The sequence below is a fragment of the Panicum virgatum genome, chromosome 9K (genome assembly GCF_016808335.1).
Source record: "Panicum virgatum strain AP13 chromosome 9K, P.virgatum_v5, whole genome shotgun sequence".
Classification (NCBI taxonomy): Eukaryota; Viridiplantae; Streptophyta; class Magnoliopsida; order Poales; family Poaceae; genus Panicum; species Panicum virgatum.
In genome coordinates, this window is record NC_053144.1 from 45,763,949 (window position 1) to 45,826,039 (window position 62,091).

General features: G+C 45.8%; 4 protein-coding genes and 2 long non-coding RNA genes across 16 annotated transcripts; 3 read left to right on the forward strand and 3 right to left on the reverse strand.

Moving 5' to 3' along the window:
- Positions 1-2,451: 2,451 nt before the first annotated feature.
- On the forward strand, positions 2,452-9,613 carry LOC120651677. 2 transcript variants are annotated; one of them, XR_005666277.1, is made up of 2 exons: positions 2,452-2,961; positions 8,643-9,613. It is a non-coding gene; the product is annotated as an uncharacterized LOC120651677 (long non-coding RNA). The 2 variants fall into 2 exon arrangements; XR_005666276.1 differs by having other exon boundaries at positions 2,453-3,014.
- Positions 9,614-14,055: 4,442 nt separating this feature from the next.
- On the reverse strand, positions 14,056-16,634 carry LOC120648733 (hexose carrier protein HEX6-like). 2 transcript variants are annotated; one of them, XR_005665065.1, is made up of 4 exons: positions 16,431-16,634; positions 15,311-15,630; positions 14,784-15,041; positions 14,056-14,418 (listed from the first exon to the last, which is right to left on the reverse strand). XR_005665065.1 is itself a non-coding variant. In XM_039925411.1 (3 exons), exons 1-3 carry the CDS (start codon positions 16,564-16,566, stop codon positions 14,901-14,903), a joined length of 597 nt encoding a protein of 198 aa, XP_039781345.1. In that variant the 5' UTR covers positions 16,567-16,634; the 3' UTR covers positions 14,584-14,900. The 2 variants fall into 2 exon arrangements, 1 of the variants encoding a protein (XP_039781345.1); XM_039925411.1 differs by lacking the exon at positions 14,056-14,418 and having other exon boundaries at positions 14,584-15,041.
- A 3,504-nt stretch (positions 16,635-20,138) lies between these two features.
- LOC120651678 (O-fucosyltransferase 30-like) lies at positions 20,139-22,414 on the forward strand. The gene is made up of 2 exons (XM_039929249.1): positions 20,139-20,642; positions 21,114-22,414. The coding sequence occupies exons 1-2, from the start codon at positions 20,206-20,208 to the stop codon at positions 22,180-22,182; spliced, it is 1,506 nt and encodes a 501-aa protein (XP_039785183.1). The 5' UTR covers positions 20,139-20,205; the 3' UTR covers positions 22,183-22,414.
- On the forward strand, positions 22,265-25,070 carry LOC120651679 (beta-galactosidase 6-like). Its single transcript, XM_039929250.1, has 8 exons — positions 22,265-22,690; positions 22,784-22,890; positions 22,999-23,108; positions 23,230-23,337; positions 23,418-23,522; positions 23,681-23,892; positions 24,259-24,595; positions 24,681-25,070. Exons 1-8 carry the CDS (start codon positions 22,500-22,502, stop codon positions 24,786-24,788), a joined length of 1,278 nt encoding a protein of 425 aa, XP_039785184.1. The 5' UTR covers positions 22,265-22,499; the 3' UTR covers positions 24,789-25,070.
- Positions 22,636-24,398, reverse strand: LOC120651680. Its single transcript, XR_005666278.1, has 4 exons — positions 24,247-24,398; positions 23,442-24,020; positions 22,996-23,061; positions 22,636-22,893 (listed from the first exon to the last, which is right to left on the reverse strand). It is a non-coding gene; the product is annotated as an uncharacterized LOC120651680 (long non-coding RNA).
- Positions 25,071-27,540: 2,470 nt separating the features above from the next.
- On the reverse strand, positions 27,541-32,053 carry LOC120651681 (quinone oxidoreductase-like). Of its 9 annotated transcripts, none has more exons than XM_039929256.1 (7): positions 31,867-32,053; positions 31,539-31,704; positions 29,934-29,980; positions 29,678-29,816; positions 28,793-29,019; positions 28,378-28,635; positions 27,605-28,122 (listed from the first exon to the last, which is right to left on the reverse strand). In XM_039929256.1, exons 3-7 carry the CDS (start codon positions 29,976-29,978, stop codon positions 27,799-27,801), a joined length of 993 nt encoding a protein of 330 aa, XP_039785190.1. In that variant the 5' UTR covers positions 29,979-29,980; positions 31,539-31,704; positions 31,867-32,053; the 3' UTR covers positions 27,605-27,798. The 9 variants fall into 9 exon arrangements, with proteins under 9 accessions (XP_039785193.1, XP_039785190.1, XP_039785188.1 ...); XM_039929254.1 differs by having other exon boundaries at positions 29,934-29,998; XM_039929252.1 differs by having other exon boundaries at positions 29,934-30,035.
- Positions 32,054-62,091: the final 30,038 nt, after the last annotated feature.

Consider the following 62,091-nt stretch of genomic DNA (forward strand, 5'->3'; position numbering starts at 1 on the left):
TGGGTATCATTATTTATATTTTCTAGTAGGATGGCATAGCTAAAGATGTAACCGACTACGTGCTCAAGACAAATATGCCTAAGGCCTTAGTCTAATAAGGGGTAAGATAGATAAATATGTGATAAAGATGTATATAGATGATATATGGGTAGGATGACACACACAAGCCAGTCTCATGATTAAAAAAAACTCGACCTGCAGGGGGTAAGACAAACCCCCGAGCATTTGCTAAGAGAAGACATTCTCACACAGATCGAGAAAACTCCGAACCTCTGTCCCACCCTTACACAGGGTCCGTAACCCTCGTGAGACAACCACTGGCCGGCAACCACTGCAACTACCCTAGGTAGGAGGGCCCAAACCAACCTCAGTTACGACCTGGGCCGGACCTTCGCATGTGCTTTGGTGTGGTGACAAACGAGGGGATTTTTCTAACCCGGCTTGAAATTCGATCACACAGGGAGTCGAACTCAGGACCCGAGGAGTGCTACTCAAACCACCTAACCAGTCTCATGATAGACAATAACAAATAAGCCTAAGGTTAGTGGGAGCATGGTCAAACATAAAGGTCCAAAGGTTATATTCATGTCAGCAAAGGTCATACCATAGTCACAAAGTTCCTGGGTCGACCGGGTCGAGGAACGGGGTCGAGGGTAGTCACTTTATAAAATTACGGTGCAAAGAGGGTATACCTCTGTGGAACGATAAATTATTATGTGGAACGTGACCCTAATTCATCCGGGTCGATATTTTCGGGTCGAGCGTTTTTAAAAAGACAAAAACTATATATGTGCTACTAATGAAGAAACTGATCTGCACAAGCATATAAGAAATGTATAAAAAGAGTACATTTAGACCATAGTACACGTACTCGGCTCATTATCTAACAAAAACCACACCCTTAACCTTCTTATCCCAATTAAATCTGCTAGTAATGGGGCTGCGACCCCTCTCAAACCGGGACGCGATCCAATCTTGAATGGGACACTGACCCTCTTTGACCCCGACCCTCGAATCGGAACGTGGGACGAGGCATCGACCCCGAATCCTGTGACTATGGGTCATACAATACATACGGTTAGGACTCAGAGCTAGGCTACCAGACATCGGGGAGAATACCGATCCCAGGTGCTGTTAGGGAACGATATCTTTCCGAACTCCTACTCGATTAGGCTTCACTAACGAGTGCTTTGCTGCAAGGGTCAAGGACACAAGTTCATTGTACTTGATAATGCTTCACTGGCGATCGTCACATCCTGGCACTATGGTCTGAACAACAGTGCTTATTAGTGTCAAATACTCAAATGCATTGTAGAATTGCATGCTAACACTACCTGATTTTTTTCACTAGCAAGATAGTCACATCCTGTCACTCAGAATCACTCAAGGCCACTCTGATTTCTCAATTGAAGGAAACAATGAATGAGCTGGTGGTTAAGCAAATGGCTGTGAAAGATCTGTTTTATTTGTTAAATGGATCTTTCTTTGCTTACAATGACTTATTTATTTTCAGGAGTTCAAATTGGAACATGCCGGAAGGCCAGCTTCAGGTATACTTCCTGAATTCAGCATTGCTTTATCACTTTATGCATCTGAGTGAATATAAAAGTTCACATTTATTGACGTGGGACTGCAACCTGTAACCTCTGATGCAGGGAGCTGCTGCCGGGGACAAAGAATTGACGTGGAAAGGCATCAGGCATCCAAACAAGGGCTTAAGACGTCCAGTACGTCTTTCTAAAATACCTCCTACCATCGTCCCAGATTCAGCTAATACAAAATCTCTTCAAAAGGGGCAATCAGGTGCACTGTGTTATACTCCCCAAAAAAGTTCAGTATTATGTTCACAGGAGGGAAATGGTAAGGAAACATACTCATGATATCTTGCAATGTTTCATTCTTGTGATGCAATCCAATCCAGTTTGTCATCTACTCTGCACATATGTGTTGAAATTGCTGCTCTATGATCATCTGAACTGCGGCAGTACTTTTGTGCCTCGGTATGTAGTTGTTCTTGCTGTGAATTATGTCCCCATTTTTGCTTGCAAATTGTGTGGTCACATAAACGTGAACCGTGAATTGTTTGCTCACAAAAATATAGCCGGATTTAACATATGAAAATAAAATCCACAGTGTATTTTAAATATCGGAATCAGCCCTATCCCAAATATTTCATTATCTAAGACTGCAAAATGTTGCCTGAAACCTTGGGTTGTCGTTGTTAGGTTCAAATGCACATTTATTGCCTAAAACGTTCATACTGTAAAGAGCCCTTTTATAATGATTGGAAATACTTTCCAATACCTCCCAACCTTCCCAACGCAAATTACTATTTTGGTTGATTTAATTCATCGAAGGGCAGTATAGTCATTTTACATTAACCCCCCCCCCCCCCCCCCCCCCTCCGGCACGCCCTGTCCTCTGCATCGCACGCCGCCGCCGTCCGCTTGCGCCCTCGCCCTCTCGCACGCCGCCGTCCCCTCGCTCTGCCCTCGCACGCCGCCGTCCCCTCGCTCTGCCCTCGCACGCCGCCGCCACCCTGCCATCTGCTACACCACCGTGGCCGCCGCCGCCGCCGATGGAGGCGCGGATCCGCTGCGCGCGCTCACGGAAATCCTTTGCCGCCAAGGGTTCGCGCCATCCTACGATAAAATCCCCTCATCCCTCCCCTCCGCGCGCCCATCCAGCATGGTTTCTCTGGCCACCATGTCGCGGCGCGTGGATCAGGCGACGGCGGCGGCGCGAGATTTGCTGAAGGTGGATGCGGCTCGGGAGCGAAAGGCTGCGGCGACGTACTCGCGGAAGGCCCAGGGGGCATCTGCGGTGGTGGACTCGCGGCGCCAGGGGTGATCTGCTGCGGAAGGCCCAGGAGGCCAAGGCGCCGCGACGGCGGCTCCGGCCGCGAGCGGATGATTCCTCCGAGCCTCACGGATCAGGGAGGACGGATCCACGGAAGTGCAGGTGAGGTCGTCGCCACCTCGGCTACCCCCATCGCTCACCGGGTGCTATGTTAGGTTCGTTCATCGATCCCCCCTCCCCCGTCGCACGTCCCACCTCGAACCCCTCCGCCAATTTGTGTTCAGTGTTGTGAGGTTGATCATTCCTGGTAATTCAGATTAGGTCCATCCGTGTGTGTTTTTTTACCCTAATTTGTAGACATAGGATTGCAATTCTCTAATTTGGGGATTGTCCGCTTGAATTCCTGTTATTAGGATTGCATTTATCATTGGAATGCGATTTTAATTGGAGGGATTTGAGTAGAGTCTGCAGTTCGTAAATTGTAAGGATACTCTGTCCATCGCTAGGTCATCTTGTGATGTATCATTCTGGCAATCGGTTGAGGCCTAATGGCAATAACTGCAGCCTGCAGAAAACCCTTTGTACTTGAGGTGTAATATTAACCCATCTTTGATCATTTGGTGGCCCTGTCATGTTTCTGCAATCATGATGGTGGGGAGAAAAGGCACATGCATATAATTGTTCATCTGATCATTTTTGGACGATAATGCTGCCGATCACCAGCATCCCGTTCCCCCACTCGCCATCGCCGATCCCGGATGGGTTCAACATGCCCTCGTTCGGTGCGCCAGGGGCACAAGGGCACGGCGGTGCTAGCGAGCGCCTGGGGATCCCGCGCTTCAACAAGATCGACTTCCCCTCCTACGACGGCGCTGAAGACCCGCTGAACTGGCTCCACCGCTGCGAGCAGTTCTTCCGCGGTCAGCGCACCCTGGCTTCGGATCGGGTCTGGCTCGCCTCCTACCACATGACGGGCGTGGCTCAGACCTAGTACTACGCCCTCGAGCAGGACGAGGGCATACCATCCTGGGAGCGCCTCAAGGAGCTCGTCAACCAGCGCTTTGGGCCGGCCATCCGTTCCAATCGCCTCTCAGAGTTGGCACGGCTCCCCTGGCACGGTGCCGTCCAGGATTACCAGGATCGCTTCAACGCCATGGTGTGCCACACACCTGACCTGTCGCCGCAGCAGAAGGCGGATCTCTTCGTGGGTGGCTTGCCTGACCACATCCGCGTCGACGTCGAGCTGCGCGCCCCCCAGACGCTTCAAGATGCCATGCACCTGGCGCGGGCCTTTGAGCGTCGCGCGGCGGCCACTGCGACTAGGGCTAGAAAAATAGCTCGAGGCTCGCGAGCCAGCTCGAGCTCGCTTCGGCTCGGCTCGACTCGGAGCGGCTCGCGAGCCTCCAACGAGCCGAGCCGAGCCTACTTCTCAGGCTCGCGAAAATGACGAGCCGAGCCGAGCCGGCTCGCTCCGGCTCGCGAGCCGGCTCGCTCCGGCTCGCGAGCCGGCTCGCGAGCTCAGTCCACTGAGGCTCATAATGGCCCATAAGCTATTTTGAAATATTCTAATACTAATATGTGGTGTGACAATATCAATATTAATCTATATCTATGTTTAACATGATTATTGTTTATTGATTACTTTCAACATATGTATAAGCTTTATATATATATGCACTAGTCATATACTAACTGCATAATATATATTTTGTGCCAGGTTCGCGAGCCGGCTCGCGAGCCGGCTTCGAGCCGAGCCGAGCCTCCTCGGCAAGCTCGCCAAACTGCCGAGCCGAGCCAGGCTCGGCTCGCTCATGCACCTAGCCTAGCCGAGCCGAGCCGAGCCGGGCTCGGCTCGGCTCGGCTCGTTTCCAGCCCTAACTGCGACCGCGCCGCCGCAGCGCTCAAGGCGCCCTCCCCAGCGTCTCCCTCTGCCACCGTCGCCGAAAGTGCCTCGCACGGCCGCGCCAGTCCCGGCGCTGCTGGCCCCGGCCACCCCAGCGCCTGCCGTACCGGCGCCGCCACCCTGGATGTTTCGCTGCCTGACGCCGGCCGAGATGATGGAACGCCGCCGCCAGGGCCTCTGCTACAACTGCGACGAGCCCTACGTCCGCGGACACCAGTGCCAGTGCCTCTTCTTCCTGGAGGTGAGTGACTACACGTCCGACGGCGAGGACGGTGCGGCGGCCGGAGACGCCGACGCCCTGCCAGCAAGGAGGAATTCAGCATCAGCTGCCTTGGCATTGACCTGGGCGGCTTCGACGTCATCCTCGGCGTCGACTACCTGCGGACCTTGGGCCCGATCCTGTGGGACTTCGAGGACCTCTGCATGGCGTTCACGTGGCACGGGCGCCGCGTCTTCTGGCAGGGTATTGGATCCCCCCGCGACGACATCTTCGAGTCGAGCCTACGGGTCCTGGCCGCCGACCCCAAGCGCTCCCTCCTCGACGTCCTCCTCCAGCAGTACGACGACGTCTTCGCCGAGCCGCGCGGGCTACCTCCGTCCCGCCCCTACGACCATAGGATCCACCTCCTACCGGGCACGGCTCCAGTGGCGGTCCGGCCATACCACTAACCCCAGCTGCAGAAGGACGAGCTCGAGCTCCAGTGTGCCACAATGCTGTCTCAGGGCATCATTCGACCCAGCACCTCCCCATTCTCGGCGCCCGTGCTACTGGTCAAGAAGGCGGACGGCACTTGGCACTTCTGCATCGACTACCGCGCGCTGAACGACAAGACCTCCAAGGACAAGTTCCCGATCTCGGTGGTCGACGAGCTGCACAGCGCCAAGTTCTTCGCCAAGCTAGACTTGCGCTCCGGCTATCACCAAGTGCGCATGCACTTGGCCGACGCGGAGAAGACCGTGTTTCGCACCCACCACGGCCACTTCGAGTTCCTCGCCATGCCGTTCGGACTCTCCAACGCGCCAGCCACGTTCCAGGCTCTCATGAACGACGTCCTATAATCGTTCCTTCGGCGGTCTGTGCTTGTTTTCTTTGATGATATCCTGATCTACAGCTCTTCGTGGTCGGAGCACCTGCAGCCGTCCGCCTCGTCTTCGACGCGCTTCGCGCCCACGACCTCCACCTCCAGCACTCCAAGTGCTCCTTCGGCTCCAGCTCGGTCGCCTACCTCGGCCACGTCATCTCGACCGGGGGCGTCGCCATGGACAACGCCAAGCTGGAGGCTGTGGCGTCCTGGCCTGCGCCCCGCTCGGCCCGGGGCGTCCGCGGTTTTCTGGGACTCGTCGGGTACTACGGAAGTTCATCCGGGACTTCGGGGCCATCGCCGCCCCCCTGACTCGCCTCCTGCACAAGGAGGCCTTCGCCTGGACCGCGGAAGCAGCGGAGGCTTTCGCGGCGCTGAAGCAGGCGCTCTCCACCGGTCCCGTTCTGCAGATGCCGGACTTCGAGTGGCAGTTCGTGGTCGACTGCGACGCCTCCGGCACCGGGTTTGACGCCGTACTCCACCAAGGGTCCGAACCGCTGGCCTTCTTCAGCAGGCCGTTCGCCGCCCGCCATGTCAAGCTGGCGGCTTACGAGAGGGAGCTCATTTGCCTGGTACAGTCTGTGCGGCACTGGCGGCCCTACCTGTGGGGGCGCCGCTTCCTGGTCCGCATCGACCACTACAGCCTGAAGTACCTCCTCTTCCAGCGGCTGTCCACGATCCCTCAGCACTAGTGGCTCAGCAAGCTGTTCGGCTTCGACTTCGCCGTGGAGTATCGTCCGGGGTGCCTCAACTCCGCGGCCGACGCCCTTTCTCGCCGCGACAGCGAGTCCAGCTCCGACGACGCAGCAACGCTCCACGCCATCTCCGGGCCGTCCTTCAGCCTCATCAACGACATTCGGGCGGCTACCTCCACCGACGGAGAGGCCGCCCAGTTCCAGGGTGAGGGCCTCACGGCCCCTTGGCGCTGGGACGCCGGGCTCCTCCACGGCAAGCGCATCTTCGTGCCCGCCCAGCACGACCTCTGCCAGCGGGTGCTCTCATTGGTTCATTCAGCGGGCCATGAGGGCGTCCAGAAGACCCTACAACATCTGTGCGCCAACTTCTACGTCCCTCACGACAAGAAGCTGGTGCAGGAATTCGTCCGCGCCTGCCCGACATGCCAGCACAACAAGACGCTGACGCAGTGGCCAGCGGGGCTGTCTAGCCCCTCGAGGTCCCCTCCCAGGTTTGGGCGGACATCTTGATGGACTTCATCGAGGGCCTGCCCAAGGTCGGCGGGAAGTCGGTCATCCTCACCGTGGTGGACCGCTTCTCCAAGTATGTGCACTTCATCGCCCTGGGCCATCCATACACGGCCTCGTCGGTCGCCCGCGCCTTCTTCGATGGCATCGGTCGGCTCCACGGCTTCCCGACGTCCATCGTCAGCGACAGGGACCCAGTCTTCACGAGTCACATGTGGCGCGACCTATTCAAGATGGCTGGCGTCCAGCTCCGTTTCAGCATGGTGTTTCATCCTCAGACGGACGGCCAGTTGGAGATCGTCAACAAGGTGTTGGCCATGTACCTGCTGTGCGCCATGGGAGACCGCCCGCGAGCCTAGGTGGACTGGCTCGCGTGGGCGGAGTACTGCTACAACACCTCGTCCCACACGGCGCTTCGGGCGACGTCGTTCGAGGTGGTCTACGGGCGGCCCCCGCTGGCGCTACTACCACACACCACCGGCGCGGCCCAGACGGACGCGACTGACACGCTTCTCCGCGACCGCGACTCCTTCCTCACCGACGTCCGCGAGCGTCTTCTCCAGGCTCGTCAGCACGCCAAGCACTACTACGACGTTCACCACCGCGAGCTGGAGTTTGCGGTGGGTGATTGGGTCTGGCTCCGCCTGCTACACAGGCCGACCCACTCGCTGGAGCGCCGTCCCAAGGGTAAGCTCGGCCCCCGCTACGCTGGTCCGTTCCAGGTGATCGAGCGCATTGGGCAGGTGGCCTGTCGCCTGCCCCTTCCAGAGGGGTCGCGCCATCACAATGTCTTCCATGTGGGGTTGTTGAAGCCCTTCCACGATGACCCTCCTGCGTCCACGCCGCCACTGCCGCCCATTCATGATGGCAGGGTGGTCTTGACTCCTGCTCGGGTGCGGCGGGCACGCTTTAGCATGGCGCCTGGGAGATTCTCGTGGAGTGGCAGGGGCTACCTCCAGATGATGCGACCTGGGAGCCACGGGAGTCCTTCGTCGAGCGCTACCCCGACTTCCAGCTTGAGGACGAGCTGTTTCCCGAGGAGCGGAGAGATGTTATGGGCTAGGCCCAGCCGCCCTAGGCGCCCAATCGGCGCCGCTGATCACGTACCAGCGGTGGCGGTGCACAAGTGGCTAGGAGGGCCACGATCTTATTTCCTTAGGGGTCAAGTTTATTTCCATAAGTTGAAACATTTGTAAGTTAAATAGGGAACGGGAACTCAGGATTAGAAAAGATAGGCTGAGAATTGAATCTCAGTTGGCCTCACAGGGCCATCCCATCTCGCGACTCTCTCTCTCTCGCACGCGCGCGCCCTCTCCACGCCGCCGCCGCCCCTTGCTGGTCGCCACAGCGCCCATCCACCGGCGACCCCCAAGGTCTCGCCCTCCATCCACACACCCCTACAACCTTTGCAGTCACAGTAGGATTGCTGTTCCTATCACATAGTTAACTGAAGGGTCAACTTGTGTATTGCACTGAGACATTTTGTTGTATTTCTCTCCAACGATGTTGTGAAATTTTGTCCTATCCTGCAGTCCTACAGTTTTTTTCGTGTGTTGGGGCAGTATTCTATTTTTCTTGTAAATGTATTTTAATTGTTATTAGTGGTGGTATTACAGACTAACAGGGACTTATTTCTTTTTTGTTTGTTTGCTCAAGGATCAGAGCTCCTTCCAGAGATGGCACGTGTTCTGTGAAAACTGTACCCAAAATATCCTGAAAATGCTATCTATATATGCCATCCACCCAAAATATCCTGAAAATGCTGTCTATATATGCCATCCGAAACCACTAGTAGTTGTTTGTGTTAATGATTGACTGTGTCTCATGGTGTTGATATATAGTGTACATGTGGATCTTTTTCATTACACCGTCATTTCAATGAATATAATTGAACATGTTCAGAAAAGAGGAACATTGTCTATTGCTATAACATTTACATCATTTTTGTTTTGGTTCATTCAGAAAAGAGGAACATTGGAGCCTGTTGAGTCCAGAGTATATATGTATCTCTTAATTCAAATATCTTATCTCATATATATGTACTGACATGTATGTAGAGATTTTTTTGGGTATATATATGGTACCCAATTCAATATTACAGTTACATACTTACTGTCACAGTTATATGATGGAACTGTAAATCAAGTTTTTCAGTTGGATTCCATGGTAAATTGCTTTTCCTGCTTTTCATGATGAATTCAGTTATATATATATAATGTGGGCAAACTAACTTGGCATATATAACTGTAAATCAAGTTTTTTCAGATCAAGGAAAAAGCAGAGAGGAAGCACAACTGCAGCTGGACATCAATGCCAAGTTTTGAGAAGGGCAAAGATATATAGACAACTGAATTGCCATCTATTGCAGTCAAGTGTCAACTGAACAAATCTTTCTTTTCAATCAAGTGTCATTTTTATTTTGTCAAGTGTGAACTGATAATGGCATTTGTTTGTTAGACTCTATTCCTTTTCAAGTGTCAACTGAAAATTTATTTGTGCAATGGCTGCATGCATTCATGTGTGGTGGTTATTTACATTCCTGTCTGGTGTACTATTGGATTCATGCTTGTATCAACTGAAGAGTGTGAACTGCTAGCAAAAATATATGCTTATTTGAATGCCACCAACTGAATGTATTTTCATTCATTCGTGTATTCATGTGTATATATACATGCTTATTTTAAGAATCATACGAATTATTTAGATGTATTGTGCATTCTCTCATGTATGCAATAAAATGGCTACAAAGAACAATTATGCACTAGATCACCATGAATTTGTGTGTCAAAGGATGAATTAATCACCCTGCAGACAGCTAAACAGACAGCTCATTGTACAGGCTGTCTGTTCAGCTAGGGCATATACAACAGTACAGACAGCAGCTGTCTTTTTAGCACAAACAGATAGCTGAACAGACAGCTTGTACAATGAGCTGTCTGTTTAGCTGTTTGCAGGGTGATTAATAGGGCATGTACAATAGTGCAGACAGCTGCTGTCTTTTTAGCACAAACAAACAGCTGAACAGACAATTTGTACAATGAGCTGTCTGTTTAGCTGTCTGCAGGGTGATTAATTCATCCTTTGACACACAAACTTATGGTGATCTAGTGCATAATTGATCTTTGTAGCCATTTTGTTGCGTACGTGAGAAAATACACAATATATTCAATAATTCAAATAATTCGTATGACACTTAAAATAAGCATGTAAAATAACCTTCTTCATGGTTGGCGGGCAGAAGCAAACTGTTCGTCAAATTGCCAATGATTTAGGGCGTGACAGTGCTTGAAATTTGGAGAAAAAGAAAGAGGATGACAAGAGAGTTTCGTCTTACTTGCGCTGGGGATGTATCATGGTGGCCGGAATCTTGCGGGAAAGAAGGCGATGGTGGTCTCCTCCATGGGCCATGGCTGGTGGATAGAAGTTCACTGTGAGTCAAATTGCCAATAATTTATGGTATGAGAGGGCTTCAAATTTGGGGGGGAAAAAGAGGATGACGAGGGAGTTCTGTTTTACCTTTTACTTGCGTTGGGGATGTATCATGGTGGCCGAAATCTCGTGGGGGAAGAATGCGATGGTGGTCTGCTCCATGGCTGGCGGGCAGAAGCTCACTGTTACTCAAATTGCCGATGATTTAGAGCATGAGAGAGCTTAAAATTTGGGGGAAAAGAAAGAGAATAACAAGAGGGTTCTGTTTTATCTCTTATTTGTGCCGGGGATGCATCATGGTGGCCAGAATCTCTTAACTGAGAAGGCACTGGTGGTGTGTACAAAATAGGCGAGTAGGCGCTAGTGGTCTTCTCCATGGCTGGCGGACGGCAGCTCACTGTGAGTCAAATTGCAGATGATTTAGAACATAAAAGGGCTTAGAATTTGGGGGAAAAGAAAGAGCACGATGATGGGGTTTCATTTTATCTATTACTTGAGCCGGGGATGCATCATGGTGGCCGGAATTCTGTGAGGGAGAAGACGCGCACAAGAGACCGAGAAAAATTTGGCATGCCCGCACGGGATCCTCCGAGTGGTCGACGAGCAGCAGCAACCTGTACAACGCATGGGTGCGTCGTCCTCTCGCCTGGGAGCACGTGCTCTCGTCGTAGACGAAAAAGTCGACGGCTTTGTTCTCTCTTTGTTTAATTCCTGATCGGAAGACGTATTTTTGTAAGATCAAGACAAAACGACGGCTTGGGCTGACCGTTGTACGTGCCCTAAACGATGTACTCCCTCCATATCATATTTAGAAGTTGTTCTGCCCGGGTACCTGAGTTGAATAAAAGATGTCGTTGTGGCGCTGGGAAGCCAAAACTGATGGCATTGGCTCTGTCATCGCTGCAGCTCCACTCACGGTGCCATGCATAAAAAATGAGCCGCGCCCAAGAGTTGATCCTGCGACCTTGAACTCCGGGATGCGCTTCTCTAACCACCAATAGAGCAGATTGTGTATTGTTGATGAGTAAAATGCATCCACGGATCTTTTTAATAGGGGTTAATTAATTATGATATAAGAAATAAATATCATGGCCTCATACATCACAACGGAAGCAATATCGCAGTGGTACGGTCGCTCTCCAAAAAACGCCACTCCTATGTTCAAGTCTCCCAAATCTTAACTATTTTTTTTCTTTTTTCGCAATAGTGATTGCTCAAATAATAAAAATAATGCTCCATATTTTTATTTCTTTTTTATGCAATACTGATTGTTCAACTAATAACAAAACGCCATCTATATCCTGAAATAATGCATTGCCCATTTTTCAATTTTAAAATATCTCTACCCTCATGTTACGTTAACGGTCTATATGTCCAATGAACAGACGAGACGCAAGAGTGTAGGTTGAGTAGCTGTCGTGCTACGAGTACTAGTCTATCAACTCACACGAGATATGAGAGTAATCGGTTGACTTTGTTATCGTGTTAATAGCCTGTTAATCAACACGGATTCGTCATAGAGTGATCATCATATCGAAGTTTACCCAACCCCAGACATTTCGTTTGTCATATATGAATGTTTATGACAAAAAATAACAAATTGTGTCTGACAAACTGGATCTAAACCATCTGTATGCAAAATTTTAACACTCTAAGTTTCAAATTTTGATATTAAATAATTTCTCTACAAAATTGTTTGATTTTAATTTAGAATTCCTATACAAAGAAAAATAAAATGGCAAAATGTATCTTCTCTCGTGGGCCATCGGCCCAGCTGGCCCATCCGCCATCCCTCTCTTCCCTCTCTTCACTCCCAGATGGGCCGTCGACCAAATGGACGATAATTACCAATAAAAAGTGTAGATATCATGGCCAAACATATCACAACGGAAGGACTGGCATAGTGGTATGATTGCTCTTCAAGAAGGGCCACTCCCATTGTTCCAATCTCTCGACTGCCATCCTTTTCTTTTTCCTTTTTTTGCAACAGTGATTGCTCAACTAATAAAAATAATGCGCCATCTTTTTTCCCCCTTTTTATGCAGTAGTGATCGATCAACTAATAAAAATAACTCCCTCTATACCATGACGTAATGCATTGCCCATTTTTTCTTGTTTAAAATATCCCTACCCTCATGTTATGTTAACGGTCTATACGCCACTGATCAGACGAGCCGTGAGAGTGTAGGTTGGGTAGCTGTCCTACGACTATTGCTAGTCTAGCTAGTCAGACCAGACATGAGAGTGATCAATTGACTGTCATCGTGTTAATAGCCTTGTTGATCTTGCAGGAGTGCGGCCCCCACTTGTTGCCGTTGCCGTCGATGGTCCCGCCGCCATTGATGATGAGCTTGTGGACGCTCCTGAACACGATCCAGAGCCTCCTGTCCCTGTCGCTCCAGTCCGCCCTGTTCGGCGACGCCACCAGCGTGCCCTTCACCGTGAGCGTGACGCCGGACCTGCACGGGCCGTGAAGGGTGACGAGCTTGAGCAGGTAGCGCCTGCCGCCGGGGACGAGCCTAGCACGACGGCCGCGCCGAGGCGCACGCCGCCTTCCACGCCCTGGCGAGCGCCTGCGTGTCATCATGACTCCCGTCGCCGCGGACGCCGTAACAGTCGATGGCGAACACGCTCGAGCCGAGCGGCCTGGCCCTGGCCCTGGTCCCGGCGGCGGCGGCGGCTCCGTCGACGGAGGTGCCATTGGTCGTGCCCGGGGCCTCTAGAGCGCCGGGCGCGAAGAGCCACGCGAGAGGCGCCGCGAACACGAGACGCGACGCCAGTGTCAGAGCCGCGAGCGCGTCGCCGCCGTAGCGGTCGAGGCTGAGCACGCCCTGCGACGACAACGAGCCCGGCGACCCGCCCCCAATCCCGGCGGCAGCACCGTCGGCAGAGCTGGCCAAGGAGCTCGCGCCGTCGGGGGATGTGCCATTGGTCGTTGTGCCGCCCGCGGACTCTAGCGCGCCGGCGGGCACGACGAGCAGCGCGAGGAGAGGCGCCACGAACACAAGACGCGGCGACGGCATTGGCGGCAGAGCTAGATTGTGCCAGCCAACGCAGTTGCTCTGCTTTCGCGTTGGATTGCTGGATGGCGTGGTGACCAAGGAGCACGCCCATGGCATTTATGCGCGGGAGCTCGAGCCATGGAATCTGGAGAGGAGGCGATCGTCGGCAGCGGCGGTCGGGTGGACGAATCGATCAGAATCAGAACCCTAAGAATGATCCTTCTTTTCTTTTTCTTTAAACAAATATTAATCTTACTTACTAATATTATGAGTTCACTCTTTTACCCTTCATTAAAAAATATAACTACAAAAATGCAATTGCCATGGAATTTCTAATCCTTTAAACTTTGAGATATTGAGAAGCGTTGGGAGGCGTTACGGCATCTACAGGCCCACCGACCATAGACACAACCAATGCCTCCCGACGTCTCCTTATTGACGCCTCCCAACACCTACCTCAATTGGACCCACAAATCATAGACATATAAAATACCTCCCAATGCCTCTCTAAGCATTGTAAAAAAATTCATCTTTCTTAAAAGGTAATTCAAATTATCACAATTTTACAACTCATAGTGTAATTTTAATTCGACATTCTACTTATCATTACTACTATGTATGCATGTAACAGAGGTATACAAAGACAATTCATATTATGGAGGGCCTGATTACCAATGTGACAAATGTGGAGCTATATTCTGGTACCAAGTACGTGTCATCTATCTTAGTTCATAGGCACACAAATGGATTGTCTACAATGTTTGCTGTCGTGGTGGCAAGGTATCATTATATTGCCTTCCCGTTACTTCAGCAACTTATTAGATTTGACGGTGGGCCAAAAGCAAATAGTTCATGCACCATATAAGACAATGCAACTCTCTTTTTGCTTTCACTTCCATGGGGGTTCACATTGACAGAAAGCATCAATACTGGAGACGGACCCTACGTTTTCCGTATCAATGGAGTTGTACATCATCGGATAGGATCCTTATTACCTGAACCTGGAAATAAACCTGAATATGCTCAGCTTTACATCTATGATACAGAACATAAAGTGGCTAACAGACTTGCCATATTCAGAATGATGATCTTTAGGGGATCTTGATCCAAATATTGTTCAAGAAATAATTAAGATGCTAGATACATATAATCCATTGGTACGCAAATTCAGAATGGCCAGAGATCGTTTACTATCTCCTAATGTTCCTGAAATATCTATCAAATTAATAGGAACACAAGGAGCACACGGAGATAGGTACAACTTGCATGAATGCTTTACTGTACGAATGAATAAGCTACTTATATACCAAGTAAGCTCCTCCTGGACCGATTCTGTTCCACGCAACTTTTGCAGAAGGATCCTTACCTTGTCGGTGTTGCCATCACGCTGTATTATGAAGCTTGGTGTCTCAGGGAGGAAGATTGCACCCATGGTTAGGATTGCAGCAGGGAGCGCAGCCATGGACAGAGATATCCTCCACCCCTACCCCGCTTTAATTTTCACAACAAAATAGTTGAGGATGTTTGCACCGAGAATTCCAAGGCTGAGGCAAAGTTCAAAGCCATTGTTGATTGCTCCACGATATTGAGGTGGCGCCATTTCTGACAGGTACAATGGGATTGACTGCAAGTGTAAATTTCATAGAAATATGTTCGGTTATTAGTACATTCCTTTCATGAAGTTGCTGTGCCCATTTCCTGAATAAAAACCAAGATTTATATAATTAAAAGCTTTGTTACTTAAAATTGTTGTGGTTGATCAAGAGAGTGTCTTGATTTCCTTGAAGTCAAAAGTATTTTACAAATGTTCGCCAATATTACTGTAGTTATTGCTTTATGAATTCTTGAACTATATATATTGCTATACTAATTTCAGTATTCCTACAAGGTTACCTGGTTAGTGAATCCCAGACCTATTCCCAGTAAAATTCGGTTGAAGAGCAGCATGGGAATATTGACAGCTGCACCACCAAACACTGATCCTGTGATGAAGAAGGTGCCGCCGATCAGAATGGATGCTCGGCGTCCATACCTCCTTGTGATGGATGATGCAACCAGAGTAGCCACAAGGCCAGCTATGTACAGGGACGATGTGAACAGGGTGAGGAGCTCGCTGTTGAACTGGCAGAAGTGACTCACTTTGCTGTCCTGCTTCTGGCGGTACACCTCCGGGAAGAACCTCTTCAGGAATGAATTCATTGAGGTAACACCACCTGTCATACGAAAAGCACATGACATGAATTTTAAGGAAATTTGGGATCCACGCATAGAATTGAGGACACTGGGTGTGTTTAGATCCCAAATTTTTTTCAACGCTACAGTAACTTCGAACGTTTGACCACTAATTAAGAGTATTAAATGTGGATAACTGACAAAATCCATTCCACAACTCCATTGCGAGACGAATTTTTTAAGACTAATTGGACCATAATTAGACAATGTCTTGCTACATTAAACAACCTCTAATGAATTGTCGTCAAAATTTTACAGGATCTAAACACACACATTGACAAATATTCACCAAATCATGAATAAAAGTAATTAAAGGCATGAATTGTTTCCACCGTTTTGTCATGAAAGAAAAAAAAGAAATGGTAGGTATTGCCAAGCTTCTCTTCTCCACTGCAGCTGATAGACATGTCCAACTTAAAACAAAATTTCATGGACCTAAGTTTTTAAAACTTGTACCATACTAGCTAGATGATCATACACCAAAACCACATTCCTTACGCCTAGCACTGCATATGAAATTAACCTGCATTAGTACTAATTTCCTCTAAATATATCTTTGCTTCCTTTTTCTCTGCGCTTCGAAGCATTAATGTTAACGAAATATGTGCTCCATCGTAATTGAGGAAACGGATTCCACACATCGGCGCACTGGGTCCGGCGTCCCCAACCAAGCCATCTCAATTAATCAACCAATCCTGCATCCTGATTTACTACTGATGGCACTACCAAATTGCTGCAGATAAAAAACAGTTGAATAAAGTGGGCAATGGCCAGGACGAACCGGAGATGCCGAGGTCGTAGCCGAAGAGGAAGCCGCCACAGCAGGCAACGACGCAAGACAGCAACAAGTACGGCGTAAGGCGGCCGCCGTACTCCACCCCGCCAGCTGCCGGAGCAGCAGCATCTCCGATCGCCATCGATTGATCCCCAACGGCTTCTGCTATGGCTCCTCCTACCCTCCTGGTCTCGGGCAAGTTGCGTCGTGGCTTCGTGAGGTGGTTTTCATTATTGGTCGAAGTGCCACACTGGTAGTATTAGTAATTTAGTAGTGGCTAGCCATTCCAGTATTCCGGTGGCTGCTGACGTGTGCGCATTCGCCGAGTCCATTCCGGGAGTCCGGCAGTGACCTCGGCAAGCTAAAAGAGCGGACTTGTTTCATTATCAAATGGACCTCTCAGAAATACTTGCAATTTGCATACATCACACTCATATGCAGCTTCATCACAACCAAACATTTCATGGTTGCTCCAGCTCTCATGTGTATTTGGAGTTTTTTTTTCATCCACAGTTGATCCAGCTCTCAAGTGAATGCAACTGAGTTATCAAATAAATCCTTTTTGGATGATTTTATTCTTGTGTAAGTACATGTCGACGCTCACTTTTTTTTAAAAAAAATTCAGTCACGTAACGTTGTGAATTTGGAGGGGTCATTTCTCGTAATCTTGATACTGAAATCGTTGCGAAAGGCCGGGCGGTTGAGTTGGCTAGCCCGGCCCGGTAGCATCGCGCTCCCAGCAGGTTCTAAGTTCGAATCTCATCAGAAACGAATTTCAGGATGCTGGGAGAAAAAAAAACCCTCGCTATGCTCGCCACAAGGCTTGGTCCTCTCAGGCATGGGCCATGGTTCAGGGTTTCTCTACCCGGTTAGCCGGTTAGGCTTTCTCTTAATGAAAAAACGGTGGGTTCCGTTTCACACCCCGGGTAGAGTTTTTTTTTTTTTGAAATCACCGAAGTTGTGTTCGTACATAGGTACTGAAATCACTGCATTAAGAAATTGGAAGTCTACTCCGGGCGAGTTGGCCTAGGCTGGCCTGAAGATTTGACGATTTGTGTCAGAGAGGATTTTATTCGTGAGTAGATACATATCGAGGCTCAGCTCCTTTTTTTAAAAAAAAATGAACATGAAACTCGTGAAAGCCGCCTGCCATTTTTTAATTGCCCTTTAAACGTCACTTTCGTTTACTTAGCAACAAATTACGTCAAACAGTCAAAGGTTACCTTGCCAAATGCCAATACACGCCCCTAGTGAGTAGTGACGTTTTCAAATTCTCAGTGCGGTTTTTCCCCATCTTTGAACATAATATTTGCTTCCTCTTGAATGACCTAAATCCTTGTCTATTTATTCCATTCCATTTGATATGAGTGACCTTGTTTTTCGGGATACGCAATCTGATTACTAGTAAAATTTAACTGAAGTTGCGTAGCCTTACCGAAATAAGTACGAAATTGAGAAGGGACGAAACTAGTGATAAAAAGAGGTTGAAGACTTAAATTGCATGATAACGACACTTGTAAGTGGCAAAACGTTTTAGTGGATGTAAGTGCCCAAGTTAAAGATATAAGAGCAACTCCAGTAGGGCGGCTAAATTTGGATGAGCAAATGTCCATTTAGAAGCCCACTTCTAAATTTTACTCACCCAAATATGGGCCTCCACTCCAGAAAGCCGAGTAAATTGGGCTTCCATTTTTTCAATTGACAACTGGGCCCCACCTGTCATTCTCCACTCCCAGTCACACTCATCCGCGCATCGCGTATACCTGCCCCGCGCCGCCCCGCCCGTCGGCTCCTGCCCGCCCCGCCGCGGCCGTCCGATGCTGACGACACCGCACCTGGAGCTTGCCCTGCCCCCACCGCTTAGCCCGAGCTCCTCCGCCTCGTCCACGCCGCACTCGCCCACGGCGCCCGAGCACTGCTTCTTGGTCGTCCCCACCGTTGCCGGGGCGTCCAGGCCGCCCATGTCGGGCACGCCCGCGGAGGCCGGGATGGCGAGGCACGCCGCTGGCGCCATGGCCGCCCCCAGCAGCGCGACCAGCACCAGGCGCCGCCTCCCCGCGCCCGCAGCCGGCAAGAAGCAAGCGGGAACTTGGCGGCGGCGCGCACGGATGAGGCGGACCAGGTCCCTCTCGGCGTGGCGCCGCGCCTGGAGCGCGGAGGCAAGGCAGGGGTGGTCGCGCCTGCGGAGCGCAGCCTGGGCATCGGCGGCGTGGCGGCGGAGGTCGAGGACGGCCTCTTGGAAGGCACTGTGCGCCTTGGCGAGGAGGAGGAAGCCGTCGAGGAGGCAGTCAGTGGTGGCGGCGCTGGGTCGGAGCGTGGCGCGCGGCTCGGGGAGGAGGAGGAGCTCGGCGAACGTTGTGAAGAGCGTGTCGAGGTGGGCTGAGGCCCGTGGCGGGGGCGGTGGGGCCGACGGTGGCGGCGGCGGCATGGCGTGCCGGGGCGGGGGTTGAAGGGGATCAGGATGAAGGAAATGAAAAAAAAAGAGATAAATCGGTGGGGATCATAATTGGCAGCCCAAAAAGAGGGCACCAAATTGGGGTTGGGGGGGGGGGGATTTGGAAGGCCTACCAAAATGGCAGTCCATTTGGAAGCCCTGCTAGCTACTTAACACGGATACGCCATTAAGGTAGCGTACTGCGTATCCGATATGTATTGGATATGGATACGTGTCGGATACGCCTTGGATACATATCCTCGGAGTATCTGAATTTTTATTATTTTTGTGAATATTGGATACGCGAGCCGATACATATCTGCTTGTGGATACAACGCAGCCCACCTTATCCGCTCCGTCCGCACTCCCGCACGTCCATGCCTCGCGCCGCAACCCCGCTCGCCAGCCACCGGCCACTGGCGATGAGCCTCCGTCAATGCTCGCCGGCCGCGCGCGCCGCTCGGTCCACCCGCGCTGCTCCGCTCCTCCCATGGCTAGGCGCCGAGCGAATAGGAGAAGGGTAGGCGCCGAGCGGCAGAGATGGAAGGGAGGAGGGAGACGAAGTGTGAAGTGAGGAGGTGGGCGGCCGCGATGGAAGCAATGAGAAGATAAGGTGCATGCGTGCACCAGGGAGTAGATAAAGATGGGCGGGGAAGGTGGGCTGGGCTTTTTTGGTCTAGTTGTGCTTATCTAAAATTTACTAAATTTTTTTGTAGCTCTTAGGAAATAAAATAATGGTACTGTAAAAGTTATGGCTTCTAAAACTCAGTATAGCAGCATGGATAAATAACTCATTTAAACTAGACATATTGCTAGATTTAATTTAAAAACTTATTCTAGAAATGTTTTCTGGGCCTACCAATTTTGTACAAGCCTATGCTTACCATATGCAACACTCTGGCCAAAGATGACATGCATCCAAAGGATGAATCTTGAGATTTAAATAAAAGTGCATTAAACTAGTATTTAAAATAGAGCAAGATACATTGATCAAATGAAAAACTTTATATAACAAAAGTTGTAGATTTTGTTTCACAGAATCCAGAACAGTTGAGTTTGTATTTTTCCGATTGTTTTACGATTTTATATCTATTTTACAAGTTCGCTGTTTAATGCTTCCCGGGCGCCAAGACCTAAATGTAATTTTTTTTATATTTAGGTCCTGTCGAGGTATAGTTTTGAAATTTTTAGAAACCGTCATATATTTTTGAAATTTTAATTTTTTTTAAATACAAAAATGAAAAAAATCCAAATTAGGATGTCCCCGAACGGCCCATCTGAGTTAGGATTTGAGCCCACCAATTCTCTCTAACCGTCAGATCCGATCTCCCGGTCGCCGGCGGCGACATGGACTTGCCGGCGAGCCGCGGCCGGTGGCGCAGGCGGAGCGCCCGGTCGCACCTGCCCGTTGTCGTGGCCGTCCTCGTACTCCTCCCGACCTTGCTACTCTTCTCATCCGCCTACTCCACCATGCTCCGCGCCCTCCTCCCCTTCACCTCCTCCGCCTCCGGGGGCGGTGGCGTGCCCCAGTGCGGGGGCTCGGCGGAGCTCGAGGGAGAGAGGTTCCTGTGGTACGCACCACATAGCGGGTTCAGCAACCAGGTGGGCGAGCTCCGGAACGCCGCGGTGGCCGCCGCGCTGCTGAACCGCACTCTCGTCGTGCCCCCCGTGCTCGACCACCACGCCGTCGTCCTCGGGAGCTGCCCCAAGTTCAGGGTCACCGACCCAGCATCGCTGCGCGCCGCTGTCTGGGATCACGCCATGCAGCTCCTCCGGGAGGGGAGGTAATGGCCACACCTGGCATTCAATTTTGCCGGGTTTGATTGGTCTTTGGTGTAGCAGAAGTTGCCTGGATTCGAATGCGTTCTACACCTTTTGCTTGTAGCTTGCTTATTGTGGAATTATCAAATGATTGCAGTAGTTTGGAACATTGTGGCAATCACAAAGTAGTAAATCAGAACCCCATAAGATGTTTGACAATGCCTGCATGTCTGCAACACAATGAAGAGGGCAGCAGCATCTTCTTTGCTAGTGCTCTGCTCGACTGTTTTAAGGATTGTAGATAACATTGCATTAGTCAGTTTCCTTATTGATGGAAATATGGCGAAATTATTTACCGTAGGAAGATATAGAGAAGCATTCTATGTTGCACAGCTAGAGTACCCACTTTCACATTGTGTATAATAGATTGCTGAATTCATTGTGGACTGTGCACATGATAATTAGTTACTAATACTAATCTGTTTAACTTCCAGGTATGTTTCGATGGGCGACATAGTTGATCTGTCCCCAATCAAATCCATGGTTAGGACGATTGACTTCAGGGTTTTTGTCTCGCTGTGGTGTGGTGTAGACATGAGGAAGACTTGCTTTTCTGGGTTGTGCTGTGCTGTTTCTGGTGGTAGCTCTATGCCAGCTGACTACAATAGATGCCGAGCTTTGCTGTCTGGTCGAGGAGGCAGTGAAAAAGGCTGTGTGTATCCCGTACAAGATGATTGTAGAACAACGGTCTGGATGTATCAGCAGAACAATGATGGGGCCTTGGATCAATTTCAACCAGATGAAGAGTTGAAAAGGAGGAAGAATATCTCATATGTTCGGAGGCGCAGAGATATATACAATGTTTTAGGGCCTGGTTCACAAGCTGAGGATGCTACCTTGTTGGCATTTGGGTCACTGTTCTCAGGACCCTACAAGGGGTCAGAGTCTTATTTTGATATCCATGAGTCTCTAAAAGATCAAAGAATACAGAGTTTACTAGAGAAGATTGAGTTTCTTCCTTTTTCCCCAGAGATCATGGCTGCAGGTAGAGAGTTCGCTAAGAACAAGATCAAGGGTCCTTTTCTTTGTGCTCAACTAAGATTGCTAGACGGTCAATTCAAAAATCACTGGAAAGCCACATTTTCTGCGCTCAAAGAGAAGTTGAAAGCTGTTGAGTTGGAAATGAAGAGAAACAAGAATAGTGGTCCCGTTCACATGTTCATCATGACCGATCTTCCACCAGCAAACTGGACCAAAACCTATCTTGCAAATGTTGAAAAAGGTGAGCGATACAAATTGTACACCCTGAAGGAAAGCGATGAATTAGTAGTGCAGACTGCACAAAGGCTTATGGCTGCAGAACATGGTGTACGGTCTGGATTCCTTCCAAAAACCATAGAGAACAGGAAGAAGGATTGTGACCCTGTTCAACTACCAGAAATTCTGTTGTATGTTGAAGAATCTGTTTGTAGCTGCGCATCACTAGGATTTGTTGGGACAGCTGGCTCTACCATAGCAGGAAGCATAGAAACAATGAGAAAGAACAACGTCTGCAAATGGTAGGAAAACAACATCCTTTGAGTAGCTGCCTGAACCTAACCAGTGCTGATTGATGTGTTATAGCATTCTAGGAGCCAATATGATATAGAGGGCTGAAGCATTGGACGTTTTGCACACACCAGTGCAAGCATGAGGCTGCAAGATCTGGTTTCGCTGTCAGGGTAGGATTGACTGTATAATGAACAGTTGAACATTGACTGTATAATGAACAGTTGAACCAATTTTTCCCCCCTAACTGTATATAGCTAGAAAGATCAGGTTCGTTGGTGTTGACGCATGGCTATAATTTCCAGATCAATTCTCAAGTGACAAGTTCAGAAATGAGGTACTTGGAGTCGAGCACTGTAGCATCAGATGGATCTTTCACCACGCCAGAACTTGCAGTATCTGGCTGGAGCTATGCCATAGAACCTGTCGGTATCACAAAGGATAATGCATTGACAAAAGTTGGACTGATGGAGCAGATAAACACCACAGCAGATGCCAGTGACTTCCTCTGGTACTCAACAAGGTACATTTGCATGCCATCTTGTAATTATGCATATAGTAGAGTGCACTGACAAAAGAATACTCACAATTTGTGATATTGATGTAACCTGTGCAGCATTACTGTTAAAGGTGATGAACCTTATCTAAATGGCAGCCAATCCAATCTGCTTGTAAGCTCACTTGGGCATGTTCTTCAGGTCTACGTCAATGGTAAAATAGCAGGTACTGCCAGAGATGATAGCACAAATTCCAGCTGATTTCCAAGATTATTGGTCTTTCATACATAAATCATATTTGTGTTCTGAAATATAAGTGTCTAAATCTTACCAGGAAGCGCTCAAGGTAGTGCTAGCAGCTCACTCATCTCCTGGCAGAAACCAATTACACTAGTACCTGGAAAGAACAAAATAGATCTTCTGAGTGCAACAGTTGGGCTGTCGGTAATTATCTTTCACTTTACAAAAAGACGCGAGATGAAATATTCTATTCCATTTTGCAATATTTGGTTTGGTGTAACAGTTTTATGAAATCCATTTATTTTTTACGTCTCTGTTCGTACAGAATTATGGTGCATTCTTTGACCTGGTAGGTGCCGGAATTACTGGGCCAGTAAAGCTGAGTGGACCAAACGGCGCACTCGATCTGTCTTCAGCACAATGGACATACCAGGTAGACTTAACTTTACTTCAAGCTCAATTAGACCAAAGTGTAGTACGATTCACATTTATTATCATAATTTGATACTTCAGATTGGACTCAGAGAAGATTTGCACCTGTATGATCCTTCAGAGGCCTCACCAGAATGGGTCTCATCCAATGCTTATCCAATCAATCAACCACTGATTTGGTACAAGGTCAGTATGATCATCTGACCATGAAACCCATATATGACATTTAAATGGACCCAGAGTGGGCTCAAAGACAAGATATATACATTATATTCGTTTGGCTAATCCATTTCCTTGAGTTGTTTCCTTGGGTCGATGCACTAACTGCAGTTCTCCAAACACAGACAAAATTCACAGCCCCTGCAGGTGATGATCCTGTTGCCATTGACTTCACGGGATTGGGGAAAGGCGAAGCCTGGGTGAATGGCCAGAGCATTGGTCGATACTGGCCAACAAATATAGCTCCACAGAGCGGCTGTGTTAACTCATGCAACTATAGAGGATCCTACACTTCGAGCAAATGCCTCAAGAAGTGTGGGCAGCCATCACAGACTTTGTAAGACTTCCACAGTCCCGTACAAAATCCTCTAATATTTTTCAACAATCCTTTTTGTTCACAACATGAAGAACCAGTTCCAGTATCTCATCTATGTTGATTTTATACGTTCTCCTCTGAAGATCCTTCTGGGAAAAATTAACATATAGGTCTTAATAGCAATTCGCTTTTCTGAAGATTTAAACACAACTAGATCTTTCAGTACTGAAACTATGACACATATAGGCATGTGGCTTCAAAGTTGCAGTACTAATGCATATTGTGATTCTGAGCACTCTAGCCATGTGTTCTGATGCACAACAATATATAGCAGCTGCAAGAACTGAATGAGTATGGACTTATTGGATTTCTTACCTTGTTAAATAGGTACCACGTTCCCCGATTGTTTCTCCAACCAGGCAGCAATGACATAGTCCTTTTCGAGCAGTTCGGTGGTGACCCAAGCAAGATATCCTTTGTGACAAGGCAGACAGGAAGTGTATGCGCACAAGTGTCAGAAGCGCATCCAGCCCAAATTGATAGCTGGATTTCTTCTCAACAGAAGATGCAGAGATCTGGACCTGCACTTCGCCTGGAATGCCCGAAAGAAGGTCAGGTCATCAGCAGCATCAAGTTTGCAAGCTTCGGGACACCAAGCGGCACATGTGGGAGTTACAGCCATGGCGAATGCAGCAGCACTCAGGCTCTCTCAGTTGTTCAGGAGGTAACTACAAGCTAATCCATTATCGTCTCTTGATATGTCAACTGATTATTATGTTTTGCTGATATTGTTACTGGGATCTCTGTAGGCCTGTATTGGGGTGAGCAGCTGCAGTGTTCCAGTGTCATCAAATTACTTTGGAAATCCATGCACAGGGGTCACAAAAAGCCTTGCGGTTGAAGCTGCATGTTCATGACATGTCTGATAAATATTTGTTTGTAGGAAGCAAAATCAATTGGAGAAGGTGAAACCTTCTCTGTGTAGGCAAGCAGGCAAAAAGGAATAAATGTTCCCATGCTGGTCAAAAGGAATAAATATTCCCTACATTGCTACATCCAAGCTATTAGATAGAACGCTTAGAAAGGGGGTTACTCTTGTTAAGATGATGAATTCATCCATGACAATGAAGGTGATCTTTTTGTAATCCTTGTTAAAAAAAGAACTTTTTATTTCAATCAAATTTAATTACACTTCGGGGGAAAAAGTTTGAACTACACTTCTCAGTAACTTGTCAGTTTTGACATACCAAAAGTACACACCTGGAATCCTGAAGACTGACTGACTAAGCAATTAGTACAGTCTGCTGGTAATTGGTTATGTGCTGCAGAAGCAGAAATGAAAATGGAAGGCATTATCAGACCTCAATGACATATACCTTACTATAACTACAAGGTTCCCACGATGTTTGTGGCATAGTGTTTCATGTCACCGTACTTTGCTTCAACCTCTTAAAAGTGACTTACCTCTAGTACAGATCTCACGATTGTTTGGAATGGAAAGATTGTTTGACAAATTGATGAAGCACATTTAGCGGGGCATGCAACATGCTGATCATCCTCCAAAACTCCATGATAAAAGAACATAAATTGACACTAGGTTCAGATTTGCAATGGAATTTCCGAAAATTCCGAAAGGAACCAACAATGGGTCAAGGACATCGTGATACATCAACTTGTATACATTCTCCAGTCTGCACTGATCTAGAGCAAACCATCAAGAATCAAGGGCAATAGTTTAAATCAAACATGAAAAGAGTTAATATTACCCAGAAACGGATCAAGAGTGGTATCTGGGCAAGTATTGCCTCACAGCTTGTTAAAAAGAAGCAATTAGCTACAAGCAATAATAGGACATGTAACCTGATGATCTTGAGCCTTCCTTTATCAGTAACAGAGAGCACTAGAATCCCATCCCGAACAATAACAGTAAGCAAGCTGCCTCTTTTGGTAATCATAGATGTAGCAAAAAGAAAAATACATGATCTCTCACAATTATATCAGAAAAAATATATTACCAAGAAAAAGAAAGAGAAGCCAGTTAACTTATGTAGCACGACAACATATTATTAATATTTTTTTATTTCCCATGTACAAGTCAGGCTCGATAGATGGCCGATGCACATGACATGATGCACCTAAACCGCAATGAACACGAGGCAAGATATGCATGCAGCCAAAGTATATCATCAATCAACAGCTGAACCCAGAAATGTCAGTATAATCTTGCAACCAAAGGCATCTCACTTACAAATTGCTAACTACTCCCTCCCTCCCAAAATTAATGTTGTTTTAGCATTCAAATTTTGTCCCACAAAGAGTGTTGTTTTAGCTTGTAATGAGATCCATCTAATTAAAACAATACAAATACCAAGAAAACATTGTATAGGAAAATGTATAGAGCCAATCAAATACTTAGGTCAATTTCAGTGGGAGTGTTATAGGAGTATCATGGACATTAAATTTGCTAATATGTACCAATAGTATGAGGAGAGAGGAGTATCATGAAATGTGAGAGGAGTGTCATCACCATGACACTCCACTGACACAATTCTCAAATTTCAGTCTTGATAACTGTGTCGATGACACTCCCACTAAGACTGACCTTAGTAGATGTTACTTTTCTAGTTCCAATGCATATGCATTCATTGAGGGTCCAGAAAACCAAATAAATAACACGATTTTCAATCGCAGTAACAAAGTCATTTCTTAGGATGAGTAGTGTCTGAAATTTTCTAAAACAACACTTATTTTGGGACTGAGGGAGTAGATGATAATATGGGTTATTCACTTTTTATCATATGCACAAGATAATATGCATCCAGCCTGCTACAACTGCCAAAAGAGGGAACATGGTACAATAGAGCTAACAACAGTCAAGGTCGATCTGCAATACTAGAACCTAGCTGTTTAGTTGTCTGCCTGCTCTAAGAACGTACATGATACCATTTTGAGCTATGTAATTTTCTCTCAGTTCTGTAGTCTTACATTTAATTTCCTGTCCGTAGAGTATCCTACCTCACACTTCTCTGACTTCTGAATGACAATGATAGCTTCTGAAAATAAAATACTGGAACTAGATATCATTCTACTAGTTTCTAATTGTATATGCATGTCGTTGTTTGGGTAAGGATCCTGGTCTGGTGCATCGATTTTGGCGCCAGGTCGCTTCACTATTTGAACTGGGAAAGCATGCCACTGTCCCCGTGTGCAAGTCTGAAACTCTGTACTGAAGCAGTCGCGGCGCTGGGCGTTATCTGTGCATCTGGAGCGGCGCTCCTGGCCGCAGCAGAGGAAGGCCATGCCGCGGCCGAGGTTGTCGACGATTCGACGTCCGTGTAGCGTGTTGCGTGAAAACTTGCGAATGTTAGGCAGAAATGTGCTCCTCTTTTTGCAGTCTCGTTCTGTTCATCTTTGTGTGCTGTGCCAAAATGATTCTGTGTTTTCATCTCTCCGTCCTCGAGTTTTCGTGCTTTCTGTATTGTAGACAGTGATAGCTTCTGAAAATATGCTGGAATCAGTTTTCTTGTGTCCCTTTGACTCTTTCATGTTTCATCACCACCTCTCGTTTCAGTTTACATCTAGAAACCATCCGGATCCAACAGTAATTTATCAAAACATGTCAAAGGTCAGGCTAACAAGAGTGGTAGCATCACATGATGGATTCATTCGCCAAGAAAATCTGATAGAATTTTATGAAGTCTCACAGCACCTCACAATATAGACAGACAGCATATACTGTTTCACATGATTGATGGACGGATTCATCCACCAAGACAATCTGATATTTTTTTTAAAAAAATCTCACAGTACCTGACAATTGTCAACATAAACTGTTTAGCAGAGTGCATACCAGAGCAACATTATCATGCACAAAACTCCGAATATGGCAATGCAGAACCAGAGGTCACGGCTAACACTTGCATTCTCCTACAACCTTTGGCTGTCAGGTATCAGCACGATGGAGCCGGATGTTCTACGGGCCTCGAGATCCTTGTGCGCGCGGGCAGCCTCCGACAGCAGGTACACGTGGTTGGGGTGCACCTGCAGCACTCCGGCCATGATGCTGGCAAAGACTTCACTGGCAGCCTGCAGCAATTCGTCGTGGTTGGTGGTGTAGTGCATCAGTCCTGGTCTGCCCAGGATCAACGATTTTGGCGCGAGATCGCTCAACCAGACAGGGTCTGGCCTGCTACCCGAAGACTGGCCGTAGGAGATCATGCAGCCACGCGACATCAAGCACGCCAATGATCCCTGCTCAACAAAGTGCGGAGCCTGATTAGTACCTGAGGATTTCATAAGAAACAACTCATTTCCTGCAGGAACTGAAATCTTGTGTTCCAAAGGGAGCATTAATTGCTTTTAGCATCAGCAAAAATGCAACAAACAACTCCGCTAGTCCGCTTCATGTAAAACAAAGTTGATAGTTCATTGTTCAATTGAGATTCCATAGCAAGGCTCCATCAAGAACGGCAAAAGGGAAACACTACAAGAGGGTCTACTCTGCACCTGGAATGTGTCCTTCCCGACGGCATCGTAGACAACATGAACACCTTCGCCTGACGTTATCTCAGCAACCCGGGTAACAAAGTCCTCCTTCGTGTACACTATCACATGCCGGCATCCATTTTGGGTTGCTTGGCCGACCTTCTCTTCAGTTGAAACAGTGCCAATGACAGTGGTGCCAAGGGCATTTGCCCACTGGCAGAGGAGAGAGCCGACTCCACCAGCAGCAGCATGGACTAGAACAGTGTGGCCTCTCTGGACCTGCAAAAAATGAGCAAAATGGATCTCTCTAAGCTGCATTCTTTTTTTTCCCTTTTCAGAAAGCTTGTAGCAAAATAGAATTTTTTTAGATGTCTATATTTCTGCATAGCATAATACAAGAGAGTTAAGACTTCTATGAAAGAAAAAGGCAATTAACCTTAAAGGCTTGTCGCACAAGGACATATGCAGTCATTCCCTTCAGTAAAACAGATGCTGCGGTTTTGTAGTCTATTGCAGGGGGTATAGGAATGGCCACACTTGCCGGGATGATTTGTTCTTCAGCATAAGAACCCATTGGATTATCAGCATAGCCGACAACATCACCGACTTTGAAACTAGTAACATCAGGACCCACGGCAGACACAACACCAACTGCTTCCTTGCCTGGATGAACAGTGTCCATGTTTCAAGAAGGTAAGCATACTGATCAGGAATATTAGTTGGTCAGTCACAAGTTACCGTATGCAGGTACTTCAAACAACTCAAGGAGCATAAATATTTATCTTACTAGGCCTGAGTTAATCTGCAACTGGTAATTGGCACCTGTGAAGTGAGAAATCCTAGATAGGAACTACAGGGGTTTAACTGGGATCATTCTGTGATAAAAGATAATCCCAGTTAGTGAAGAGTAAGAGAAGTTTTACTACTAACTCAGGTCAGGTGCCATCTTAAAGAATGAATAAAAAAGGTATCGTGAAATTAATTTCTGTAGAAAAAATGATGAGATATGCAGACGTACATAACCTTTTATATTGTGATTTTTGTTACGGAATATTATATTGCACTGTGCCTATCAAAAACACCTTCCTCATTGTGATCATACTCTAATCTTATGCTGATCAATAACACATGTACTAGGCATGTGAAGCAGCATGTGTTCTGTATATCACTTTTTTTTAAAAAAAGAAAGAAATAAACTTTGAATTGAATGACATGTGTGCCCTACTGCCCTGTAAAAAAGAGCTGAAAACATCCAACCGCACCGATCTGACTTTTGTATGGATCCACTAAATTAGTGACAAGCTAATAGTAAAATCTCTACCAGGAATAAATGGAAGAGGAGCTCGATGTAATCCGGTACGGTAATATATATCGACATAGTTGACTCCGATGGCCTTGTTCTTGATCCGGATTTCTCCTTCTTTGGGATCCCCAATCTCAACGTCTTCCCAACTAAGTACCTATTAGTTCACCAAGAGAAAAACTTTTAAATCTCAAATATTCAATTACACAAGGATCTGGGATGAGAATGGCAGGAGACAGGAACAAAATGGTGCGTCTTTTAGCAGAACACTTACTTCTGGACCACCGAGCTCGTGGACTTTTATTGCCTTGACCCACATCCCTGGAGACACTCACAGAGCTAACACAGTCTCATGTGCTTGAACAGAACTCCGAGACTTGGTGCGGTGATTTTGTATCAGTGTAATTCCATGTGATAAGTTGGTAAACACTCCAATACTCAGGAAAAGGATAGGCATGCCAATAATAAGAATCTGGCATATTGTGTAATGTATACCACTTTTATTGTTTCATGAAACTACTATACGAATAACTTATTTTATGGTACGGAACTTCCTTCTGATACAATTTGCATGAATCTGATTTAAATTCTTCTTGGTACAGCTTCAGCCCAGTAATTTTGTAAGATGATGACAATGAGTGGCAGAATTGCTCAGCACAATATTCCAGCACTTATACGACTGGCTACTGTTCAATGCAGGAAAACAAGGAAAAAGTCTACATCACCCCCTCACCTATAGGGGGTGGACTACATAATCCCCCAAACTATAAAACGGTCTATATCACCCCCTGAACTTTCCAAAACCGGTCAATTTACCCCCTAAAGCAGTTTTGAAAAATTATAATAAATCACAGAAAAATCATAAAATGGAAAATTCAATTGTGTTAGACTCCAAATGAGTAGATCTACACATGGAACATATAATATGATATGCTTTAGTATATTTTTTTGCTGTAGCTTTAGATATATGCTTTTCTTCATAGCTGTAAAAAAATGTATTAAAGCATATCATATTATATGTTCACAGTGTAGATCTACTCATTTGGAGTCCAACAGAATTGATTTTTTTATTTTATGATTTTTCTGTGATTTACTATAATTTTTTAAAACTGCTTTAGGGGGTAATTTGATCGGTTTCGAAAAGTTCAGGGGTGATATAGACCGTTTCATAGGTTGGGGGGTTATGTATTCCACCCCCCATAGGTTAGGGGGTGATATAGACTTTTTCCGGAAAACAATGGCACGATAATGATTTCAAAGAAACCACCTTTCTCAAGTGACATATGTTAACTAGAGTTTTATGCCCTGAGAAAGCAAGATGCTGAAATGATAGTCATATATTCAAATACACTTGTAATTAAAAATACTTAAACTTATGAAGGTAAGCATTGGACTGAAAGTCATCTGTGCTCTTGCTTATGTGTAAAACAATTGAGAAGTTGTCTGAAATTACTACGATAGTAGCTAAAATGTTAACACAAGAAAGCAAGCATTACTATATGCCATATAACCATCTTTCCGACTAAGAACCATCAGGATTATCTGATGTCAAGGTCGCTTGCAGGCATGCGCATCGTACACACCTAAGAAACAGTGGGTCACAATTGGTGTTCCGAACTGACATGGATGACAAAAAATTAGCCAATTCAAATATTAGCCTATCACACTGTCACTTTGTGATTGATATAGTTTGTTTCACAACCGAAGTGGTGAAACAAGGTGTAAATCCAATTTTTGAGCAGCATACACAGTAATTGCATGGTTTTGCTGTAGAAAAAACCTAAATAGTTACCATCTGACTGTCCAAATAGCCATCAATTTGTAACTCAAGCATTCAACCAACATGGGGGATACAACGTTAGATGGTTTGTGCCCATACCCAAGTTATCACCAATGGATGCATGCTTCTGATCAGGGCATCCTCTTCAGACCAGTTCTTACAATGTAACTTGGACAGCACACGCTAAAACTCCACCAGGAAACACCCAGAGACCGGGTCACCGGGCCAGTGTGCTCTGAAACTGAGCGGCTCTCAGCATCCGTCTCTATCGAGGATTCGAGGTGGTGGATATGCCGCGAGGAGACGAGATAGTAGATAGCCGAGGTGAAATGTCAGCGCAGCAGGAAAGTACATTACCCATTCCATGATTCAACAGTTGGATGCTTGACAAATCGATGGAATCGATGGAAAGGGGATGAGGGCTGACCAGATCGTCGCCCTGCTCTCCGCCTCGGATGCTTGAGTAGAAGGCCTACTGAGGCAAACGGGACTCAGTGGCAGCGGAGACCTTTGAGGCGTCCGTCCCGCCGGCGTCCTCGCGCCTCTCGCCGCTGCATCCGCCGAAGCCGGCGACCGGAGTAGCTGTGGCGTCCAATCGCGACACACATATTGTGGGAAACCCCCTCCATATAGTGCAATTTATAAAAAACCTCCTACTGTATTTGTGGACCTACATTTTGCAAATTAAACCCCTCTTTCTCTCACACACACATGACTCATGGCAGATTGGTAGTAGGGTTACCCGCACAAACGTTTGGAGATCCACAAATAAACACAATTTATTCGATAATACTCCCTCCGTTCTAAACTGTAGGCTGTTTGATTTTTTCAACTCTAAATTTGACCACTCATCTTATTCAAAAAATTTGTGCAAATATAGTTAAATTTAAGTCATTTTTAAAGAATTTGTATGGATAAAGCAAGCCACAACAAAACAATGATATCTTGCACAAATTTTTGAATAAGACGAGTGGTCAAACTTTTGAGGTAAAAAAGTCGAACAAACTATAATTTGGAACGGAGTAAGTACAACAGGACAAAACTGAAACATATTTAATTTTTCACTTAAAACTTTGCTAGAAATTATCTCCAATTCATTAAATGTTACGAACTGAGAAGTTATGGGAGACAAGAATGGATGACGATGAGCTAAGGATAGAGAGTAAGAGACAGGGACAATTGACGGCATCAAACAGGGTGAGGCAGCGTCATCAGGCTAGCTGCAGTCATTGTGCAATTTCATGGTGGGGCACTGAAGAATGAGAAATTTGGGAGCTTTGGGGTTAAGGGGTAAAGGAAGATAAGAATGAAGCCGTGGTTCTCACCGTTGGTGCTCCCTTCACCTGAATGAAGTAGCATATATATCGCTGAAAGCAATGTATTCTTAGTTATTGGTATTCTTGCCGCGGTTATATATCGCCAAAAGCAATATATTCCTGATGTGCCCGAAACAACCTAATAACTAGGAATAACCCAACACAACAGGATGAAAGAGAAGTAGCCCGCGTGAGCAAGAGCCAAGAGGTGGGAGCATCCTCCCAGCAGAAGTAGCTCGGCGCTTTTTTTATTTTTTTATTTTTTATTTTTGTTTTTTACACAAATATATTTTCGAGTTGGAAATTAACAGAAATATACCCCGGCCGCCCCGCTGCCGGGCGGCAGGGGCTAAACTGCAAAAAAAAGAGGAAACAAAATTGCGGCTAGGTCCCTGGAAACCGGCCGCCGGGCAGCCGGCGGCCGGAATTTTTTTGCAATTTAGCCCTTTTCGCGAAATAATTGCATATGTGCTCTTTTTGTAACTTTTTGCAGAAATAGACTCTAGGGGTGGGCGTTGTAATATGTGGCGCCGAGATAACACGTCTTGACGCCACAGATCACGGCGCCGAGGTGTCACGCACGCACAAGCAATCTAGTGAATCTTCGAACTTGTCTAAAAAAAAAAGAATCTTCGAACTTGCATTTAATATTTTCGGACATTTTCAGGGGATTAGAATACTGTGAACCACACATAAAATATAACGGTAAGAATTAAGAACTAAAAACTGCATTACACAATATAAACCATAGGAATTACATCATAATACAACGTTAATAAAACACACATCAAACATGCAGTGGCATGGCAGAACCCGTTGCAACTACGGTAAATAGATTCTGAACTAAGCTAACATGCCTTAGGTAATTTAGAAAACACAACAAACACAACGATGCAGCATGTGACTAGCAATAGATAGTCCTAGTAGCCGTACCCCCACGTAGCAAACTGCGTTGAGCCTTCTCCGCAGTATCCACCCATTGCAGGTGGTGCAGGCGGTGGTGCCGGAGGGGCAGGGCCCTTCTTCTTGTGACAAGGGCAGTTGCAGTAAGGAATAGTGCATGGTTCATCCTGTGAAGCGGCAACATTGCTGATATCATCATCTTCGTCGTCTTTGTTACCCTCGCTCAATTCCTCGTAATGTTACCCTCGCTGTAGAATGACAGTTCCGTCGTCCTCGCCCGAGAGACTGTTTTGAATGTGAGCTGGTGTGGTTGTCGTGTTGTCACATCTTTTCGAAATGGTGAAAGGGCACTACTATTGGGCTGTCGACTTTTGTCACATTTGTCTGGGCAAACAATGCAACATATGCGAAACCCGTGATCTCGTACTCGCAGATAGATACACTATGGTCCCTATTTTGAGCTATACGAGCCTGTCACGAAGTTTACTCTGTATGCGGTAGTCGTCATCATCGTCGGCGGGATCTCGGCCGCTAACTCCTCCCGCAACTAACTTGTCCTTCATTAAATCACCGAAAAAATTCGCAAGAGATTCCCTTATTTCACGAGCATTATGGAACCCCCAAACATAACAAGTTCACATCAATAATATCTATAGAAACAAATGACAAGTAAACTACCACAATCATAAACAATCATAATCCGAACAGTCGAAACATTCCACAATGCCGCCGGAGAAACAAGTGCAAACAACTAACGACCCCTACCATTCCGACCTCTCTTACGTTGTGCGTGTACGTGATCTGTAGGGTAGCTATGACGTTCCGGTGGCCCCATATTTCTGGCAGGACGGCGTAACTGAGCCAGAGGTGTATGCAAGCTGGGATCATCGTCCTGGGCAGGCGTAGCAAACAACCGTGTAAACTCGTCCAAGGAGGCCGCGGCGTTGTCTTCAGAACACCCTACAGATCACAAATTTTTTTAAGTAACATTCAAAAGGTGAATGCAATTCCGTACAAATTATTGTACGTACCTTGTGTTGGAGGAGGTGGTGGTGGTGGATAGGAAGAAGCTCCTTCATATCCTCCTGGTGACGGCATAGGGTGATACGAAGACGGCCCCGCTCCAGTGAACTGTTGTGATCCTGAGTATAAATAATAACGTATGAGTCTTCGACCATATAATATAAGCAAATAAAATTATGCACCACATATTTACCTAAAGTCCCTCCAACATGTGGCATAGAGGTAAACTGGGTTCCATGAAATGGAGCCCCTTGCGAGGCACCTGGCCCTCCATAGGGCTGAGAACCGGGGTACCCATACCCTGTGTGGAGTCGTATTTAAATAATGCATATAAACATACGGATCGGTAAATATCACACCATACCTTCTGCCTGTCGGTGGTATAAGGGAGGCTGCTGCCATGCGGAACCACAAGGAACCGACGTCGACGCTTGCGACGATCCGTAGGAATCCTCATACTCCGTCCGCGTACCAAAGGCCTGAAGCATACCTCGGGCTCTATCACGTTGAGTGGTCCAGGCCTCGAGTTGTGCCGGCACGCTCATCGTAGACCCGCCATGAATCCTCATTATATTCAGTGAGCAATCTAATTCAAGCAGCCTACATGCCTCGAACTGCAACCAAAAAAACTTAGTATACAAATATTAAAAGATCAAAAATGCCATCAACATTTACTCACCGCCCCAGCTAATGCCTCATCCATGTGTCGTGCATATCGATCCTGAGAAGTCGCAACATGCGGCTGTGGATGCATGTCAACATACGTCAAACGGCAACGAGTCTTCGGTTCGTACCAGGTCAGATACGCCCGAAACGAAGGCTCAGTGTGTGGACCAGTATCCTCAGCCAACTGCTCGTCTGCATCATCCCACGCAGCCACCCATGGTTGTAATCTAGTGACCCATATTGTCGAGAAAGGATGCCCAGCCCTTGATAAACTGCATGTTAAATAGAAATTAGTTTCACGTTATTAGTACATAGGTGCTCATACATTTTTGTTACCTATGATCATGGCGCTGAACACGATCCAACGCTGAAGACACAGGGAAAGACTGGCATCGACCGAACTGCCTCATGACTCTATCCGGGCAGTGGGCCTCAACTGCAACGTCATACACCAAAGCTGCAGTAGTCATCCATAGAACCTGGTCCTGTGTGCACATCGAAGATATCCCAAGCGTAGCACGTGCGGCTATAGCCGAAGGACTGTAATGCTCCCACACAATGTCTTCTGGGGTCAATCGATCAAATTCGGCAACAAACTCAGGATAAAACCGTCGGGTCTGTAGATGTTCCCATGTTTTCTGCAAAAATAAAAATTATGTGTCCATAAGAAAGGTATTGAGGGAACAATGTATGACCATAGTACGCATAGAATATAAATTTTTATCGTGTCCCATACCTGTCGAGAGTACCAGAGAGTCCGCATGGTGGGTCTGTCGTCCTCCATGTCACCGTACATATCCGGTGTGTACGGTGACTTGTCAATCATGGGACGACCGATCGCAATCCTCTCGTAAGACCAAAGCTGTAGCAGAATTGGGCACCCCGTTAGGACAACATTCCTATTATTCTGCCGTGATGCCTTGCAGAGTCCACGATATGTGCATGCAAGAGCCGCTGAACCCCAACTATATAAGGGTATGGCATCCTCATCTGCATCGGCGATCTCCTGTGCGTATGGCAGAAGCACCCTATCCACATAGTGCCCGTGTGAGTTGTTGAACAGGATGTACCCAAATAACCACAGCAGGTACGCCTCGAGTGATCTAGTCACGCTGTAGTCATCAGCATCGGCTGCCAACAGATCCGGCTGCAATGAAGTACGAACATTGAGAATAAGAAACACATGAGTTATTTCAAAGCCATAAAATACATCGTTTTGTACGAAATTGTACCTGAAACTGTAGGAGCCATGACTTGGAAGGGCCTTTCGACTGTGGGTGTTCATTGAAATCTTCAGGATCAATCGTGGTGGCAACACCTGCAAAACGTTCCTCAAGATCCTCCAGCCACGTAGAAGGTACCACACGGGGCCCGACATCGTCTCCGGTGATAGGAAGACCAAGCAGCATCACAACGTCTTGCAGGGTCGGTGCCATCTCCCCACAAGGGAGGTGGAACGTGTGTGTCTCAGGTCTCCATCTGTCAACGAGAGCTGAAAGTAGAGACCTGTCTAGCTTCACCAAAGCACTCTCAGCAAGACGAGCCACTGTGAGAAGACCTGCCTCGCTCAGCCTGCATCATATAGTGCTCAAATGTTAATACATTATATAACGAAATGTATAACGGATAAAAACAGAAAATATACGACATATCACCTGTGCACCCATCGTGGGTTTACAGCAACCAACTTTGCAGGTGGACGTGGACGTAGCACGTTTAGTTCTTGGTGCTGAACCTTCGCAAGGAAGGACCGGTGACCCGAGTCTATTGTTGGGTCCAGCAACGCAGGAGTAACCCCGGCCATACCTACCACGTAAGATCAAAACAATGCAATACAATCACACACATCTAAATATTTCTAATATTTCCTTATATTTCCTAAATAATTTATAAGATTTTCTAAGCATTAATAATAATTTCTAATATTTTGTAACATTTTAGAAATTTTCTAATATTATCTTGCAATTTCTAAGATTAATTAATTAGATTGCTAATGTACTATATCAACGCTAATCACTACAATTAACTACACCTAAATGTACCACTAATCAGTCCTAATAATAATTAAAATGATTGCTAATCTACAGTTTCAACAAAATAGTTTCTGTAATATTTTATAATTTTCTAACATTCTCTAAAATTTTCTAACATTCTCTACAATTTTCTATAATTTTCTACAATTTTTTACAATTTTCTAACATTTTCTACAATTTTCTAATATTATCTTGCATTTTCTAATACTTCTCTAACAATTTTCTAGTATTTTCTAATACTAAATCTAACACTTAATGTACTGTATCAACGCTAATCACTATAAGTAAATGCACCTAAATGTACCACTAATCACTCCTAATAATAATTGAACTGATTGGTAATCTACTGTTTCAACAAAATAATTACAACATAATCTATTTATAAAATGTGGAAAATTTTAGTTACCTAAAGTCGCCGGCTTTAAAATCCGACAGGACTTCGCCACTTTGTCTCTTCCTCACCCCTCCTCTCCCTCCCTCCCTCTCTTTTCTTTTTTCTAGATTTTTAGCAAGGCAAATGAGGGGGAGGAGCAGCCAACACCCTTATATAGGGGTGGGGGCCGGCCGCCCCCAGCCGGGCCGCAATTTTGTTTCCTCTTTTTTTTTTTGCAGTTTAGCCCCTGCCGCCCGGCAGCCGGGCGGCTAGGTCCCGGCCGCCCGGCAGCAGGGCGGCCGGGGTATATTTTTGTTATTTTCCAACTCGAAAATATATTTTTTTTGTAAAAAACAGAAATAAAAAATAAAAAAATAAAAAAAGCGCCCCTCGGATTTGGAGAGAGTGGAAGTGGCCCAGTATGCCTATGGATCTGGAGAGAGTGGAAGTGTTTAGTATATGCCTGTGGATCTAGAGAGAGTTGAAATGGCCTAGTATGACAAGAAAAGTGGGTAGAGCTACTCTGGTCCAGCAATAAGGCCGCCTCCAACGAGGGTGACGATATCGCGGGAAGCATAAAATTGATAAACAATAAAATAAAGTAGAAAAGAAGTTTCCTTCCCCCTAGATTCTTGCATTAGCTCTCACGTCCCTCGAGTAGTGTGTCATAAGCTATCGATTAAGGCGCTGTTTAGATCCGATGGGTGTAAACCCAAAAAAAATTTGTAAAGGAATCTAGGTAATTTGAAGTACTAAATGAAGTCTATTTGTAAAACTTTTTGCACAAATGGGTTGTAAATCGCGAGACGAATCTAATGATGTTAATTAATCCATGATTAATCAATAATTAGCGGATGGTTACTGTAGCATCACTGTTGCAAATCATGGATTAAGTAGGCTCATTAGATTCGTCTCGCGATTTACAGCCCAACCATGCAAAAAATTTTGTAAATAGACTTCATTTAGTACTTCAAATTAGCAAAAATTTTTTGCACTTTTTTGCATTTACGGTTTTTTTGTTTACGGGGTGAGCACTAAGCAGAGCCTCAATATAGTCGTTGGTGCAGTAATATTTAATGTTTCTCGCTCTGCCATCTCAGCACAAGCTAGCGATATCGTTGGCCGTCGGACAAGGCCTAGCATACGAGTAGGCCCCTAGGTGGAGGAAAATGTGATGAGTTTCAGTGATCTAATTATATAATATTTGGCTCTTCTCTAACTATTTCTCGACTATGAACACGGAAATGATGCTTATACAGTTAAATAAATAGCTACATGTATCTGCCTTTGAAAAATTATTCTATCTGGCGAACAAAATATACCAACATCGTGAATAAATTATTTATATAGGTGAACAATTTAGTTTACGAGACATACAAATAAATTTGCATAGCGAACAAATAGATCCAAACATACAAATAAATAACTCTATACATGAACAAATAAATCTGCATAGTGAACAAATAAATCTCCACACGTGAACAAATCATTCTTGTATGAAGAACAAGTGCATTCACGTGGCAAACAAATCATTCGTACATAGGAACAAAATATGTCCACTTAGCGAACAATTTAGTATACAATGTAAATCAATTTATATAACCAAATGAGTTTCCAATATGGAAAAAACAGTATACACAATCATGGATAATAGTTTTTATGCAAATAAATAATTCATCTATGTGAAAAAGAAAACTATGGGTTTATTAATACACATACCAAACTCAAACATGCCCAAACTAAAAGCTAAGGAAATATGGAGCTGACAAAAGTGTTACAATATATGCGGCTAGTTTGGGTGTCTCCAAAATAAAAGAGAGACTGAAATATATAGAAGCTACATAAAAAGTCGAGGAGGTTATTACTAGTGTTGAGGCTTTTCATATGACGAAATATGGCTAGGTACATCGATGAGCGTCCATAGCGCCATCAAATGCTCCCTCGTGTGATGACGACCTCTCTCGTCTAGTACCTAGCAAGCAACAACTCCTTTGAATAATTGGATGCATGCTTACTTTGCTCTCAGTGAGTGAAGCATTACCTATGTGTCTTTTTGGTTTTTTTCTGGACTTCACGTTCTTCTTGTCCAGTGATCTATCATCAAGGTTGTTGCATGTATTTCATGTTTGTGGGGCAGGGACGATGTCGATCACATTCACCATGGCCAGTCTCACCACCTTGGATGCCAAAGATCACCACGGCAAGCATGATAGGGAACCTGCACTACGCCTCCATGTTAGACCTATTGGATCGCCTAGGAGTAGATCGAGTGGATGAAATGACTTTTCTTTAGGGGAATGACCTTGCTCCTCTGTTACCTCTGTGTCACTGTCGTTGAGGGCGCCGGCGACGAGGACAGTAGTGGCATGGCGGAGACCCTCGGTGGTGTCTAGATGGTGGTGTCAGTGGGTTTCCCGCCGCCGCAGTGCCTCCTCTCTAGATCGGATTAGGGTTAGGACGGTGGGAACAGTGGCGACGACGAACCTCTAATCCCCACCTCCACTTTATAGGGCTGCACAACGGGGGGACACCAGCCTCATCTTGGGCTAGGCGTCCCCGATCAGGACGCGAGCCAAGGTTTGGCCCAGTCGTTGGACTGGCCCGGTGGAGATCAATCTAACATTCTCCCCCTTGATCTCACCTTTGTACTTTAAACTATTCAACTTAGACTTAACTCTTTACTTTCTCTTTACTCGCTTTGCTCTTGGTCCTTGTTTCATTGCAGATTAGTACATAGGGCGTGCCTCGTCATGACAGTTATCGGTTACCGTCAGATTAACAGCCACAATGCACCTTTCTGTATTGAAATAAGACCTTAATCTTTCTTTGGGCCCTTTAGTAATCCAGAAATCATTGGCCTCCCGTAAAACCCAAGTCGACTTGGGCGGTAGACCTTTAGTAAGAGGATATGCAAGCACTTGCTTGATACTTTGATGCTCAATACTTTCATATGATTCTGGATTTTCTCCTTTGCAACATATAACTCACCGTCAAAGTGTTTGGTAGCACACTTGACATGTTGCCATATGAGTGAAAACATTCAAATGGTATATTGCTGTTGTCTACTATTATCAATTTCGGGTAAAGGTTTTCTCAACTATTTTGCCTGTCCTGTCGCCTCATATTATACTAAACTTTGGGTATACAAAACCCATGATATCACAACTATTTTTCTTTGGAGCTTTTCCACAATAAAACTCCAAGCGCGAGTGTTAGCTACTACTGTGGGCTTCACTAAACATCTCGCCAAAACTTAATTTTTTTTAGTCACAACCTTTTGAGAGTAAATGTTCCTTTCTTACTTAGCATGAGGCTGACAATACTTTGCAAAATTACAAAAATATTCTATAACTCCATTCCAGTGATCTATTGCTGTACTGGACTTCTGCCACAATGTCCCGGATACTTGCGCTATGTCAGGGTAAATTCTTTTAAGCACTAATTTTTCTTCCAATAGCTGAAGCACATAGAACCTTTTTCTTTTGATCGATCATATAACGGTTCCTGGAATCCAAAAAAAAATTCCAAAACTATTACCCTTGACAATAGGACAGGCGTAGGCTTACTCGCATGCATACTATATATCTTTAGAACTCTTTTCTAAGTATGCTCTCTGCAATAATCCTGATACCCTTTTTCTTTTATCCCAGTGAATTTCCTTTCCTAGAGCGAATGACTCTTCACCGAGATTATTCTTATCAAAACTAGAGGTCATAATAACCTTCTTTGAACTTTGCGGGAGAAGAAATTTCCCATCTTTAACCTTTGTATATTTGTAATTTGTCATCTTGAGCTTTACTTAAAACCCAAAACTTTCTTTGTTCTTATAAAACTTTAGACACCACTATTATGTGCTCTGATTTTAGTAGATGGTATTCCGATGTTCTTTTCTTTCCACAACAAAAACCATTTGGTTATGTCATGTATATACTTTCTTGTACAAATATCCGTTGGAAGAAATTGCTCCAACATCCATCTGATGCAATTCTAAAAGCAGTATGCCACCAATTGCATTATGATTCTAAAAGAATCCTTTCATGAGACTGTATAAAAAATCTCATTATATTATATCCTTTTCTTTGTATAAATCTTTTGCCCACAAGTCTTTCTTAGCGACTTTCCATATTCCCTCTGGAGTCACATTTAATCTTGTAGACCCATTATAGTCTACTGTCTTGGCTCCGTTAGAAACTTATTCTATGTTTCAAAACAAGTTTGAAACTTCTAGGTCTCATGACACCTTTTATGGCTTCTTGCCACCTCGATGAAAGAGACACCTCAATTTATGTCATTCATACAATGCCAAAACATATGTTGAAGCAATTCTTGGGCTTGAATTATAGGAGTAAACATACAGTTCCACTTCTCTTCAAGCCTTAATTCTCGGCATACTTTACTCCCCCAGATTATCCCATCTTTGTAAAGATGGAATTTCTTCAAGCTTTTGTTTGGGTTCAGTCTTTACAAGCCCCATATGATTAAGCACCATCTTTTTCTTTTTGGTTGCTTTGAGGCTCAACTATCTTTTCTTCCTATTTGGAGCTGGAAAACTCCAGGAATTTCACTTATTTGTGTAATTGGGGTATTAATGTTATGACCATTGTACTCTCTTTTCGGTCATATTCTTCTTTAATAGATCATTCTTGCTTTAAAAATGCATCGCATTTAACTTTGCGGGGAAATTCTCTCTAAATCTTAATCTTTCTTGTCTTTCTAATCTTTCTCCCCCTCGAAATATGGCACAAACTTTGCTGCCATAATTTCGAAACTATTTTTAACACTTGTGAATGAGAAGCCTTTCATTACATGAATTTTATTCATATGACCAAGTCATACAAAATAATGGGAGTACCATTTCCTCATTCCTTTTTTAAGAGCTCATCAGAGTTCTTCATAATATTGAACTTTCAAGAACTCACCGGAGTTCTTTATATTGCTATACTTTTGCAAGTCATGCTTTCAATCTCGACTTTTGGTTGTATATAACACAACTTTCTTTTGTCCTTCGACTCTTTCAAGTCACTATCCGACATGCCATTATGGTAGTGCATGGGAATAGCTTTAAAAGCTCCCCCAAACTTCTTCACTTTTATGTGATACTCAAGTACCACATGAGTCATCACAAAAACTTTTCCTGCCATGCAGGATATCAATGGCACAAGCGCCAAAATCTTTCCCAACATGCGGTATAAAACTTTAAATGCACTGGTAACAATCAATGCCATAATTTCAGAAATAAATCCGAAAAAATTATGCTAACACATATGTTTAATTCAACGTTGGTCAAATTGAACATGCGTGTGACTTATGTCACCATTATATTTACTGTTGAAGGACAAGAAAACACTTTATAGTGATAAAATTTTAGTCACAATGACTAAAACATGCACATATTATCAGACCCGGGGCCACGAGACTGCTCATAGGCATAGAATGTTCTGAAAGACGGGGTGCTACACAGATTACCCCTCATTGCCTTGTATTTACTCGTACAGCAGTAGAACTAGCCGGAGTACACAGAAACTACCCGACCCACTCGGAGTAGAACTCCAAACGTACCCGGCTATGACTTTCCATGTAACCCGGTCCCCCCCAGATATATAAGGGCGGACAGGGACCCCTCCAAAACATCGAACAATACCAGAGGTAATACTTATCATCACACAGGATGTAGGGTATTACGCTCCGGCGGCCTGAACCGGTCTAAATCCTTGTGTTCCTTGCACCATCGCGTTCTGATCTCGGTGAGTCCCTACTCATAACCACTCTCCTCGGGATACCCCTCGGAGAACCCGATGGTAAAACACCGACAGCTGGCGCCCACCGTTGGGTACATCGCCAAGATCAATAGCAAAATTCGATGGCATCCTTCGACTTCAGCTTCCCGGCGATCAACGCCGGAATGACCTTCATTTTTGGCTCGTGGGTCTGCATCGCCAACGGATCAGGAGATTTCTCTAGCCACCTGATCAACTCCACGAGCACGAAGACACCTCGGCAAGAACAACTCGGCGAAATCGCTTCCGCCGAAATCCTCCTTCCTGGAATCACTAAGGAAATCGAGAACTTGTCCTTGTCGGACCCGACGCCTACTCGTTTTCCTTTCGGGCTAAGGAATTCAGCCATGTCGTATTCCGCACACTTTCACCAAAGGAACCGGACTGGGACTGGGACTCCTCCCCTGTTCGACTCCTACCCGGACTCAGACGACGACTTCGATTTCGACTCGAATTTACTTGGCTGCCGGAACCTGACCATCCTGGCTACACCGCAAAGCCGAGTTGTCTACTGGAAGGATTCAGAACTTACCGGTGTACCTAATAACGCCCGGATCGTGGCCTACCTACGTGATCTACCCTATCAGTCAGGCAGACCCCTCTCTCCAGTCAGAGGAGAAGAAATTGGAGACACTGCTCTGGTCGATTACAACACAACTCACTCGACCCCAGAAAGACAGGTGTACGTCTCACTTCATGGAGATGAAAGTGCGCTCGGTTCTCAGGCTGATCAATACGCCAATGAAAACCTGGACCAAATATCAGACGATGAGCTATCAGTCAACGCTCCGCAAGATGAATCCCAACAAGATAGAGAAAGCCGGCGACAATGTGTTCTCAGGCTGATCAATACGCCAATGAAAACCTGGACCAAGTATCGGACGATGAGCTATCAGTCAACGCTCCGCAAGATGAATCCCAACAAGATAGAGAAAGCCGGCGACAACGTAACCGCCACCGCGCCATTCGCAGAAAGAACGCGACAGTCCTCTGTTCAACCTAGCCGAAGCGGCTATATTAATGCAAGCCTTACCAGACACTCCTCAAAACCGTGAAATTCAACGCCTGACCAGAGACGCTTTGCGTTAGATTGGGAGACAGAATCCGGCTCCATCTATTTCCCACAACAGTAGGACTCCTGCTAAACAGAAGGACCACCAGGAAGCAAATCAAGGCAACTACCCGCGTGGCCAACCCCGGCCTAGGTTTCAAGACGAGTGCCATCACGCCGGTCCTCCAAGAAATCACGAACGCTTCCAGGATGACGCATGGGATTTCATCAATGCCAAACGTTATGGACGACATGTGGATGAAACCGATCGGTTCCCGGCCTTCAGCCAGAATATAAACTATGCTGAGTACCCGACCGGTTTCAACCTAGTAAACATGCATAATCTAAAGAAGTATGATGGCAAGCAAGATCCTCGTCAATGGCTACGGATCTACTCGACCACTATCGAAGTGGCAGGGGGGGGGGGACAAATTCTACCAAAGTCATATACTTCCCCATGGCTTTAGAATCTGCCCCACTCACATGGCTCGAGAGCTTAAGACACGACTCGATCCACTCATGGGAAGATTTGAAAAAGATCTTCATCGACAACTTCCAAGGCTCTATTTGTGACAATCCATATTTTAGGGGTTAAAAATATAATTTTTGTGTTGATGTAAAAATTTAAACCATAATTTCCAGAGCAAGGGTATTTTTGTTATTTTGGAAAAATGCAAAGGCCTTTTTACAAAATAGTTTTGCAAAAGGCAAAATTTCAAAATTTATGAGGGGTTAAAATGCACATTTTGTTTTTCACTTTTGCCCTCATAAAAAGATGTATTTATACTTAAGACTACCCTTGCAATTTTAAAAATAAAGTTGTGTTCTTTTGTATTTGACAAATTTTAAAATAATTTCAAATCCTTTGACCTAGTGAATTTTTGCACAACACGAAGTTGTAGATCTTGAAAAACTACACAACTTTCATTTTGGGCACTTTTCATCTGAGCCCTAAATCAATGGGAAATTATACCTTTCAGATAAACCCCTGAAGTTTTCTATATTTGTAAACAGATCCCTCCCACAGTCTTCTTCCTTGGTTCACTGAAACAGGGGCACCGCCGTGTCGTCGGTTTTCCCCCGCCGCCGGTTCTCGCCGCCGACCAACAGGCCCCTAGCTGCCCCGCGCCGCCTCCACGTGCTGCGCCCAAGGCCCCACCGCCACCCGAACCGCCTTCAATGGCCCCTGCGTGCGCGCCACGCCGCCCAGCACTGCCGAGCCAGCGCTCCCCCCTGCATGAACCGCTCCGCCGCTAGGAGCCGCTCACAGCTTGAAGGACCTCTTTCCTTCCTCTCATGCTCATCCCCTCCTCCTTTGGCGCCTATAAATAGCCAGCCCTCCCTCTCTTTGCAAGCATCCACCACCGCCCTACCGCCATTACTGCCCGAGCTCTGAGCTCGCCGTGGACCCGCCCCTCATCCCTTGTGCTGGCCAAATTAAGTACCCGACTAGCTTCACCTCCTCACAATGGAGCTTCCCGACTAGCTTCACCTCCTCCACCCCTCACCGGAATGACGCCGCCACGGCAAAGCGCCGCCGTAGCTCGCCTGCTCCCATCGCGCCGCCGCTACAAGCCATCCCAGGCCCTACCCAAGCTACTAATAGGTGCGTCCTAGCCCCCTCATCGTTTTCCCCACCCAATCCCTCACAACCGAGGTCGGAGCTCGCCGGAATCAGACCGACCTTTCGCTCCCCTGCCGCCGGTCTTGGGTCAAGGACCCAATTGATGTGATCTAATTGTTTCTAGGGTCCTTTCTGCAAATAGTCAGTCCCTTTTCTTTTAAAACTTTTTGAACTTTAAAAAATCATTGAAAAATGTAGAAAAATTAGAAAATGCCAAATTAATTTTGTTGTATTCCTCTTAACTAGATCTATAACTTTGGCTACTAAAGTTTGCATGAAACTTTATATTGTGTGCTCTAGTTTATTTGTTAGCAAATGAGTAATTTATTTATATCTTTTTAACCATAGCTTTGTTATACATGATTTTTGGAACTTAGCATCCTTTTGCCATGTATAGTATTGTGTGAAATTTGTGGATTTAATACTTGAATTTTACTCGTTATTTCATGTGTTTTGTTTATTTCTAGCATATACACCTGATTTATTTATTAAAGCATGTTTTTGTTAATTTCTTAAAGTCAACTTTTTACCATGAGTTCTTCTGTTCATAAATAGTTTATGGTAATTTTTTGGAAGAATTTTACTGGTATCTAGCTTAGATATTTAATTTTGCCTTGAATGTAGAACTTGATTCATAAATAATATTTCCTCACCATGGAAATTTATGAATTTATTCTTGAAAGCTACTTTTGAGGGATATCTCATATTCATGAAGTTTCAAAACCTTTTGAAACTTGATATGCCTAGTTTAGAATGTGTGTTTTGCTAAATTATAACTTTTTAGTGAAGGAAAGCTATACTTAAGCACTTCACTAAATCCAACTATTGCATTGCATATAGAAAAAATATCGCTAGTCGACGAAACGTACGAACTCATCCAGGAACCAGACGAGGATAATTTCGAAGCCCAAGTCAACGTTATAGAAGATTACGAAGACCTGAATGTGAATCCGGAGTCCGAGAGAGTGAACTGCATGAAGCCCAGGTCAACGTTGCGGAATTAACTTGATGTCCCGAACTCCGATTCGGAAGAGTCAAAGTCTACTAACTCTTTAGACACCATTGAAGGCAAGCCCCGGTGCATAATCCCATTATTTTAAATTATACAATTTCTGGTTATTATTTATTTATGCATTTAAGTTATTGGAGTTGAATAAAAACCTTAGATGCATAATTCTAGATACCTATTGTTTGAATATTAGAACTGAGTCCGAATAGATGCCATGCTAATAGGACCGGTAAAAGTCGAGTGATTGCCTGTCACTCGCGAGCTTATAGGAGTTGATTGTTTACTTTCTTGCAATCACTATAAGGATCATGGACGGATTTGGTTACAAGCTTCATATTGAAATCCGTCTGTGTTGATGAACTTGATAAGGTCACAATGTGTGGTAGCGGTGGTTAAGCGTTTGAAAGTACTAGCCACATGCCGTGAATTATGGGTAAGCGGCAAGCCTAGTAACTGATTGGCCCGGCAAATGGACATACCTCCACTCTCTCTTAGAAATAGGAAGTTAATTTATGTTGGAAGTTAAATTATGATGCATCACTACGGGTACAGTGGCCCTGATCCATGAACCGGAATGAGAAGCAAACGGTTGCTTGGGAGTGACTCATCAGTGCTCAAAGCGTGTGTGTTAGGTTTACCTTGCAAGGAATGAAATTTGGTTCGAACTGTTCCGCCTCTCACGGATATTGAGACTGTTTAATCCCTTTGCCACATAGAGTAAGAAGTGAAACCATGATGATACTCAATCTTGTTGGATGCAAATAATTTCTCTACCATGTTTGTATAGTTAGGTGCAAACCTAGAATGGTTAATGAAACTAGAACCTGAAAGCTAAAACTTGAAATTAAGGACCTACTCTTTGTTGCTTTTCAGCAAAATAAACTCCAGAGCCTTCACAAGCCTTGCATGTCTAGTTAAAGGGCTATGTTATACCCTTAGATGGGTCAGTCTTGCTGAGTATTAATATACTCAGTCTTGCTCGTGACCTTGTTTTCAAGTAATCTTGGAATGCTTGGTGAGATTGACGTAATGTACGGGCTTCATCATGATGTCATATATCGATGTTAGTTATCGTTTTCTTTTCCACTATTTATAAACTCTGAAGAACTTATCTACTTTTAAATTTCTGAGGTACCCTGTTAAACTCTCAAATTCAGTTTGCAATAATTTTTCTATTGAAGTTTGTATTGTAATCTCTGGGCTCACCTTCGAGTGAGGTATGTTATTACGATCAGATATTAAGTGGATTTATCGGGATTTTACCCGACAGACTATCATATTACTCCATTTGAAGTGCGTATTAGTTGTTTCATCTACAATGGTTAGGTTTAACGCACTTTAGCCGGATTAATTTTGGCGATTCTGCCACACTATTCATCGCCCAGCTACTCGCCATGACCTACGTCTATGCAAACAAGAGCGTGGAGAAGCTCTGAGATCCTACATAAAGAGGTTCTTCGACACACGAGCTACTATCGCCAACATAGCAGACGACGATGTGATCGACTACTTCCACAATGGCCTCGCTACGTAACAGCTGTACCGAGACTTCAGGAGAAACAGACCCCGCTCAGTTGTCGCACTGTGAGACATGATGCTTGGGTGGGCCAATCAGGAAGAAGAAGAATGCGATCGCTTCCCCCGCCCTGAAGATAACAACCAGAAACGCAATGGAGATCTGCGATCAGATAAGGGGAAACACAACTTCGATAAGAAGCGCAAGCCAGAAGGCACGGTAGCAACAATGGATCGGGGTCAACGAGGCAAGAAGGGAAATCAATTTGACGATTTCCAAAAACTACTCGCAAGACCTTGTCCTCTGCATCCCAAAGGAAGACATACAATCCTCGAATGCATAAACCTTCGTAAGTTTCTCCAAGAACGTCAATTGGAAGAAGGCAAAAAGAAGAAGGACAAGCAAGATGATGAAGATGGTGACAAAGATGGAACCATGGGGATCCAACAACCCGCCAATAGGGTCAACATGATCTATGGAGGAGACTCTTCATTCAACAGAAGGAGTCAGAAACTGGTTTGGTGGGAAATACTAAAGATGGAGCCAGCCGTTCAGAAACCACTGAAACATAGCGAGACGCTAATAACATTTTCAAGGGAAGATCAATGGACTAGCTTTTCTGAACCTGGAATATTCCCGTTCATCCTAGACCCGGTAGTGGCAGGCTCCATGCTCACTCGAGTACTCATAGATGGAGGCAGTGGCCTAAACCTCATTTTCATGAGCACAATCTCCAAGATGGGACTCGATATCTGCAACAAATTAAAACCAAGCAAGGCACTCTTCTATGGCATCGTGTCAGGGAACGCTTCCTTCCCAGTTGGAACTGTGGTGCTCCCAGTCACTTTCGGTACACCAGACAACTACCGTACAGAATTCATCAAGTTTGAAGTGGCAGACTTCGAGTCCTCATATCATGCCATACTCGGACGTCCAGCCTTGGCCAAATTCATGGCAATCCCCCACTACGTCTACCTTCTGCTGAAGATGCCGGGAAAACAGGAGTTCTCACCTTCCGTGGAGATCTTCAAAAGTCTTTTGAATGTGAAAAAGAAGCTATAACTTATGCTTCCACCAATCGACTACCAGATACTGCAGGAGAAGTACTCACAACAGCTCAACAGTACTCGGCATCGGGGGCAGAAATCCCCACGAAGAGGATAAACCGTTCTGCTCCAAAACCACCTGATAACATTGCAGTCAAGGCAATTCAGCTACAAGAAGGCGACTCGTCAAAGACAGCCCTGATTGGGATAGGGCTTACTGACAAATAGGAATGCGCGCTCGTCAGCTTCCTCAGGGCCAACTGCGACATATTTGCATGGAAATCAGCCGACATGCCCGGTGTCCCAAAGGAGTTGATCGAGCTTTCCTTAAATGTCAACCCTACTGCTATTCCCAATAAACAGCAGCTGCGAAGATTCTCAGCAGAGAAGAGAGAAGCCATCAAGAAAGAACTCGCCAAACTACTTGCGGCGGGGTTTATCAAGGAAGTTTACCACCGGGAGTGGTTGGCAAATCTTGTCCTCGTTCTAAAAAAGAACAACAACGAGTGGAGGATGTGCATCGACTACACTGACCTCAACAAGCACAGTCCGAAAGATCCCTTCGGACTCCCTCGAATCGATCAAGTCATCGACTCAACGGCAGGTTGCGTCTTACTAACCTTCCTGGATTGCTATTCAGGTTATCATCAAATAGCCCTCAAGGAAGAAGATCAAATCAAAACTGCGTTCATTACTCCATTTGGTGCATATGCCTACAAGACTATGTCCTTCGGACTGAAGAACACTGGAGCAACTTACCAACACGCAATACAGCTATGCTTCACCAACCACCTACACCGCAATGTGGAAGCTTACGTCAACGATGTGGTCGTAAAAACAAAGGAATTTGATTCCTTTATTCCCGACCTAGAAGAGACTTTCAACAGTTTGCAAAGCTTCAGGTGGAAATTGAACCCGACTAAATGTGTTTTCGGTGTACCATCTGGAAAACTGCTCGGCTTCATTGTCAGCCATAGAGGAATTGAAGCAAACCCAGAAAAGAAAAATGCCATCATGAACATGGAAGCCCCGGCCTCTATCAAATACATTCAAAAGCTCACTGGATGCATGGCTGCCTTGAATAGATTTCTATCGAGACTCGGCGAAAGAGGACTCCCTTTCTTCAAATTACTGAAGAAGCAAGACAAATTCAGATGGTCCCAGGAAGCAGCCGAAGCACTCGAAGACCTGAAACAGCACCTCCAGTCACCTCCTATCCTAACAGCTCCAATGCTAGGAGAGGAGATGCTCCTTTACATCGCAGCTACCACACATGTTGTCAGCACAGCAATCGTGGTAGAACGAAACGAAGAAGGCCACGCCTACAGCGTCCAAAGACCAGTCTACTTCATAAGTGAAGTACTCTCTGAATCAAAGGTGTGATACCCACCAATTCAGAAACTACTCTACGCAATACTGATCACCTCAAGGAAGCTGCGACATTACTTCGACGAGTACAAGATATCAGTCGTCACGGACTTCCCTCTGGGTGACATCTTACACAACCGAGACGCAACTGGTCGCATCTCAAAATGGGCAGTCAAACTAGGAGCACTCGAGCTAAAGTTCACGCCAAGAACAGCGATCATGTCTCAAGCCCTAGTCGACTTCCTAGCTGAGTGGAGAGAAAATCAAGTACCCGCTCCACCATCTATTTCAGACCACTGGACCATGTACTTTGACGGATCACTGAAGTTGGGTGGAGGAGGAGCGGGCGTACTCTTCATTTCTCCAAAAGGCGAGCAACTCAAATATGTCTTCCAAATTCTCTTCGAAGTATCCAACAACGAAGCAGAATATGAAGCTCTCCTACACTGCCTCAAACTAGCCATCTCCCTCGGCATCAAGCGACTACTCGTCTACGAAGACTCCCTCCTCATAGTCCAACAAGTAAACAAAGAGTGGGACATCAACAAAGAAACCATGGATGGCTATGTTGTAGAAATCAGGAAACTTGAAAACAAGTTCTCAGGACTGGAGATCCATCATGTCGTCTGCGACAACAATGCGGCAGCAGACGTCTTTTCAAAACTCGGCTCCGACTGAGCGGAAGTCCCTCTAGGAATCTTTGTCAATGAGCTTCATCACCCCTCAATCAACACTTCCACCCCAATGGAAGTCGACTCACCTCTTCAAGAAACCAGTCGAGAGGTGATGATAATTGAAGCCGATTGGTGCACTACATTTATGAAGTGTCCCCTCATAAGAGAAGACTTAAATGTGAAACAAACATCAGTCCCAGGAGGCTGATGCCACATTTATTACATCAAATGGTCCATTACCGTACAAACCTCCAAGGAGGACACTCGATACAGATGATAATAATAAGTAACCAAGCTACGACATAACACCAGAGCGCGACCCACATGGGATCCAGCTCGGGCTCAGAGTACTGTGTCAGCGAAAACATCTTGAACAGGGCCGGTTCCACAGGCAAGGTTGGGTGTAGAACGATAACCCTACTCGGCGTTGTCTGGTACGAAGTCTGGGTCTTCCTCTGTAAAAAGTAAGAATGGGGTGAGTACAGACGTACTCAGCAAGTCCAACCACACCCACGGGGGGGGGGGGGGTTATATCAGAATAATATGCACAGGTAAATCAAGGGTAAGGTTACGGTTTGATTTGCAGAAAGCTAGATGTTATGCAGGGGTTTATTTAGCAAAAAACATTTCAGAAACCAGTTTTCGTAGTAACACAGAGTTCAAGTTTTAAACTGCTACCGGACTCCCCGTCCGTCGTAGCACACGGCTGTAAGGATCACCGGGGTGTTCGACCCTAGAGGGGGAGGGGGTGAATAGGGTCGCTAATCGCTTTTTAACCTAGGGCTCAAACTACTTGCATAAGATAAACCTAACATGTCCTATACATGCTAGTTATGACTAAGGTTTATCTATGCTACTCTCTACTTACCCCTAAAAGACTTGCAACCTAGCCAATCCTAATCAAACTAACTAGGAAAGTAAAGGTACGCAAGATAGAGTAAATGTGGAAACGTAAAGCGGTAAGTAAAGAGGTAAGTGCAAGAGGGATGCAAACTCCCGAGTAGACACGGTCATGTAACGTGGTTCGGCACAAACGCCTACGTCCACGGGACACCGAGGCTCTTCCGATCACCGTCTTGCACTTCGCCACCAAGGCGATGCCGGCAAGCAAAGGCAAGTACCCCTAAGACACCGAGTCTCGTGCACCGCCACCGTCTCTTTCGGTCACCCGGTCGTAATCCACTACGGAGCTTCTCCACCAAGGAGGGGGCCTCCTCTTCCCCCGCACAAAGTGTCGTTGCCACTCCACACCAAGACGGAGGGTCACACGACGGATCACAAGTTGCTTGCCGCAGCAAGACTTCTCTCAAGGGAGCTCTCGCAAGAACTAATCCCTATTACAAGCACTAAGCACTCTCACAAGTGTGCTTAAGCCTATATGATGTACAATGAAGCTCTATGGTGGTTGGAGATGTTCTTGGGTGTGTGTGGGATGTCCAGCAACTCCAGCAAACTTCAAATGGCCGGGGTGAGGTGTATATATAGGCTACCAAGTCTTGTAGCCGTTGCTCCAACGGTCAGCTGAAATTCTGCGTATCACCGGTTGAACCGATGCCTCTGGCAGGGGTAGCGTCGGTTCATCCGGTCACTCATAAACCGAAGTAGCCGTTGAGCTTCTGACAGCTGACGTAGTGATCACCGGTTGAACCGATGCTTTGTACCGATGCATCACCGGTTCATCCGGTGCTTAAGAATCTTCTCCTGGGCACTGACGTCATTGCACCGATGCCATACTCCGATGCACCGTCGGTTAAACCGGTGCTGAAGAAACTTCTCCTGGGCACTTGACATCGTCTCTGGAACAAAGGACGCCTAATGCACCGATGCCCTTTTCTTGGACCGTCGGTTCAACCGGTGCCTATTGGCTGACTTGGCTTCGATTTCCTCCTGCACCAAACATCAAGGCGTCGGTTCTTCCGACAAGCATCGGATGCACCGATGCTTAGGCATCGGTTCTTCCGGTGCTCCTGATCCGAAGAGAGTCCCGAACTGCATGAAGCCCAGGTCAATGTTGCGGAATTAACTTGATGTCCCGAACTCCGATTCGGAAGAGTCAAAGTCTACTAACTCTTTAGACACCATTGAAGGCAAGCCCCGGTGCATAATCCCATTATTTTAAATTATACAATTTCTGGTTATTATTTATTTATGCATTTAAGTTATTGGAGTTGAATAAAAACCTTAGATGCATAATTCTAGATACCTATTGTTTGAATATTAGAACTGAGTCCGAATAGATGCCATACTAATAGGACCGGTAAAAGTCGAGTGATTGCCTGTCACTCGCGAGCTTTATAGGAATTGTTTGTTTACTTTCTGTTATCAATGTAAGGATGACAGACGGGGTTGTGTTCGATAACATGACCTTATGTGAGACCCCGTCTGTGTTGATGAACTTGTTAAGGTCGCGGTGTGTGGTAGCGGTGGTTAAGTTTTTGAAAGTACTAGCCACATGCCGTAAATATGGTACGCGGCAAGCCTAGTAGCCGATTGGACCGGGGAGTGGATATACCTCCCACTCTCTCTTAGGGATAGGTTTTATTTTTATGTTGCGCAACACTACGACTTCTAGGGACAAGGTTCGGCCTTGGAGCCCTGTAGTCGGGGAGAGTGGCACTATCCACAAGCCGGAAAGAAAGGTCAACGGTTGTTTGGAAACGACCCGACGGTATTCCAAACGTGTGTGTTAGGTTTGTCTGGCCAGTTTAAATTTTGATTCAGAATTGTCTGCTTCTCACGATGAAATGAGACTGCTTGATCCCTTTGCCACACAGAGTAATAAGAGCAACAATATTATTTATCAATCTTGTTGTTTGCTTAGTTTTCTACCATGATTGGATAGTAGTTGCTTACATAGAATGGTTAATCAACTAGAATCTTGAAAGCTAAAACTTGAAAGTAAGGACCTACTCTTTATTGTTTTTCAGCAAAAGGAAACCAGAGCCTCACAAAACTTGCATAGTCTAGCTACAGTAGGTTTTAGTATACCGTTGGCGGTTAAGTCTTGCTGAGTATTAGAATACTCAGCCTTGCTGTTGAAACCCTTCTTCAGGTATGAGTTTTGAGGATCAGATCGCTAGCTTGACCTATCCATGCTCTTTACCTCCTGGCTGGTCCGTAGAGTGGGATACGTCTTTGACCGGCAATGACTATGACTAGTGATACCATGCTTGGGCTAGCCTGGTGTCCTTTTGCGACGTGTTGTAGCCGTCGTGTTTTACCTTCCGCTGTTTAAACTCTGAACTTATAGTTATGGCTTGTATAACTGCTATACTTAAGTTGGTCTTGTAATAATGCTTTAGAACTGGTTTGTAATAACTTTTATGCCTGTGATGTAAAACTTGTGGTTGTAATATCTCTGGACTCGCCTTCGTGTGGGGTATGCTTGTTCGATCCGAGAACCGGTGGTTGTATCGGGACGTTACCCGACAGACCAAGGATTGTTCCGTTTGAAGTGAGTTTGAGCTGTTGTTGCCTTTATGGCGATGGCCTGCGCACTTGAGCCGGGATAATTCAGGTGGTTCTGCCACAGCTGGTATCAGAGTTGCAAGCGTACACCAGAGGTGTTGGAACCTTAAAATCATTTTCCGTATAAAATTGGAACAACGAGGTATTTCGGAAAACTACGTTGGATTCGTTAAGGGTTGTGCCTAGAACGTAAAGTCCTAGGGGAGTTACGGGAATTACTAGGTGGCTATTTATGTATGGTTTATGTTATCTGACTTCCAGCACTTTACATTTTGTTAAACCATACTCACAAGCAACTCTTAATTCCTGTAACGACGCACCTACGTTGAGGTAAGAAGGTAAGGATCCTCAGTCAGCTGAGGGAGTCTGACCTTCCCGTCGGTGATGCGAGCCGAACGCTGCCCTCAAGCAGTGGCTTACTTGAGGTGCTTCCAATATACCGACTATTAGTTGACTATATTGGAAGTAAAGTGTGCTCAGTCAGCTGAGAGAGTCTGACCTTCCCGTCGGCGATGCGAACCGAACGCTACGCTCAAGCAGTAACCTACTTGAGCTGCTGCCAATATACCGACCTCGGTCGGCTATATTGGGAGTAAAGGAACTCGTGAATACGCCACTGAGTAGCGTATGTTAACGTTGGCCATACGACAGAAATTGTATGGCTGCCGCTTCTATAGTGAGCGGTAATGTATGGGGACGCTTTCACGAGTGCTGGCATGAAAGGTTCATTGGATATATATATATGTTCTGTCAATCTTCTGCAGGTACACTAACCGCGATTTGATAAGTTAAGAACGGTTAGATTTTACCGACTAGCTATATAGGGAGAGCCGTATCTATGTTATGCCACCGTGCTAACCCCGTAAGCCCAACCATAGTTGGCAATTGTTTATCTTGTGAGGAACGAACAGGACGTGCATGCATATTTGGTTGATGTTTGATTGGTTCCTAGTATTTGAAGTTGTTACATGAGCTTTTTAAGGAATTTCTAGTATGAATCCTTATAGATAAGTGTTAGTGTGCTTAAACCATGAGTGAGTTAAATTTTGATTTTAGGAGCATGCTTGTTAAAATACTTAGACTTTCTTGGATGAAAAAGATGGTTTTTGAGCCTTGTTTTCATCATAAGCCACATCTTGTTGTTATAAGGATCTTTTCATTCCTTAGAATCTCAAATGATGAACCAGTACCAATTGTGGTTTATTATTTTCTGAGTTTGGAACCATATCATCTTTCTCCAAAGAAACTTTCCCGACTTTCTTAGAACAAATCCAGGTACCAAATCTTTGCATCCTTTTCTTCCTGTAATCTCGGGACGAGATTCCTTTTAGGGGGGAAGGCTATAACACCCTGGGTGTCTGCACAGTAGTTGTGTATATTTTATATGCATCATGTGCTTGAATTGCTTGAAAAAGGACCTTATGTATATTTTAGCGGCGCCCGGGTGCACGCGGCAGGGCGGGGGAGAGAGAGAAAGATAGATTCGCGGCGACGACCGCGACGCGCGGTGAGGAAAAAGAGAGAGAGTGCTAGGTACGGTTGGCGAAAAAGAAAGGTGGAATCGACGAATGGAATCGGGAGTTGGGAATCGGGTGTTCGGGACAGAGAAAAGATTTTCGGGATTTTGGGTTCAGGTTTTAGGAGGCTCTCGAGCTCAACGACGAAACAGAGTTTTGAAAAAAAATTAGCGTGTGATTTATTTAGTGAATTTTTCGGGTCGTTACAATTTATCGACTACATCAAGGACAAAGTACTCCCACCGGGAATCAAAAAAGATGACGCAGAAGCAGTACGCATCATGCGTCGCAGCAAGAATTATGTCCGTGTTGACAACAAACTCTACAAGCGAGGCGTAGGATCCGGAGTCCTCATGAAATGCGTCACAACAGAAGAAGGAAAAGGAATCCTACAAGAAGCTCATGAAGGCACATGTGAAAACCATGCAGCTTCACGCACGCTGGTCGACAAAGTCTTCAGGGCCCACAGCATTATCAGACGCAGATCTACTCGTCAAACAATGCCCAAGATGCCAGTACTTCGCCAAACACAGTCACTTGTCTGCCCACAGCTTAATAACCATACCTCCATCTTGGTCGTTCGCTTGCTGGAGTCTTGACATGAAAGGACCACTCCCAATAGCGCCAGGAGGCTTTACACACGTACTAGTGGCAGTCGACAAGTTTACCAAATGGATTGAGGTCAAGCCAATCAAAAAGACCTCATTAGATCGTGCAGTCGAGTTCATCAGTGAAATACTCCACAGATTCATTTTTTACAACACGATCATAACCGACCATGGATCAAACTTTACTTCGCAAGAATTCTGGGATTACTATGAGAACTCCAGCATCGACATCAAATATGTATCAGTTGCGCATCCAAGAGCCAACGGCCAGGTGGAACGCATCAACGGACTGATAATTGATGGTCTAAAGAAAAGGATTTTCGATTCCACAAGCAAGAAAGGAGGCAAATGGCTAGCAGAACTACCAATGGTAATCTGGGAGCTACGCACCCAGCCTAGCAAAGCCATTGGTCAAACACCTTTCTTCTTGGTATACGGCTCCGAAGCAATACTGCCGGCAGACATAATGTGGAAGTCACCTCGTCTAGAGATGTATGACTCATCAGAAGCCGATGGAAGCCATCAACTGGAACTAGACTCACTCGATGAGATGAGATGCAATGCATTGCTATGATCAACTCGATATCTCCAAAATATGCGAAGATATCATGATCGCAACATATAGACAAGATATTTCAACGTGGGAGACATGGTCCTTCGCAGAATTCAAGATGAAACGGGGCTACACAAACTCAACTCGAGATGGGAAGGACCTTTCATCGTCACTAAAGCCACAGGACCAGGATCCTACCGGCTAATCTACCCAGATGGATTAGAAGTCCCCAACTCTTGGAACATTGAGCATCTCCGAAAGTTCTACCCATAAGTTGTCAAAGATAACCTCTCGGATTTCAAAATTCAATAAAGAAACACGATCCTTCAGGAGCTCAATTCAAAAGAACAGGACAACTTCAGGAGTCGTAACTCCATCGGCTACCTCGAATACCAACCATTCTTTGTTTACTCAAAGTCAAAGGCACAGCAAATCTAGTAGTCGGGGCTAAGGGACATGAGCCTTGCGGCCCTAGAGACAAGTTCTCTATCTTCTTCAGGATTCACAACTCCATCGGCTACCTCGAATACCAACCTTTCTTTGTTTACTAAAAGTCAAAGGCACGGCAAATCGAGTAGTCGGGGGTAAGGGACATGAGCCTTGCGGCCCTAGAGACAAGTTCTCTACCTTCTTTAGGAGTCGTAACTCCATCGGCTATCTCGAATACCAACCTTTCTTTATTTACTCAAAGTCAAAGGCACGACGAATCGAGTAGTCGGGGCTAAGGGACATGAACCTTGCGGCCCTAGAGACAAGTTCTCTACCTTCTTCAGGAGTCATAACTCCATTGGCTACCTCTAATACCAACCTTTCTTTGTTTACTCAAAGTCAAAGGCACGGCGAATCGAGTAGTCGGGGCTAAGGGACATGAACCTTGCGGCCCTAGAGACAAGTTCTCTACCTTCTTCAGGAGTCGTAACTCCATTGGCTACCTAGAATACCAACTTTTCTTTGTTTACTCAAAGTCAAAGGCACGGCGAATCGAGTAGTCTGGGCTAAGGGACATGATCCTTACGGCCCTAGAGAAAAGTTCTCTACACTCCCCAGGAGTCATAACTCCACGGATCTTCTCGTCCATGAGACGACGACTAATCCGACTACTTCGGTACTCAACCCTCGGAGGGACATGCTCCCTATCTCCCAAGAAGATCTTCTCGTCCATAAGACGATGACTAATTCGACTACTTCGGTACTCGACCTTCGGAGGGATGTGCTCCCTATCTCCCAAGAAGAATTTTTCGTCCTCAAGATGACAACTATCGACTACTACAATACTCGACCTTCGGATGGGACAAGATCCCTATCTCCCAAGAGGAATTATTCATACATGAGATAATCACACGTCGACTACTTTGGTACTCGATCACTTGATGATACAAAGCCTTCTATAAGGATTACTAGTCCATGAGACAACAACCTGTCGACTACCACAGTACTCGACTCAAGCCGAGACAAGGTCTCAAGAAGAGCTATTCATCCACAAGATGGAAAGCTGAGGAGGAGACACGATCTCTACATCTACAGAAGATGATTGCCCAAAACAAAGTTCTCACTCAACAACTCATTGACCAAAAAGTCATATTGACATGGTAGAAAGAAGATACAGTACATCCTACTGGTCTATCAACTTTACAATTTGGTTGGCCACAGGTTCCGCCTCCTCTACAATCTTAACAAATTGGTCATGGTCACAAGTCAAACACATGCCATAGCCAAGGACACCTATCTTGGCCCAAGGCCAGTATGACTTGACAAGACCAAGAGCCTGCACTACACAATTCCTAGAAGCTTCAACCAAGTACTCGGCAAACTTCTGAGGGACCTTCTGTAGCCGATCAGCCAAACTGCCATCAGATTCCTCGGTGGAACCTACGGATTCAACCACAGTCTGGGCCGCCACCCGAAGTTCCTGCAACTCCTTCTGGTGCTCCTCAGTGCCGTCTGCGGTTACAACAAAAAGGACGTAAGCACCCGCACGACCAAAAGGAAAACCTCTAAACACAGATCAGGATGTTACCTTGGTTCTTCTAGATCACTTCCTTCAGCATCCTGACCCTCTGCTCGAGCGCGGCTTTGTCCTTCTTCAAAGCAGCATTCTCCGCCTTGAGCAGAGCGATCTTCTAACAATCCACCTCAATCGCCTTCAGCTTCTGGGACTTCAGATATGTCCGATTGGCCATTTGCTACAACAACACAGTCAGCCTACAGAAATTTCCACACAAGAAAAAAGTACTCGACAACAGTACTCACCACAGAAAACCTGGTGAACTCCCGTACAACGGCTTGGAATTTCTTTATATTTCCAGCCGTCAACTGCCGATCATCTTCAAGCTGCTCACCTTGATAACATTCAAAGCGAGGAGGGGACACCGTAATTTCCTCTAGTAGGCTATCACCCGACTCCTCCGCCTCTTCAGCTTCTGGCAAGACACCTGTTGTCTTATCCGCGTGAAGAAGCCGAGCAACTGGAAGAACCTTCAAACTATTATAAGGAGGAATGATGGGCTCACCAATTGGGATCTCCTCCGAAGGTTGCGATCCCATTCCACCAGCCCTCCTCGATGACTCCGCCACATCAGAAAGAGCGGCAGCAGCAGGAGCTCCTCCCTCCACCACTCGCCTCTGCTTGGGCGCAGGTCCAGGGCTACAACCAAAAGCAAGAACATCAGATAGCAAAATTCAAAATGAGACAGAAACCACTCGACTGGTTACCTGACTTCACTACTGATCCTCCTCTTCCGCACAGTTGTCCTCGGCTTCTTAGGACAACTAGTGCCGGCCTTTGGCCCCGGACTCCCCTCACGGGAAAGAGACCCGAGTCCTCCCATTTTCCCCTTCACCACCTCTGCAAGGGGAACTCGATCATCGGAGTCAGAACTCGACAAAGTCTCTGAGACAGTGGGATCCAGATCAGGCCTATAGTCATGAGGCTGCAGATGAGCACTAGGCGTCATATGGCTTGGCCGATGAACCTCAGGCAGTGGAGGATCACTCTGAAAAATCAGCAAGTCATCCTACAAAAGACCCAGGATCAGCTACAAAAGCAGAAGGGCAATCCATAAAAGCACTCGATGATACAGAATCCTACCTTATTCGGGGAATTATTCACATGGAATAAATCCGGAAGGATAGGAATGGTGACACCCTCAAAAAGGTTATAAAGGAGCACCATAGCCTCATCCCGACCAGTCTTCTCTGAAGAAAATCGAGAGGGATCATACAATCCCGTATACTCAAATCCAGGGTGGATGCGGCACTGCAAGGGCTGGATTTGCCTCCTAAGCCAGGACGAGACAACTGTAGCCCCAGTCACCCCCTCCCTTCGCTGCTTAGCAATCCTCTTAAGAAGCTCTCCTACCTGATCAGCATTCTCAGCATGCGCGTACCACTCGTTGCGCTACTTCGGAGGTCCAGGAGCCCTTTCCGGAAGGGCAGGAGCATGGTTATCAATATAAAACCACTCTGCCTTCCAATCCCCAATCTGACGGCACAAAGTATACGGGATATACTTATCCGCCATCCCAAGACAAAACTGGAGATCAGCACCCTCTATCCTAGCAATATTCATAAGATTGGGATACGGATTCAAGGAAAAAAAGACTCTTGAAAAGATCAAAATGTGGATGAATTCCAAGAAAAGCTGAACAAAGCTGAACAAAAATGGCTATGTGCAGAATTGAATCGGGGGTAAAATGATGAAGCTGAACCCCCTAGACAAAAATAAGACCTCGCAAGAAGTCGCAAGCAGGAACGGCAAGGCCACGCTCGACAAAAGCCTTGAAAAGAACGATTTCAGAAGTCTTTTCAAAAGGCCACTCAGGACCTTTGGCAGACTGACATTGAATCAAAGTTTTCGATTGCAAAAGATGATGGCTGACAAGGGAAGAGATCGCGGCTTCTGAAAACTTACTCTTTTTCCACCCGTCAGCCATCGTCGCCTCCTTCCCGTACCCCTGGCGCTTGGATCTCTTCGGCACCATCCGGAAGGTCACGAGCCTCTTCGCACGCATATGCTCGGGGGCTGAGAAATCAATGGAAGAAAGAAGAACAAAGCCTAACACAGAAGGTCGAGGAGATGGCCTGAGGCAAGAGCAGATGAAAACACAGATCGGATCTCCACGGTTAAA

What these genes read in the sequence shown, in the direction of transcription:
- LOC120651681 (XM_039929256.1), bottom strand. Translation starts at nt 29,978, where the DNA reads ATGTGGGTCAAGGCAATAAAAGTCCACGAGCTCGGTGGTCCAGAA. An exon ending in ACGAGCTCGGTGGTCCAGAA is followed by an intron (nt 29,817 to 29,933) that starts GTAAGTGTTCTG and finishes GTGAACTAATAG; the next exon opens with GTACTTAGTTGGGAAGACGT. An exon ending in TTGTGCGACAAGCCTTTAAG is followed by an intron (nt 28,636 to 28,792) that starts GTTAATTGCCTT and finishes CATTTTTTGCAG; the next exon opens with GTCCAGAGAGGCCACACTGT.
- LOC120651678 (XM_039929249.1), top strand. Translation starts at nt 20,206, where the DNA reads ATGGACTTGCCGGCGAGCCGCGGCCGGTGGCGCAGGCGGAGCGCCCGG. An exon ending in CAGCTCCTCCGGGAGGGGAG is followed by an intron (nt 20,643 to 21,113) that starts GTAATGGCCACA and finishes TTTAACTTCCAG; the next exon opens with GTATGTTTCGATGGGCGACA.
- LOC120651679 (XM_039929250.1), top strand. Translation starts at nt 22,500, where the DNA reads ATGAGGTACTTGGAGTCGAGCACTGTAGCATCAGATGGATCTTTCACC. An exon ending in TTCCTCTGGTACTCAACAAG is followed by an intron (nt 22,691 to 22,783) that starts GTACATTTGCAT and finishes TAACCTGTGCAG; the next exon opens with CATTACTGTTAAAGGTGATG. An exon ending in CAGCACAATGGACATACCAG is followed by an intron (nt 23,338 to 23,417) that starts GTAGACTTAACT and finishes TTGATACTTCAG; the next exon opens with ATTGGACTCAGAGAAGATTT.
- LOC120648733 (XM_039925411.1), bottom strand. Translation starts at nt 16,566, where the DNA reads ATGGCGATCGGAGATGCTGCTGCTCCGGCAGCTGGCGGGGTGGAGTAC. An exon ending in CTACGACCTCGGCATCTCCG is followed by an intron (nt 15,631 to 16,430) that starts GTTCGTCCTGGC and finishes TTCGTATGACAG; the next exon opens with GTGGTGTTACCTCAATGAAT. An exon ending in GTCTGGGATTCACTAACCAG is followed by an intron (nt 15,042 to 15,310) that starts GTAACCTTGTAG and finishes TTACACTTGCAG; the next exon opens with TCAATCCCATTGTACCTGTC.